Source organism: Stegostoma tigrinum, chromosome 31, assembly GCF_030684315.1.
Source record: "Stegostoma tigrinum isolate sSteTig4 chromosome 31, sSteTig4.hap1, whole genome shotgun sequence".
Lineage (NCBI taxonomy): Eukaryota > Metazoa > Chordata > Chondrichthyes > Orectolobiformes > Stegostomatidae > Stegostoma > Stegostoma tigrinum.
The window spans coordinates 9,660,398-9,713,511 of NC_081384.1; the positions used below are offsets into that span (position 1 = coordinate 9,660,398).

Sequence of the window (53,114 nt, forward strand, 5' to 3'; positions counted from 1 at the left end):
ATTTTTATGCTCCAAGTAAAATTGTTTACCACCATCTAAGATCTTTCAGTTCTGGTGTCTCTGAGCAATCAAAGTGCGGGAAACCAAAATGAATTCTCTTGAAGAAGTATCCACCTGAAATTTTAACTCTAGTTTCAGAATCACTGAATCACAGAAGTAATACAGTACAGAAGGAGGCCATTTGGCCCATCATGCCTGCACTGGCTCATTAAATGAGCTTCATTGCCTTGTGCAAACTCCTTCTTCCCCCCCATACACTTGCACATTCCTTTTATCTAAATAGTCATTCAGTACTCTCTTTAATGTCTTAATTGAACCTGCCTCCACCATATTTCTATACAATGCATTCCACACCGTAACTACTTGCTGAGTAAAAAAAAACGTTTTTCCTCACTACCTTTGCACCTTTTGTAGATAACTAAGCATATGCCCTCTTGTTCCTTTTAGGAGACAGAGCAGCATCTCCCTATGTGTTCCGCCCCCCCCCCCCCGCCGTCATGATTCTGAATACCTCTATCAAATCTTCACTTTGTTGCCTTCACTTCGAGGAAAATAATTCCAAGTTCTTCAATCGGTCCTTGTAACAAAATTTCCTCATCTCTGAAACCTCGCTAGTATGTTCGCTTCCTGTCTATAATTTTCTGTGCAATCAAAAAGTTTGAGATCAAAATACATTTTATTGAAGGGTTATCTACCTGAACCTTTTATCTCCATTTTCAGAATCACTGACACCTAGAACTGTACACGATGCTCCAGCTGAGGTCTGACAAGGTCTAAAGGTAGTTCAGCATCACAGAGATTCTAGGAACTGCCAATGCTCGAGAATCTGAGATAACAAGGTGTATTTCTGGATGAACACAGCAGGCCAAGCAGCATCAAAAGAGCAGGAAAGCTGACGTTTCGGGTCTGAAGAAGGGTCCAGACCCGAAGCGTCAGCTTTCCTGCTCCTCTGATGCTGCTTGGCCTGCTGTGTTCATCCAGTTCTACACCTTGTTATCTCAGCCCAGCATCGCCGCTTGATTTTCTACTCTTCTTTGCCACTGTTAATAAAGCCAAGAACACCGAATGCTTTCTTCATCGCCACTCCACCGCTCCTGCTACCTCCAGTGATCTCAAGGATAGTTTGCTCTCACTCCCCCTTCCAGCGTTTTTATTTGTTCTGTGTTCAGTTCAGCTGCTGTTCTTCGGAGTTGGCCGGAGTTGGAAGAAACTTTCGTGGGCGCCTGAGTTTAACGCGGTTCGCAGCTCCGCCGCTAGGGTGTGCGCCGGAGCACGCACTGACATAAGGAGGTGCCGGGGGATTCTCTTGCGCAGTTTGAGCTCTCCTTGGTACCCGGGGCTAGCGGTTGCCAGGGGTAACGGAGGACACAATGGCGGAGGGTGAGTCCGTCCTTGTCTGCCTGACAGCTTCCCCCATTCCCCACGCACCCCCCGCCGCCAAACGGGGGCAAATGAATCAAAACCACTGTTAGCTTTGAAAATAAGAAACTGTTTCGATTGCCTTCCACACCCACCGGCTCTGTCAAAATTAGATCAAGTGAAAGGGCTCTCGTGGTGCAGCGGTAATGTCCCTGCCTCTGAGCCAGGAGGCCCAGGTTCAAGCCCTACCTGCTGCAGAGGTGTGTAATAACACCACAGAACGGGTCGATTGGGAAATAAATGGGATGAAGGAGCTGTGGTGGCGCACTGGCAGTGACTCTCTCTCTCAGCCAGGAGGTTCATGTCCCACCTGCTCCAGTGGTGCGTAACAACATCTCTGAACAGTCCGATTAGAAAAGTAGGTTAAAAACACTTTGAAAAACAGCCTCTATGTTGTGCCAAGCCGAAATAGTTCAGTTGGGATTGCATCTGGGGGTCCTCTCGTGGTGCTGTGGTAATGTCCCTACCCTTAGACCAAGCCCTACTTACTCCAGAGGTGTGTAATAACATCTCGGAACAGGTTGATTAGAAAAATAGTTTAATAAAGGAAGCAAGTGGAGTTAAAGGGCACGTGTGGGACAGTGGTAATGTCCGGGCTTCTAAGCCAGGAGGCCCTGGTTCAAGTCCTACCTGTTCCAGAGGTCTGTAATAACAACTCAGAAGAGGTCAATTGAAGAATATCTTAAGTGGGATGAAGGAGCTCTTGTGGTGCACTGATAGTGACTTTATCTATTTATATAACTTAGAAAAATAAGTTAAATAAAAAAAATTAGACTGCTGTCCAGGGGCCCTCTTGTGGGACAGTGATAATGTCCCTATATAAGATAACAAAGTGTGAAGCTGGATGAACATAGCAGGCCAAGCAGCAACTTAGGAGCACAATGTCCCTATCCCTGAATTGGGAAGCCTGGGTTCAAGTCCCATCTGCTCCAGAGATGTGCAATATGATTGTGGAAAAATAGACAGCAGTTCAGCTGCATGTCGGCAGGATACTTTTGGTATGACATTAGCATGCCCTATTTAATTTGAGTAAGACAGCATCATATTGAAGACAATAAGAAATTTGATTGGGACAGGCACTGATCATGGAATAAGTAAGGCAGTGGCACTGTACTAATTTCACTGCAATGTGAGCCAGAGACCCATGTTAATGTTCTGAGAAACTAATGTTCAAATCCCACCGTGGCGCTTGTGGAATTTAATTTCAATAAAAAAATTCGGAATTAAAACCTATTGTAAAACCCATCTTGTTCTTTCATCTCTTTGAAGGATGGGAGTTTGCCATCCTCACCCACTTTGGCCTATACGTAACTCCAGACTCAGAATGACATACTTGGCTCTTAATTGCTTTCTGAAACAAACCAATGAGCAGGGCTGCTCAGGGACATTTGGGGATGTGAAACAATACTGGCCTTGCAAGTGACCTGAATGTTCTGAAGATTGTTTTTTAAAGGTAACATAGTAAAGGAAATTATGTTCAGTCAGGGAAAAGTGCAGAACACAGTAGTAAAAAAAAGGCTCTGATATCGTTGTGGTAATGTCCCTGCCTCTGAACCAGCACCTCATTTTCTGCTTGGGGCTCCTGCAGCCTTCTGGACTCGATAACAAGTTAACAACTTTAGGGCTTGAGTGCTCCCATGTCCTTATCTCAACCCCACAAATGCAGCTTTGTTATCACATAATCTGCAATTATGCAGAACTCATTGTAATCCACTAACAGCTCCCATTAACAACTATTCACCCTTTTAGCCAGATTGTTATACACTCCTTTGTCTGTCCAAATGTTCTTCTCTCTCTTTGGGCTCTATCTCTACCTGTCATTTACTCCTTACCCCACCCTTTTCTGCACATAAACTGCCATTTTCCTAGCTGCCATCAGTTCTGAGGAGGGGTCTCTGGACCCAAAACATTAACTCTGTTTTCACTCCAGAGATGCTACCAGACTGGCTGAACTTTTCCAGTAATTTCAGTTTTTGTTCTGAGCCAGAAGGCCCTGATTCAAATCCTTTCTGCTCCATAGGTGTGTAATATCAGCTCAGAATAGGTTGGTTGGAAAATAAATGGGATGAAAGACCTCTATGGTGCACTGGTAGCCACCCTATCTCTCATCCAGGAGGTTCATTTCCCACTTGTTCCAGAGGTGTGTAATAAAAGCTTAGAACAAATTTGAGGAGAAAATACCTAGAAATAAACTGTTAAATGGTTTGAAAGGGCTCTTGTGGCACACTGGTAGTATTCCCTACCTCTGAGCTTGGAGATTCAAGTCCCACCTGCTCCACAGGTCTGTATTAACATGTGAGGGAGTACTGCATTGCCAGAGGTGCCGTCTTTTGGCTGAGACATCAATCTGAATCCCTATCTGCCTGTTGTAATGAAGTCCACTATTCCAAAGGAAAAGAGCAGAGTTTTCCTAGTTGTTCTTGGCAAACATATATATTTTCCCAGATCAACATCACATGATTCTGGGAATGAGGGAAGTTCAATTTCAATTATGTAGATGGATTGGTGAAGCTGAGACTTCTCAGAGACGGAAAAGTTGAAAGGAGATTTGATTGATGTGTCCAGAATAACATGGGGTTTCGACAGACTAGACAGAGACTATCAGCTCCTGTTGGCAAAAAAACTATTGAGTAACGATGTCAAATGAAAGGTAAGGAAAGCAACAGCCAGATGAGGAAAAGCTTCATTACATAGTGAATGGCTAGAATCTGGGATGTACCTTCTGAGAGTTTTGTGGAGACAAATTACTGTTATTTTCAAAAGGGAACTGGATAAGAACCCAAAGAGAAAATGCGGGTCTACAAGGATCAGGCTAGAGATTGGGACTATCTGGGTAATCCTTACAGAGAGCTCACATGAAGACAACATGACAAATGGCTTCATTCTATACTGCAGTCATTCCACAATTCATGAGCTTAAAATTCTCCAAAATGTTCTTTTAACAATACTGCTTATCCACGCTGAATGTAGAGGTGCCAGTGTTGAATTGGGATGGACAAAGTCAGAAATCACATGACACTAGTTTATATTCATCCAGCTCCACACTTTGTTACCAGTTTATAGTCCAATGGATTTATTTCAAATCACAAGCTTTCACAGGGCTGCCCACTTCACCTGATTAAGGAACAGTGCCCTGAAACTTGTGATTTCAGATAAACCTGTTAAACTATCAACTGGTGTTGTGTGACTTCTGACTTTATGCATGCTGAATACAGTACCTAGAAGTAATGTGATGTGGTTGCTTAGTGATTTTATCTGAAAAAGTCACTTGCTGCAATATTTATTCTTTATGTTGCTATGGTTAGATTTGTGTCTGGGCAACAGTGCCAAACCTTATCAACTAAGAGTGTTTCATTATATTTACCAGCTCCATAGTTAAAGTTAACTTGTAATGGACCTTCAGGGAGATTTACCAGCTTTGACTAAGAACCTGTTTGGGCACTCATAGGCCAGACAAGCAGAAATATTGATGCCATGCGTAGGCTAGGCTGTCTGAACTAGAGATAAAGTACAAGGAAGTCGCCGAAGAGTAACTTGTGAGTAAACTCTCAGGTTAGACTGTATTTTGTCTTCAATAGTGATTTGAATGTTCTGAAGATTTTTGTTTCAAAGGTAGCATAGTAAAGGAAATTATGCTTAGTCAGGGAAAAGTGCAGAACACAGTAGTAACCAGGATGTAACAAGGTGTAGAGCTGGATGCACACAGCAGGCCAAGCAGCATCAAAGGAGCAGGAAGGCTGACGTTTCGGACCGAGACCCTTCTTCAGAAATTGTGGTGGGGAAGAGAGTTCTGAAATGAATAGAGAGAGGGGGGAGGCGGATAGAAGTTGGATAGAGGAGAAGATTGGTAGAGAGGAGACGAATAGGTCAAAGAGGCAGAGATGGAGCCAGCAAAGGTGAGTGTAGGTGGGGAGGTAGGGAAGAGATAGGTCAGTCCAGGGAGGACGGACAGGTGAAGGGGTGGGATGAGGTTAGTAGGTAGGAGAGGCTTGAAGTGGGAGGAGAGGATAGGTCAGAGGAAGGACAGGCTAGGGAGGTGGGGACAAGTTGGGCTGGTTTTGGAATGCAGTTGGGGGAGGGGAGATTTTGAAGCTTGTGAAGTCCACATTGATACTATTGGGTTCCAGGGATCCCAAGAGGAATATGAATTGCTGTTCCTGCAACCTTCGGGTAGCATCATTGTGGCACTGCAGGAAGCCCAGGATGGACATGTCGTCTGAGGAATGGGAGGGGGAGTCAAAATGGTTTGTGACTGGGAGGTGCAGTGGTCGAGAATGCCTTCGACCATGTCTCCCGCATTTCCTGCAACTTATCCCTCACACGCCTTCCATCCAAGAACAACCAAAAGAGAATCCCCCTCATCATCACGCACCACTCCACCAATCTCCGGATCCAACGCATCATCCTCCGACACTTCTGCCATCTACAATCTAACCCCACCACCAAAGACATTTTCCCATCCCCACCCTTGTCTGCCTTCCAGAAAGACCACTCTGTCCATGACTCCCTTGTCCACTCCACACTCCCCTCCAACCCCACCACACCCGGCACTTTTCCCTGCAACCGCAGCAAGTGCTACATCTGCCCCTACACCTCCCCCCTCACCCCCGTCCCAGGTCCCAAGAAGACTTTCCACATCAAGCAGATGTTCACCTGCGCATCTGCTAATGTGGTATACTGCATCCACTGTTCCCATTGTGGCCTCCTCTAGATCGGGGAAACCAAGCGGAGGCTTGGGGACTGCTTTGCAGAACACCTACGCTCGGTTCACACTAAACTGCACCTCCCAGTTGCGAACCATTTCAACTCCCCCTCCCATTCCTCAGACGACATGTCCATTCTGGGCCTCCTGCAGTGCCACAACAATGCAACCCAAAGATTGCAGGAACAGCAACTCATACTCCACTGGGGAACCCTGCAGCCCAATGGTATCAATGTGGACTTCACAAGCTTCAAAATCTCCCCTCCCGCTACTGCATCCCAAAATAAGCCCAGCTCATACCCGCCTCCCTAACCTGTCCTTCCTCCCACCTATCCCCTCCTCCCACCTCAAGCCCCACCCCCATCTCCTACCTACTAACCTCATCCCGCCCCCTTGACCTGTCCATCCTCCCTGGACTGACCTATCTCCTCCCTATCTCCCAACTATACTCACCTTTACTGGCTCCATACCCACCTCTTTGACCTGTCTGTCTCCTCTTCACCTATCTTCTCCTCTATCCATCTTCGATCCGCTTCCCCCTCTCTCCCTATTTGTTTCAGAACCCCATTCCCTGTCCCCATTTCTGGAGAAGGGCCTAGGCCCAAAACGTCAGCCTTCCTGCTCCTCTGATGCTGCTTGGCCTGCTGTGTTCATCCAGCTCCACACCTTGTTATCTCAGATTCTCCAGCATTTGCAGTTCCTACTATCTCAGTAACCAGGATATGTTCATTTTGTTTCCAGAGAGTCCACATGAATCAAAGAAGATAGTGTGCATTTCCATGTCACTGATTGCTAAGCGAAATTTGCAACTACCTGCAGAAAAACGGACACCAGAAGACATGTGAGTAGCTGCCCTCAGCAGAGAAAGTTCGTTATGTGCAACAGGGAGAGCAATTCTTGCAAATGTATTACGCAGGATAGGAGTTAGTGTTGCATTTATTCTATTCCCCATCTTAAACCGTGACAGAGTAAGAGGGGAAAGTCCCAAAGAGAAAAGTAACAGCACTAACCAGCAATAATAACTGGTTCTATTATGCTAAATCCACATGCCTTTCAATGAATGTGTAAGTTGCAACATTTCATAATGAAACATATCCACTAGAGAGCTGTTTCCAATGACCTTGTCCAGACGTTCCTTGCTCAGTTAATTGATTTTATGATTCCATGATTACTTAAAATAAGACCATAAGATATAGGAGTGGAAGTAAGGCCAATCGGCCCATCAAGTCCACTCCGCCATTTAAATCATGGCTGATGGGCATTTCGACTCCACTTCCCTGCACTCTCCCCTTGATTCCTTCTGAGATCAAGAATTTGTCGATCTCTGCCTTGAAGGCACCCAACGTCCCGGCCTCCACTGCACTCCGTGGCAATGAATTCCACAAGCCCACCACTAACATATTAAACTAAACAAACAGCGTCTAATATGGGGCTCAAGATGATGACACAGTATTAAGGGTTCCATTGGCAATCAACCAAGCTTGTGTAGTAACTGTATCCACAAAGCTAGACAACTCCACAACTCACTGCTCAGAATTTGAATTTGTGTGCCTTCCAGTCTGACTAAGAAATCTTGGCCTAAGGTAGCTTTGGTGGTTCTTTGGGATCTTTTAGGTTTTATAACAAGTTGTTACAAATTTTCTGATGCTGTTACTTCCTGCCAGCTGGGAATGTGTCAGGAGCAGCAGGTTGTGCATGTGCTAGTGGCCATTCTGGCTGGCAGCAGGAGTTATTATAAATGAGTAATACTGTATTTTTAAGACTGGGTGGCTATATGAATTGGATTAGCTTTATAGTTACATTTACTCAAATGAGTACAGTGTAAAATTTACAGTTTCTACATTACAACACCATCTTCGGTACAAAGGTACCTAAGTACAGATACTTAAGATCAAATTCTTGGGAAACAAAAATATTAGAGATGTAAAGAAATAAATATCCAGCGTTATAGGTCTTCGGAATAAATTAGAAAAATAAAGAAGTAAAAAGTTCAGAATATCAGTCTATCCAACCTAGTCCATGCCATTACCCAGACTTAAGGGAAGCCACTGCCTTGGTGCCACCAGTGTTGGACCCACCAGTATAGGAGTTGCAAGATAATAAAATGTGAGGCTGGATGAACACAGCAGGCCAAGCAGCATCTCAGGAGCACAAAAGCTGATGTTTCGGGCCTAGACCCTTCATCAGTCTAGGCCCGAAACGTCAGCTTTTGTGCTCCTGAGATGCTGCTTGGCCTGCTGTGTTCATCCAGCCTCACATTTTATTATCTTGGAATTCTCCAGCATCTGTAGTTCCCATTATCTCAGTATAGGAGTTGCCCCACTTTAGATGCCATCTATTTGTGGCTGGGTCCACATGGCTGATGCCACTGAACTCATGCTCGCCCCACAACTAAGAGTCCCTGGCTCTGCTGGCAGGCCAGACCACCACTGGCTCATGAGTCCCGCTTCAGCTGCATATGTCACCTTGCCGGTGCTGCCATCTTGAAGAGCCTGCTGCTACCAATGCCACCATCCCCGATCGCTGGGAGAACCATCTCACTGCTGCTGCCACCAGCCCTGACACCAGGAGAATGTCATCACTGCTGTTGCCACAGGCCCCGAATGGTGGCAGAACACACTCGCTGCTGCTGGCCTCCTATCACGGGGAGAATATCCTCACTGCCGCTGCCTCCGATCGCTGGGAGAAACCACATCCACCATTTTGCACGTGGCCTGTTCTCGCTGCAGTGCCATTACTGCTGACCAACTTACCACAGAAAAGAAGGGAAAAAGATTTAAAAAAAGGAAAATAAAGCAAAAGAAAAGAGCAGAAGCAAAAGTAAAACAAAGAAGGAAGAGCAGATTGGAGCTAATGAGTCCCGGGCAAGAGCCCACAGGAAGACGTGTTACTCTGCTGCCGTCTTGCACCTGATGGTAGCAGCAATGATGCAATTAGGCTTTCTCCGACCAGTTAATGTTAACAATTTTTATTGACATGGCACTGAGCTATGCGGATTAGAAGATCCACTCTTGATTCTGTGATTATCATTCCCCATTTGTCTGTTCTCCTGTCTCCATTTCTGAAGTCTGGGACATGAGTTTTCAATGGAGTGAACCACGCTTATAGATTAACTACTGGAATGGTTTGCTATTACCTGCTGTAGGATGGCTGACAAGGAGACTGTCCCACTTTCACCAGGTTTTTGTTTCAGTTATTCACTTGTGGGGTGTGGTGTTGCTGGCATTTTATTGCCTCTCCCTAGCTGTCCTTCAGAATGTAGTGGTGAGCTGCCTTTTTGAACTGCGACAGTCCATATCCTGTAGGTTGATCCACAATTCTCTTACAGAGGGAATTCCAGGATATTGATCCAATGACAATAAGGAAAGGTGATTTTTCCAAGTCAGGATGGTGAGTGGCTTGGAGGAGAACTCGCAGGTGGCGGTGTTCTTATGTATCTGCTGCCCTTGTCCTTCTAGATGTAATTGATTGTGGGCTTGGAAAGTGCTGTCCAAGAATCAAGGCAAATTGTTGCAGAATTTTTGCGGATAGTACACACTGCTGCTACTGAGCATCAGTGATGAAGTGACTAAATGTTTGTGAATGTGATGCCAATCAGGTGTGCTGCCTTGTCCTGGATGTTGTCAAACTTCTTGAGTGTTGTTGAAACTGCATTTATCCTGGCAAATGGGGTATTCCAACATAGCCCTGACTTGTGCCTAGTAGATGGTGGCCAGGCACTGGGGAGTCAGGAGATGAATTACTCACAGCAATATTCTTAGCTTTTAGGCACTGTTCTTTTAGGCATTGTATTTATATGACAAGTTCACTTCAGTTTCTGGTCAATGATAATCTCCAGGATGTTGAAAGAGGAGGATTTAGTGATAGGAACACCATTGAATGTCAAGGGGAACTGGTTAAAGTGTTTGTTATTGGAGGTGGTCATAACCTGTAAATGTGTGGTATGATTGTTACTTGCTACTTTTCAGGCCAAGCCTGGATATTGCCCACATCTTGTTGTATTTGGACATGGATTGTTTAATACTTGACAAGTCACAAATAGTACCAAACATTGAAATTTTTGAGAAGATTTGTAGCTCGGGTTGTGGATGAGGTTGTAGACTTGCTTGCTGAGCCCATGTGTTTGGTTGCAAATGTTTCATCACCCTATCAGGTACTATTGTCACAGCTGAAACGTCAATGTTCTGCCCTGCTTGTTATTTATGTACCTCGGTTTGTTGGGGTGATTGGCATTACTTCTGGTTCTGTTTTTCAGTGGTTTGCATATCAGATCCAGTTCAATGTAATTGTTGATGGAGTTCTGGATGGAATGTTGGGCCTCCAGGAATTCCCTGGCATGTCTGTGTTTGGCTTGTGCTTTTCTGGATGTGTTGTCCCTGTTGAATTTGTGTCCTGCTTTCTCCGTGTGCATTGAGACCAGTGAGAATTGGTCATGTCTCTTGGTGGCCAGTTTGTGTTTGTGTATCCTTATTGTCAGTTTTCTTCCAGTCTGGCCTAAGTAGAGTTTCTCACAGTTCTTGCATAGTATTTTGTATGTTATGTTAGTTTTGTTGGTTGTGGATATGGGATCCTTTATGTTTTGTCATTAGCTGTTGCAGAGTGGTTGTTGGTTTGTGGGCTATCCTGATACCTAGGATACTATTCAGACCACTAGGTATCAGGGTAGCCCACAAACCAACAACCACCCTGTGACAGCTACTTACGAGTGTAAAGGATTCCATACCTATAATCAATAAAACTAACATAATATACAAAGTACCATGCAATGACTGTGAGAAACATTACATAAGCCACACTGAAAGAAAACTGACAATAAAGATACACGAACACAAACTGGCCACCAAGAGACATGACCAATTCTCACTGGTCTCAAAACACACAGACAACGAAGGACACAAATTTGACTGGGATAACACATCCATATAAGCGCGAGGCAAACAGAGACATTCCAGGGAATTCCTGGAAGCCTGGCATTCTAACCGGGACTCCATCAACAAATATATTGAACTCGACCTGATATACAAACCACTGAGAAACAGAGCCAGAAGTAATGCCAATCACCGCAGCAAATGAAGGCATATAAATAACAAGCGGGACAGAACACCAACGTTTCAGCAGACACGCGCTGACAGTGTTACCTAGCAGGGTGACAAAATGTCTGCAACCAAACACACCAACTCGGTGAGCAAGTCTACAACCTCAGCCCTAGACATTGTGCCATCATCAGTGATCATCCTGATTTCTGACCTTACGATGGAGAGAAGTTCATTGATGCAACAGCTGAAATGGTTGGGCCTAGAATGTTCTGAAGAATCCCTGCAGAGATTCCCTGGAGCTGAGATGACTGATCTCCAACAACAATCACTTTTCTGTGTGCCAAGCATGACTCTAACCAGTGAAAGGATTGCAAGCAAGATACTGTGGATACTGAAAATCTGAAACAAGTACAGAGAATGCTGGGGAAAGTCAGCAAGGAGCTGCTATGTTCTGTAGACTCTAAATGTTAACCCTGTTTTTCTCCCTTCACAGATGCTGCCAGACCTGTTGTGTTTCACTGGCATTCTCTGTGTCTGTATTGGAAGGATTTACAGGCTGACAATCAACCTGTTTAGCCACTTTACAAACTTTGTTGGCCCTCAAGGAATGAGATGCAAATCTAGAACTTCTGCTGGGACTGAGTGTATGCATTTGTTGAGTAAGAAAGTCTAATTCTTTAGCTTGTACAAATCCAATTTGGCCTAATTTATTCAGTGGTTTGTAATTGACATTACCCTGAAGTCGACAGTTTAGGGTCTGCAGTTGCCAGCCTGAAGTAGGGTTTTTGTTTTCAAGGGCTCCAGTGAGACACCACCCGAGTTAAGAACCAACTGAAACTATATACTCGTAAATGAACCATAGAAAGTTTACAGTGTGGAAAGAGGCCATTCAGCTCATTGAGGCTGCACCAACAGTCTGAAAAGCAAACAGAAACCCAGGACCCCACGCCATCCCCATTACCCTACATTTGTCATGGCCAAGCTACCTAACCTGCACATCTTTGGACTGTGGAAGGAAAGCGGAGCATAGGTGAAACCACGTGAACACAGGGAGAACGTGCAAACTCCACACAGTCACCCAAGACTAGAATCGTACCCGGGTCCCTGATGCTGTGAGGCAGCAGTGTCACTGTGCCATCCCTTTTGTGTTGGCATCATATGTAAGTAACAAAAACAGAAGTTGCTGGAAAAACTCAGCATGTCTTCCAGAATCTATGGAGAGAAATCAGAATTAACGCTTCGAGTTCAGTGGCCCTTCTTCACAACTCTGTAAGTAACCAACTTAATCTGATTTAGCACTTGAGTGTGGTTTACATCAGAGTGCTGGAGTTAAGCACCTCCAAGAGTTAAGTGGAAGAAGCGGTGAGGTGTTTGGTTGTTTTTGCCTAAACAAGGCAGCTGGCTGCTGAGTAGGATTGATGGCTGTTTCTACTCTTCAAGCTAAAAGTAAGGTTTTTAATTTTTGTTTGGGTCTCTAATCTTTTGTTTCTCTTGTTCTTAAAATAATTTTGTTGGGTATCAGATTGATACTGGTGTAAAAAAAATACAATAAGGTGTAAGGAGCAGAGATACAAGAGCAATTAATTAATAAAATTCCATGTTCATGATAGTGGAATGGGCGAAGTGTTGCTGCAGCGAGAGAGCTGCTGGAGACAAGATATGCCTGCAGCGAACTAAATTTTACACATTAACATACACTCACAGAACAGATGACAGAAGTACCAAAAAGTTCCTAGGAAAGTATTCCTTTCCATCAGCATTTGTAACACAAATGGGCAATATGACAGAAAATGGAGAATGATAACAATTTAGTAAGACCATCAGATACAGGTTTTAAACAATAATTTGAATGGAAAACTGTGACTAATAGAAATTAGGGCAGAAATGCTATTGATACTTGTGAGAAGTGAATGCAATTTTAAATTTCCAATAAAAGAATGAACCCTAGAAATGTTCAGGGTGTAGTCAATCGATGATTCGGGTGTGATTCAAAGTACCACTATGCCATGAATTCTTTCAAATAGTATACTAAAAGAACATGAAACTAAACATGAGCTTTGGAGAAAGAAGATGGAGATACAGATCAAAGAAAGGGCACTGCATTAGTCACAAGTTTCAGCCTACTGATGAATGTGTTGATGGCATAGTCTTTCAATTGTGCAGTATTAGACAGTGGATATACATCTACAGTGTGTGAAATTGACTGGTTAAAACATTGCATTGACTCTTTGAGTGATGAGGATCAAGACAGTGTTAAGGAATTTGAAAGTTCCAGTTTCAGATTCGGGAAGTATAACACATTATAGTATTTGAGAAGAAATTTCATTCATTGTAAAAGAGACAGAATCAATTAGTGTATTAGCACAGATGTAATGTCCAGTGAAATACCATTATTAAGTAAGACTTCAAAGAAGAAAGCACAGATGAAACTGCATATGGGGATTTGGACTCCTTTTTCTCCCCCCCCCCCCCGGTCCAGGAACTTCCCCACCTAAGTCCAGGACACCACCCAAACCCTCCACCTGCTCCAGAACTTCCAATTCCCCGGTCCCCAACACCTCATTTTCACCATGGACGTCCAGTCCCTATACATCTGCGTTCCCCATGCAGATGGCCTCAAGACCCTCTGCTTCTTCGTGTCCTGCAGGCCCGACCAGTCTCCCTCCACTGACACCCTCATCTGCTTATTCAAACTCGTCCCCACCCTCAACAACTCCTCCTCCAAAACTTCCGATTCCCTGGCCCTCAACACCTCATCTTCACCATGGACGCCCAATCCCTGGATACATGCATTTCCCATGCAAATGGCCTAAAAGTCCTCCGCTTCTTCCTCTCCTGCAGGCCCGACTTGTTCCCCTCCACCAATACCCTTATCTGCCTAACCGAACTCGTCCTTACCCTTAATAACTTCTCCTTCAACTCCTCCCAATTCCTACAGACAAAAGGGGTGGCCATGGGTACCCGCATGGGCCCAAGCTATGCCTGCCTCTTTGTAGGATACGTGGAACAATCCCTCTTCCGCAGCTACACTGGCCCCATCCCCCACCTGTTCCTCAGTTATATCGATGACTATATTGGCATCGCCTCGTACTTCCATGAGGAGCTCAAACAGTTCATCCACTTTACTAACACCTTCCACCCCAACCTTAAGTTCACCTGGACCATATCTGATACCTCTCTCTCCTTCCTGGACCTCTCTGTCTACATCTCTGGTAACCACCTGGAAGCTGATATCTATTTCAAGCCCACCAACTCCCACAGCTACCTAGACCACACCTCCTCTCATCCACCTTCTTGCAAGGATGCAATCCATATTCCCAATTCCTCTGCTTCTGCAGCATCTGCTCCCAAGATGAGGCGTTCCGCTCCCGGACATCCTAGATGTCCTCATTTTTCAAGGACCGCAATTTCCAGCCCACAGTGGTCAAAAACACCCTCAACCGCAACTTTTGCATTTCCCACAACTCATCCCTTACACCCATCTCCGCAATAAAAACAAAGACAGAATTCCCCTTATCCTCACATATCACCCCATTAACCTCCGGATTCAAAGCATCATTCTCTGCCACTTCCGCCACCTGCAATCTGACCCCATTACAAAGGATATATTTCCCTCCCCACCAGACGGATTGCTCCCTCATCAGCTCCGCACTCCCCACTAGCCCCACCGCCCCGCACTTTCCCCTGCAACCACAAGAAATGCTACACCTGCCCCTCCACGACCCCGTCACCTCTATCCTGGGCCCCAAGAAAACCTTCCACATTAAACAGATGTTCACCTGCACATCCACTAATGTGGTCTATTGTATCCGCTGTTCCCGATGTGAACTCCTCTACATCGGGGAGACCAAGCGGAGGCTCAGTTTGCGACAAACAACAACACCTCCCCGACGCGAACCACTTCAGCTCCCCCTCCTACTCCCTGAATGACGTGTCCATCCTGGGCCTCCTCCAGTGTCAAACAATGCCAGCTGAAAACTGGAGAAACAGTATCTCATATTCCACCTTGGAAGACTACAACCCAATGGTCTCAATGTGGACTTTGCAAGCTTCAAAATCTCCCCACCCTGACTTCATCCCAAGAACAGCCTCCCCCTCCATACCCGCCTCCTTGACCTGTCTGTCTTCTCTCCCACCCATCTGCTCTTCCCACCTCACTGACCAAACCCCACCCCCACTTCCTACCTACACTCACCTCTACTAGCTTCATCCCCGCCTCCTTAACCTGTCTGTTTTCCCTCCCACCTACCCGCCCCTCCCTCCTTACTGACCAACCCCCATCCCAACTTCCTATCCACACTCACCTTTACTAGCTTCATCCCTGATTCCTTGACCTCTCTGTCTTCTCTCCACCTGTCTGCTCCACCTTCTATCACTGCCTCCCCCCTCTCTTTATTTCAGAGCCCCATTCCCCTCCCCCATGTCTGAAGAAAGGTCCAACCTGAAATGTCAGCTTTCCTGCTCCTCTGATGCTGCCTGGCCTGCTGTGTTCATCCAACTCCTCACCTTGTTTTCTAGGTAAAAAGTCAGTTGTGTTAAAAGTACATTGGCAATTTGCCCATCATCCCCTAAAATTTTAAAGATGTGAGTAAAGGAAACAGGAGTAAGGGATGGGGAGTATGATAAGCTCAAAAAAGAGAGGTAAGTGATATGGATATGAAATTTATAAGAAGTATCAATGGACTATGACATAGAGGCAATGGATTTATACATTTGGGATGAGGAAGAAATGTAACTTAGGTATTATGAAATAATATGGAACAGCATTAGAATCATAGAATCCCTACAGTGCAGAAGCAGGCCATGTGGCCTGCTAAGTCCATACCAACCCTTTGAACAGCATCCCACCCACACCCACTCTCCTATCCTATCTCTATAACCCTGCATTTCCCATGGCTAATCCACCTAGTTTGCACATCTTTGGACTGTAGGAGAAAACCAGAGCACTCAGAGGAAACCTTGCCAGATACAGGGAGAATGTGCAAACTCCACATAGACAATCACCTGGGTGTGGAATCGAACCCAGATTTCTGGCGCTGTGAGGCAGCAGTGCTAACCACTGAGCAACCGTACCACCCAATTTTAATAATTCTCATGAAGCCCAGATATGAGGGAGGTATTGTCCTGCTGTCATACCTTCACTCCCTTGGTCAGAAATATTGACATAAACAATATCTTTATGAGTTTTAATGTTTGTGTATAATTTATGATGCATCAGCTTGTTTCCTGGCTGAGGGTATAATCTTTGCAGAAGCAAGGTACCATATTTCTTTGCTTCACCTCAATTTCTCTTCCAGCTAGTCCCCTAGAATAATTTATTTCATTTTCGAAATAATGCAAACTTATAATTAGAATTGTTAAAATTAGTACAAGACTTCCACCTAGTGGTTGTATTTATTAAAAAAGATGTTCTCAAATTCTTTTTGACAAAGGCAAGAAAAATGTTCTCAGGTATGTAAAAGTTGTGAATTCTTTTGCTACGACATTTCTAGGAGCATTGTGCTATTTGTCTTTTTGAGTCTGACTCAGTGATACCTTTTTGTTGGATTGGCTTTGATTAAAAATTTAAACTCCCGATGTTAACAAACAATTCATATTCTATACAGAGCAAATGCTTTGGGGAAGTTGACAACTGTTCGATTGGACAGGGAGAATATTGGCGCCCTTGAAAATATTGAATGTTTGGAAAATGTCTGCAGTCTTTATCTTCAGCAGGTACTATTTGCAACGTCCCACAAATGGTTTCGCGAAGTGATTGAAGAGTAAACATTCAGGCTTCTTTTGATATCTCAATTGGTAAATCCCCCAACTAGTACAGTAATAAAGGTTATAAAATTCCAAGTTTACATAGAAACAAAATAACTAGGGGTAGGCTGTTCAGCCTCTTGAGCATGGTATCATTTAATATGATCATGGCTGATCTGATCTCAGCCTCAACTCCACTTTCCTCCCCGCTCTCCAAAGCCTTTCAACCCATCGCTAATTAAAAAATTGATCTATCTCCACCTAAAGTTTACACAGTGTTCTGGTATCCTCCAGATTCTGGGGTAATGAATTCTACGGCTCACGACCCCTTTGAGAGAAGTAATGGCTCCTCAACATTGCTTTAAACCTGCTACCCCTTATTCTAAAACAATGACCTCTTGTTTGAGATTTACCACATAAGGCAACATCTTCTCCACAGCTCTCATTCTTCTCAGGCTTCAGAGATCGTAGGCCCAAATTGCTCAATTTCTGAATCTCTCTTTATAGGACAAATCCCTCATCCGGTTTATAAATTGATTTCAATTCAATTAATGGTAGAAGTGCTACAATTAGCCTTAACAACTTCAAACCAGAAGAAGAAATATTCCTCCTTTCTGACCTGTTGGTGGACTATAACATTCTGTATACTAGACGATGGGGAAATCTGTCTGAACTGTCATGTCAAATACCCCGACAGCACTTGCTTTCCAGAATGAAAGCAGAGCCTTGGACCAGTACAGTTGGTCTGGCTGCATCTTGAAGAAAGAAGCAGAGTTAATGTTTTATGTCCACTTCTTACATTCCTACACGCTATCCCCACCTACTTAGCCCCAGAACCTTGCCATGTTAATTTACTGAAACGGAGGAGACCCATTCTCTCCTTTTCACTGGTTAATTTATACCTAATTTACATCTCTCTTTCATCAACTCTTTTCAAACAACTCTTTTGTTTTTGCACTGGGCCTCTGCACCCACTGTCATCTTGCTCCTATACCTCTGTCAAAAGTATCAAAGCACATTTTCCAACACATTTTTAGTTCTGAAGAAGCATATTGGACTCAAAGTATTAACTCTTTCTTTCTACAAAGATCAGCTGGGTTTCTTGGCAATTTGTTTCAGATTTCCAGCGCCTGCAGTATTTTTCTCTGATTTCCACTAGATATAGCTCTTAAGGCTAAAGGGTTCAAAGGATATGGGGAGAAAATTAGAACAGGGTATTGAGTTGAATGATCAGTTGTATTCATTTTGAATGGGTAGAGCCAACTCGAAGGGCTAAAAGGCTTACTCCTGCTCCTAGAATTCCTATAGTGTGGAAGCAGGACACTCAGCCCATCCAGTCACACCAACCCTCCAAAGAGCATCACACCCAGACCCATGCCTGTAACCCTGCATTTCTGATTGCTAATCAACCTAGGCTGTACTTCTTTGGACTGTGGGAGGAAACTGGAGCACCCAGAGGAAAGCCATGCAGACAAAGAGAGAATGTGCAAGCTCCAGTTGCCTGAGGCTGGAATCGAATCCAGGTCCCTAGCACAGTTAGACAGCAATGCTAACCACTGAGCCACCATGCTCCTAGTTTTTATGTTTTTATATATAATTCGTCTTTGGAGAATATGATTTGGAAAACAACAGTAATGGACTCTATTTCGCCTGATGCCCTCTCCACAAATGCTTTTGGAACTGCTGAGTTTCTCCAGCACCTTCTGTTTTCCTTCATAATGCTAGCATGCTCAGTATTTGCTACCCAGACATGGACTCAAGTGGGATTGATTGAGTTGCTTTAACAAAAGGCCAGCGCAGATATAGTGGGTGGAATATCCTCCTACTGTGATTAAAGACTATATTATGATTTGAAAACCAAAAGAACTGCGGATGCTGTAAATCAGGAACAAAAACAATGTTGCTGGAAAAGCTCAGCAGGTCTGGCAGCATTTGTGGAAGAGAAAACAGAGTTAACTTTTCAGGTCCAGTGATCCTTCCTCAGAACTGATGGTGGTTGGAAAATGTCACTTTATATGTTGAAAATAGGGAGGTGGGTGGGGGAGGGAGTAAACGATAGGATAGACCCAAAGAGAGAGAAAGACAGTTGGACAGACAAAGGAGTTGCTAACGCTCAGGCTGGGAGGGGGAATAGTTGTTAATGGGAACTGTTAGTGACTAACAATGGGGGCTGCACTTCCAAGAATCTATTCTATTACATTCGCTGCTCACAATGTGGTCTCCTCTACATTGGGGAAATGAAGCGTAGACTTGGTGACCGCTTCGCAGAACATTCACATTCTGCTTGCAAAGAAGACCCTGAACTACCTGTTGCCTGTCACTTCAATGCACCACCTTGCTCCCTAACAAATATCTCTGTCTCCGCCTTGCTACAGTGTTCCAGTGAAGCCCAGCGCAAGCTGGAGGAACAACACCTCATTTTTCGCTTGGGGACCCTACAGCCCTCTGGACTTAATATTGAGTTCAATAATTTTAGGACTAAACTCCCCCATGTCCCAGCCCCTCACTCCACACAGCTTGCCACTACACACACCCCGTTGTTAGTCTAATCGGATCTTATTATGAATTAAGAACAGAAGGAAGGGGGGAGTTTAAACTGTTCAAAATATTATTGATAATTCTAACCTTTATAGCAATGAGCATTCATAAGGATTATTAAGTCCAAAAATATGGAACAGTTAGACCAACATGAGTGAAACATTTAAGCACAGGGGCTAATTAAAAGCGAAACATAGTACTGATGTAATGATGAAATGCAAACTCACCATGTATTTAAAAAAAACGTCTTACAAATGTTGCTGGATTTGTTTGGCCAAAAGGCCTGTTCCTATCCTGTTAAGTTGATGCTTAGGTGACCTTAGGCAGTTTGACCAGTAGGTTACAGATCCTAACACCGATAATAATATAGGTGATCATTCCACCTTAGAATGTGAACAGTCAGTCCTTAGCTAGGAGGTTACATCACTCTCTCCTTATGTTTTCTCTTTCCAATTGCAGAATCAGATAAAGAGGATAGAAAATTTAGAATTGCTTTGCAATTTAAGGTGAGTACAATTTAACAGGACAACCAAATTTATTAACATATTTTGGTTCTATTAAAGTTAGCACAAGGCATGTTTATACTTTGCATTCATTTTCTATAACTCATCCACTGAGAGTCATTGCTTGTTCAGTGTGAGGGTCACTAGGGCTTTAGTGCAAGAACCATTATTTACTTACTGTGAGGACACTTACTTTTGTGTGCATGTCAGTACTCATTTAGTATGGGAGATAATGGGAACTGCAGATGCTGGAGAATCCGAGATAACAAAGTGTAGAGCTGAATGAACACAGCAGGCCAAGCAGCATGTTGGGAGCACAAAAGCTGACGTTTTGGGCCTAGACCCTCTGATGAAGGGCCTAGGCCTGAAACATGAGCTTTTATGCTCCTAAGATGCTGCTTCACCTGCTGTGTTCATCCAGCTCTACACTTTGTTATTTCATTTAGTGTGGTCTCTATTCGATTAATGTTAGGATCCACAGTAACTCATGTGAAGGACACTCCTCTTTCTAAACATCAATGCTGGAGTGCCTATGAGGGTCCTTATTCTGTGTCACGATTAGAACATAGAACAGTACAGCGCAGAGCAGGCCCTTCGGCCCTTGATGTTGCGCCGACCTGTGAGCTAATCTAAGCCCCTCCCCCTACACTATCCCATCATCATTCATATGCTTATCCAAGGACTGTTTAAATGCCCCTAATGTGGCTGAGTTAACTATATTGGCAGGCAGGGCGTTCCATGCCCTTACCACTCTCTGAGTAAAGAACCTGCCTCTGACATCTGTCTTAAATCTATCACCCCTCAATTTGTAGCTCTGCCCCCTCGTACAAGTCATCATCCTCGGAAAAAGACTCTCACTGTCCACCCTATCTAATCCTCTGATCATCTTGTACGTCTCTATTAAATCCCCTCTTAGCCTCCTTCTCTCTAATGAGAACAGACCCAGGTCCCTCAGCCTTTCTTGGTAGGGCCTGCGCTCCAGACCAGGCAACATCCTGGTAAATCTCCTCTGCACCTTTTCCAATGCTTCTACATCCTTCCTGTAATGGGGCGACCAGAACTGTACACAATATTCCGAATGAGGCCGCACTAGCATTTTGTACAGTTACAGCATTGACATAACGGCTGTGGAACTCAATCCCTCTATCAATAAAACCTAAAACACCGTTAGCCTTAACAGCTCTATCAACCTGGGCGGCAACTTTCAGGGATCTATGTACATGGACATCAAGATCCCTCTGCACATCTACACTACCAAGAATCTTTCCATTGACCCGGTATTCTGCCTTCCTATTATTCCTCCCAAAGTGAATCACATCACATTTATCCGTATTAAACTCCATTTGCCACCTTTCAGCCCAATTCTGCAGTTTATCCAAGTCTCCCTGGAACCTGCAACATTCTTCCACACTGTCCACCACTCCACCGACTTTAGTGTCATCTGCAAACTTACTAACCTATCCACCAATGCCTGCGTCCAAGTCATTTATATAAATGACAAACAGCATTGGCCCCAAAACAGATCCTTGAGGCACACCACTAGTAACCGGCCTCCAGGCTGAATATTTTCCATCAACCACCACTCGTTGCCTTCTTACAGAAAGCCAGTTTCTAATCCAAACTGCTAAATCTCCCTCAATCCCGTGCCTCTGTATTTTCTCCAATAGCCTACCATGTGGAACCTTATCAAAGGCTTTACTGAAGTCCAAGTACACCACGTCAACTGCCCTTCCCTCATCCACATGCTTGGTCACCTTCTCAAAAAATGATTGTAGTGACCATTGAAGAGGCATATTGATCGATAAACCTTTCATAATGCAAGAGAACCTGAAAGGATGTGGGGAATATTAAATTTCTTATATCCAATTGCAGATTTTTGACACTGGCTGGTAACAAAATCCAGAGGGTGGAAAACCTTAAACCTTTGCAGCAACTGGGATTCTTAGACCTTTCAAATAATCAGATTGAACAGCTTGACCCAGGTTGGTTTGCTTTCATCACAATTTACATTTTTAAAGTGGGCATTCTTGTTTTGCTGGAACGTACAAACATTTAGTCCTTTGTTATTTCTCTTGAAGGCATTTGAATCCCAGTCAGATCAAGGGGATGAAAGTATCCTCTCATTAATGACTGTAATGTCACTTACAAAATAAGTTGCAGAGACTCAGCTTCTTTCAAAGTGGCACAGAGTCCGGCAAATGAAGTCATCCTTAATGCAACCAAAATTATTTGCAATTTTTTAAAAATTCAATCTTTCACAGGATGCAAACATCACTGCATAGGCCAACACATGTGGCCCATGTAGAATTACCCTTGAGAGAGTGATGTTTGCAATTCACCAAGTGTGAGTACACTCATTTGCTGTTTGGGAGAGAGTTCTAAGATTTTACCCTAGTCACAGTGAAGGAATAACAACATGGTTCCAAGTCAGGATGGTGTGTGTAGCTTGGATGGAAACTTGAAAGTGATCGTGTTCCCATTGCATCTGCTGCCGTTGTCCTTCTATGTGGTAGAGTCGTGGATATGAAAAGTGTAAATGAGGAGCATTGTTGAGTTTCTGCAGATGGCAGGTTTCTGTAGATAACACACTGCTGCCATTATGCATTGGCAGCAGAGGGAGTAACTGTTGAAAGTGATGATTGGCACTTCAGTCAGGTGGGCTGCTTTATCCTAGATGGTGTAAAGCTTATTGAATATTATTGGAGTTGCATTCATCCAGCCAAATAGAGATTAACCATCATATATTTGACTTCTATCTTTTAATGGGAAACAGACACTTGGGAGTCAAGCGATGAGTTACATGCCACAGAATTCCCCATCATTAACCAGCCCTTGTAGGCTGGTTCGTAGTAACCCACCAGGATGTTGATTTTGGGGATTTCATGATGGTGATTCACCGAGCTTGAATGTTGTCTAGTTCCTTCTACCTATGAACACTCGAGAATGGTAGCAATAGAATCTCCTCGTGATGCTGTATCTGACTGTTTTTAAGGTCATGATACATTGCTGAAGCAGAATGAAGAGAATGTGATCTTGCTGTTAACTTAGAAAGTTTTGAGACTGAAAGTGTATTCTCTATCAATGATTCTTCTCAAGAAAATCAAGAAAGAACTTATGTTTTCTAATAAATTAAAATTGCACAATTTTCCCAGTTTATGTCTTTAGTGATGCAGTTTGTTTCAGTGTCAACATTATCATAAAGTTGGAAAGTACTGTGGGAGGTTAGTTAGAAGCTCAAAGTCTGGTATGTGAATTACTTGAAAGATACTAAATCATGAATGTGCTTTTCATCTATAAGTAAATATCTGTACCTACCTCAAGTGTAGATTTCTAGCTTTGATACACCACTGCTTTTCTGCATCAGACAAAATGGTTAAAAGGGGATTGAACCACAAATAATGATGTTGGGCCACACAAATATATTGACTTAACAATATTACAGTAATCTATAAAATTATTAATAGACAAGGAAATTAGTGGTCTGGGCGTATTAATTAATCTGCATTAAAACAAAATCACAATATTAAATACTGAGAGAACTTAATCTAGGCCAATCACCCTTGCAAACCTCCAGCACTTATCAGTACATCTTTTAAATTGATCTGCACTCTACATTAAGTCTTGTTTACAACCTAGGAACTTTTCTTGTGATAAACAAAGTATGTTAATTCTACCCGTTGCTCCAGACAAATTTATAATTACCTTCTTGGCATTTAACAGCAACAAACAATTCTAGTATCTGAAAGCATTTGATTCCACATCCCATCAAGGTGTTAATCCATGTGATCATGCTTTGTCTGAAAAACCTTCTTAAATCTGTTTCTAATTTACTCTGCTGCTTTGAAGTTGTGACTCCCAGTACTACTGACAAATCGTGGCTTTATTACAATTACAGGTTTACTTGACCTGTTCTGCATGATACGTCCAAGGTTTTCAGACCTTCAGTTGCTTTTACCAGAGTACATTTAGAAACCTTGTGTCTCAGCACTGTCAGAACTAATTTCTGTCAGGCAGCTGAAAATACAATGCATATTCCTACATGTAATCATCACCAGTTTTTGAACTGGCTGAAGCAGGGCTAAGAGATGAGTTCAAGCCAGCGTATGTTCCCTCTACACCCATTCACATTTTCTTTATCCAAAGTGGATTGAATAATAGGTACAGGAGGAGTCCATTCTGCCCATAATGTATATGCTGTCTCATTGAAACAGCTCTCTAATTAATCCATGAAATAAGTGTAGGTTGGATGAGAAAGGACCATTTTATCCATCATTTCCAATAAACCCAATACAGTTTATCCAAGCCCCCTTATTTTCAGGGGGAAGTAAAAACCACTGTCAACTCTAGGAAAATTTCTGGGATATTTCTCTCCAATCCCTAAAATGATTGAGCAAATTCTGGAAGACGTGCAGCTGACCATGATAATTTCCTTCCATAGCCAGAAATTGACTCAGCTCTCAGAAATCTACTCAAATCGCTTTGAAAAGATTGTGTAGTGAATCCATACCTATCATGCATCTCAGATGTTTGTTTCAGAGAATAATTACTCTGTCAAAAATAAATACTTCCTTGAGTCTCTCCTACAGATTGTGTAGATATAACCTCTAGTTATACCAACCTCAAAGATAGGATTGTTTATTTGAAATCCAAGTGTATTGAATCTGCCCTTGTTTTGAAAATTGTTCTACAGACCTGTCCAATTGCCTAAGGCTGACTGTCAAAACTGAGTAAGAAATATTGACATTGCAATTTAAAATGGAACATGTTGAAGAAATGTGTGACCAAAATTCATGACAGAGGGAAAATAAGAAATAGGAATAGACTGTACAGCTCCTTGAGCCTGCTGTAGGCAAGATCGCGTTCTACAGAACAATTTAAATTTATATAGATCACCAAGGCAGATGTCCAAGAACTTGGTGGCTGCCACTGGAGTTGCTTACCTCCTTATGCACAATTATTTCTGTCATTAAGGTGAATTTCCAGAGAGTCTCATCATTCTGAAGATGACTGATAATGACTGCACCAAACAGGAAGGATATAGGTGAGACCTGAATGCTGATTATATTGCTTTAAAGATGTTTCATTCCAGGTCTTTGATATTTCCCCAGATAACCACTCCAGCTACTTATACTACTATATGATACTGACTAAAGGTTGTTTAAGAAAGATCACTGCTATTGGTCCTCCTTTGCTTTGTCATGGGTCTATCTAGATGTACTCTTCTTGGGTAACAAAGTTGATTGCAGGACAGTAATGAATCAAGCACAATTATTAGGACCTTAGGGATCTGGGTTGGATACATTTGCTCCCTTGGAAAGCTAGAGTAGAAAGCCTTGTCTCCAAACACTCTGTGACATCAGTAAAATGGGTGGAACCAATGGAACGTGAACATTGACCCCATCTAACCCACTTTAATACACAAGACTAAGGAGAGGAAGGCAGCAGGAAGCATAAAAAAGAATATTTGATATGTATGTTTCACACTGGTGATTCGTTTCAGTTGGTTGATAGAAAGAAAACAGATGTGCAAAATATTTCTACACCGTACTTTGACTGGAATAAAGAAAAAGATTTATGAGTTAATTTTAACACAACAAATTTGTTGTGAATAGGATAGAGATCTGTTTTACTGTCCTCTAGATTTCCTCTTGCCTTAAATGAGAAACAAAGTGGGATGGTATGAAACGTGTGACCAAAGCTATCCTGACTTTTCTTGCAGATGTGTAAGGTTACTATCTATATTAATAATATTCATAATCTGACTAATCCATATTAATATGATGTTCACTTTTGCTGATAAGGGCTCAGTAATGGAGTGCTTGTTCATCTTCAGTCCATGGTTGCCTGTATTTTCCAGGGAGAGGGTGATAGAGGCTCTTCCTGGCCTCCAGCAGCTTGATGGTAACCCTATTCAAAGGAGGAAGGAACCAAATGAAACTGATGGCGAAAGTGGAGCCTGTGGACATTCTGAAAGTGAGGAGGATATGGAAGAACAATATGACACTGAAACGGAAAAGGAAGATTTATTGCCGGAGATCTCAGTTTCACAAGGAAAAGTAAAAGGTAAGATTATTTATTGTATAATTTTTGGGTTGGTATGTGAGTTAAATAAAAACTATTTGGAATCTCTAGTGTGCCGTACAAAATATATTTTAGTGTCAAGAACATTCATTCAATTCTGCATCAGCATCATAATTTCCCTATAATTTTGGATGGCAAAATCACCAACATTTTCTTTATTGTCATTGAAAGACTCAAGCTGTGATTTCCTTTGCCTTGTGCAAGAGCTATACTCTCCTGATTTCAAAAACAGTGTGACCTTTACCACCTTGAATTTACTCTCCAGCATTTGTTATTTTCTAAGAGAGAGGCTACTTCTGTTACAAGACAATAAAATGTGAGGCTGGATGAACACAGCAGGCCCAGCAGCATCTCAGGAGCACAAAAGCTGACGTTTTGGGCCTAGACCCTTCATCACCTCTCTGATGAAGGGTCTAGGCCCGAAACGTCAGCTTTTGTGCTCCTGAGATGCTGCTGGGCCTGCTGTGTTCATCCAGCCTCACATTTTATTGTCTTGGATTCTCCAGCATCTGCAGTTCCCATTATCACTGGTTACTTCTGTTAAATGGTTCCACTCATTGACCCCTGACTCCCTGAAAGTGAGCTTTTATGGATGCTTGTTGTCACCAGGATTCAAATCGATGCATTCAAATTGATTCACTGTAAGGACATGACAGAAGTTCATATGAATGAGTTTGAAGTCCGGTATCACCCATAAATTATAACCCAGTGAGAGTCAGTCTCCAGAGACAAGGAGAAGAAATATTGGAAAAAGTAGGTGGAATTTTTCAAGCCACTGAATGACATGGGCTTGGGGAGAAAGTTGGACAAGTCACTGAGATTAGCATTAAGGAGATTACCGACACTGTGAGAGCTCCATTTTCCAATTAAATATTAACAGGGCAAGGCAAGATTCTCACTAGTGAGCACAAGGGGTCTAATTAGCATATATTACCATCTTATTAGTTAATTGCATCTTATTTATATTCAGTTTCCTATTCTGCCATCTGCTGGATAGAAATTAGATGCAAACAATTCCTGGTATTAAAGTCAGAGTGATTACCTGGCAACTTCAACTTTCTGCTTGTTCCTCCAACCCTTCAAAAGTTTGGGCACAGTCCATGGACCGTAACTGTCCACATGCCCCATTCAACACTTCCCAACTTCCCGGCACCCTCATGCACATCTTTGATCCACTTACAAAACGGTTCTATACTTGTGATAATGGGAACTGCAGATGCTGGAGAATCCAAGATAACAAAATGTGAGGCTGGATGAACACAGCAGGCCAAGCAGCATCTCAGGAGCATAAAAGCTGACGTTTCGGGCCTAGACCCTTCATGAGAGTTCTATACTTGCATTTGCACATTGGAATGTACAGCACCTTTCATTGGAATACTGCTGCAGAGAGAGGCACCAAATTCATGGATTGCACCAGTCTGCATCTCAGGAGTCCTTGTTTATTGTCTTTGCACTCATTCACTTTGCTCCTACTTTGGTGCTCATAGCATGCCTTACCTTCCTTTCTTGTACCATTTACCCCTCAACCAGAGCTTAAAGGTTCACAGTGCTTTTGTATAGCCTTGCCTTTTTGCTCAGACATGAACCAGGCAACTTGTCACGTTTGTTTTCAGTCAAGGGAGTGAATATATTACTGCAATATGTGCCAGCAGTGTATGTGGCAAACACGTTGAATAACTAAAATGTCTGAAATTCTACAGGGAGCAACCCTCAGTCAAGTGAAGGGACACACCTGCCTGACAGGGGTTTTCTCAGTAATCTCTCATAGCTGTCTGTCTCAGTTGGTCAGGGGATGGGCCATAGTCTGTCCTGGGGTCTGTCCACAAAAAATAAAGGGGGTTTATCAGGGGCCACTGTTCTGGGAGGAAATCAGGAAAATTAATTTTTGTTGGGATTAGAGGCAGCGCACTGGGATGTACGCATTACCTCAATTATGAAGTGGGGCATCTCAACATTCAAGAAAGGGGAAATGTTAGAAGGAGGAGTGCAGGGATCATAAGCAACCAGTACCAACCTGGCTTCAATGGATGGAGCAGTACATTACTCTGTCTGGCATGACTTAACATGCATGGGGCTCAGGGTAATGTGTGGAGAAGAATTATTAAATAAACAGGTTGTGTGGAAACATGGTGATGTTTGAAGCTGATGGGGTCATGGAGAAGGGGAATGTTGTGTGTGTGTGTGTGTGTGTGTGTGTGTGTGTGTGTGTGTGTGTGTGTGTGTGTGGGGGAGGGATGGGGTGGGGGGAGGCGTGGTGGGTATGTGGATGATATCTGGAGTAAGAAGCTGAACCTTGGACTCACTGTGTGAAATGTCACTGCCACCTCCTGCCAAATAACGAGTGTGCAATGGAGATGAAAATGGCTGCCACCACTGGGCATGATAAGCATTTCATTCTGTGAGGGAGAAAGCTTCACTTGCGTGCAATGTGAATCCCTTCAAAGAGCAATAGCATTAAAAAGCTACAAATACAGTACAGGTGAAGACACCAGCATTCACTGCCGCATGTGTGAACCTTAAGCGTTAACCTATTGTGTGGACTCCAAATCCTGGGCCTAACCACTCCAGACCATAACATGCAGGCTCAGGAATCAAAGCTAATAATGACTATGATTCGCAAGTGACAAAGTAGCAAATATATTCCAATTCCCATAATCTGGAAATACTGTAGGAACTGCTCACTTTACATCTTGGACCATAAAGGATGACTAGCAGTAAGGATGACTAACCTTTGTAACTTTAATCTTGTAGTTGCGGCTGGACAGAAATTTGCTCATACAACTGATGATCTAATGAACCTATATTAACAAAAGTGGGAACATCTACAATGAAATTTCACTCATGACAATAATGTGCCCTCAAAATATCTATTTCTTCCTTTCCCACTGATTTTCAAGAGGCACAGCGTTGCTGATTCACTTTTAAATGGTTTCTGACTTATCAGTTAAAAGTCATGGCTTACAGCAAATGTTGACGGAAAGATTAACTGGTTCCCTCATGTTTAATATGGGTTTTGACTGGAAAGAAACAGCTAACCAAGAGAGACAGCTCCTGTGCTGATAAAGGTCAAACACTTCTCCCTATCTCGTTCCCAACCCAAGTTATTCAGTTACCTGAGAACCAATCACATGGTTGTTGGCAGGCAAATGGCTTTTACCATCAACAACTGATCACTAGTCCATAGACTAATCAACTCGTTGTTTGCTACCAAAGCTCCATCTCAATACACAACCCTATGGCTCCAGTTCATCTACAACCACTTGATTGTTCAAACAGCTGTTTATACAATGCTTGCAATGAAGATCAGTTTACTTTTTTGTGACATGATAAGCTGAAGGATCTCTTTTCTACGCAATTAATTTTCTACAGCATGAAGGTACAATGTGAGTGATATTGAACATTCTGTCTTGGCAAAATTGTTAACCTTAACCCATATCAATGTATTGTTGACCAAGGCTGTGGGGTGATCTCATGGAGGTTTTTAAAATCATGAGGGCCGTGGATAGAGTGACTAGCTAAGGTCTTTTTCGTAGGATGAGGGAGTCCAAAACTAGATGGCGTAGGTTTAAGGTGAGATGGGAAAGATTTAAAAATGTTGTAAGGGGCAACATTTTCATGTAAATGGTGGTGCATGTATGGAACAAGCTGCCGGGAAAGTGGTGGAGTTGGGCACAGTTACAACATTTATAAGGCATCTGGATGGTACATGAAAGGAAGAGTTTAGAGGATATGGGCCAAATGCTGACAAATGAGACTAGGTCAGATTGGGACGCTGGTTGATATGGATGATTTGGACTGAATGGTTTGTTTCCATGCTATCTGACTATGTAACTGTCACAGCATCTCTGTGCAGTCCTGGGCTGTGCTGCTAGGGTTATGGAGCTTGGTTGTGTTAGAGATAACAAAGTGTAGAGCTGGATGAACACAGCAGGCCAAGCAGTGTCTTAGGAGCAGAAAAGCTGATGTTTCGGGCCTTGATCCTTCATCAGGATTCTCCAGCATCTGCTATCTTTGGCGGTGTTAGAGTTCTGTTTGGGTAATCATGGGGACATTGATGGCATCAGTGATTCACGACTTCATTTAAATGCACAAGAAAATAGAAGAGTAGTTGGCAGGCTTGTCAGAGGCACTTGGAAAATTGACTCAGAGGATGTAGGAATCCTCCAACTTCATTGCACCATGCTGCCTCTTGCATGTGAGCATTTGGCCGCCTCCATAAACACCTTGTTGGCCGTCTTGGAGAATCAGGTTCAGCGCACTCATTGACAGCTGGATATATGCTTGGATCTGCATGCCATTATACGAACCGTTAGCACCAACAGCAAGGTGATGGGGAATCAATGGTCTCTTCCTAAGAGGTGGGGGAAGGAATATGTCTTGTAGGGATGACTTCCTGACATCCAACACCATGCAGAAACTGGGCAGTGCAGAGTCTATGCAGGGTTACTGATGTAAAATGATAGGTTGAGTGAGAGGAGATATTGCATACAATAGTGTGAGTAGTGGACTATGAGTCTTGATGAGTTAATTGTTCAGTAGCAGATTTGGTAAGTGTCAGGTTAGCAGATAGAACATGCAACTTACCTTTGTGGACTTGAGAAGACCACTGACCTTGTGCTAGTGTTTCTGAATGTTCCTCCAAACTCTGACCTGGGTGGCAACCTCAGATCAGGTTGGCAGGGTCTGGATCTCCTTTGCCTGTCCTGTGGGAAGAGGAAGGCCCTCATCTGTATCACCCCATCCACCAATTGCTTTTGAAATATGGCACCTGTGCCACCAAGGTCCTGGCAATAATAAGTATTTCCAGATGTGGTGAGTGGGAGAATATGATGAGTGGGATGTCATTGGGCATGGTATATAGGTAATGAGGAGAGTTTGGGAATATAGCATTAGAAATCTCACTAAGCCTCATGGGCAAAGACCCTCTATGCATGTTGCCAAAATTGACAGTTAGCCAATTTTGGATAAAATTCAAACCATCATAAAGAAACAAAAGAGATAACTAGGTGTAGAGCTGGATGAACACAGCAGCATCAGAGGAGCAGGAAAGCTGACGGGGGAAGATTCCATCAAATGTCACATTTTTAAAAGTATGAATTTCCATCTTAAAAGGCACAAATTTCACGTCTTTGGAATTTCCTTCAACTTCCCTCAACCGCATTCCAAATTATAATTTCTATAGCGTTGGTGACCACACCTTCAACTACCTAGGTGCTAAGGTCTGGAATTCTCTCCCTCATTTCCCTCCTTTAAAATTCTCCTTAAAGCCAACCTTTTTGGTCAAGCCTTGAGTTACTGAGCTAATTTCTCTTTATGTGGCTTGGTGTCCTACTCTGTTTCTAATGCTCCTATTTGGGATACTTCATTACAATTAAGGTGCTAGGTACGCATAAGTTGTTGTTGGGCTTTGTTGAAAATATCTGGGTCTACCAAATATTTCAAAATTTGTTTCTAACTTGCAGACAATTGATCAACATGCTAGCCACCGACGACTCCTTGTTATTTTTTAGAAATTCTTCTGTGCTTACACTTACTTTCCTCAATGAGTCAAAGTTCTGTGTGATCTGTGAATAATTGTCCAATATTCTGACTCATTCCATTCCTGGAAGGTTACCATGATTTTCATTTCATTGTTGACGTAGCGCTGTGCTGACGCTAATAAGTATACAAATAATAGCTCTATTGATTTTTTTGTTATTTCCAGAGCAACATAGGTAGAATGGATGATTAAAAAAGGGTGTATTTTCAGTGTCTGATGCTGCTTTGCAGGCGGCAAAGCAGCATCAGACACTGAAATGCCACCCTTTTTTAATCATCTACTAATAGCCTCTTATGTTGCTGCAAAACTTTAGCTATCGTAGAAGTACATTGATTAAAAACTCGTTAATAAAATCCTCTTATTTAAAATTGCATATCAGACTAGTCCTTTTTCTTATTTTTGGGGCTTTGGTTCAGTTTCCTGTAATTTTTGTGGAATATTTAAATATATTTTGTTTTTAATGCATTTTTGATTTTGGTAGACAAACAGGAGGCTGGAAGAACACAGCAGGCCAGGCAGCATCTGGAGGAAAGGAGCAGTCAATGTTTTGGGTATTACCCTTCTTCAGGACTAGGTGTGGAGGTAAGGGGGGTGCTGCAGATAAAGCAGGGGGGGAGGGGGTGTCATCTCCACCCCATTCCCCACCACCCTCTTTTCTGCAGCTCCACCCATGACCACATTCAGTCCTGAGGAAGGGTCACCCCCAAAATGTTGACTCCTGCTTTCCTCCAGATGCTGCCTGGCCTGCTGTGTTCTTCCAGCCTCCTGTTTGTCTACCTTGGATTACAGCATCTGCAGTTTTTTTGTCTCTAACTGTGTTTTTTGCATGTCCACCAGGCTATTACTTCCAATAAGCAACCACTAGGAGGCACCAGAAACTTTCATGTGTGACTCTTCCAATATGTGCCTTCCTTTTCATGTTGAGAAATAAGCAAAGCATAATTTAAACTTTCATTATAATCAATTCCCACAGCACTGCTCCAAGCTCGACTGTGTTAACTGTCAGTATCGCTACCTGCATTGAAGCTTTTACTTTAAAAATCCATTGCTTTGTGTCCTTAGCCAGTTTTATTTTCTTGGTCCAGCTCCCAGGGGTGGGCAGAAACTGCTTCCCCTTCTCGATGTATCTTACCTTGTACTAGGTGTTAAGAAATCAATTAACATCACCAGGAAATTATACTGTTTTTGATCATCTCTTTCCTCGGTAATGAACAATAAAACAGAGCCTTTGCTCAGTTCTTGCCCACGTCACTACATTTTAAAAATGCAGTACTGCAGAGAATGGCAGGCACATTCCCACATTGCCCTCCAGTTAGACCAGCAGGGTTAGTGTTGCAATATTGTGCAGCTTAAAAAGTTGCAGAACACATTTGTTCCATTGAAAATGTTTGGCCTTACATTTTTCATCTAAAATTCAAACAGGATGTCATTTTAAAGTATTGATTTTCATGGCAGAAAATATGTTTCTTGAGTAAATTAAAATCTCAGTATATTAGGGCAGATTTCATTAAAGCATTAAGTGGTGATTTGCAGGTGTTTAAATGATTAAGGGATAAGACAAAGTCAATGGAAACTGCCTATTTCCAGTGGCAAAGGCATCTGTGAACAGAGCACATTGATAGAAGATTTTAAAAAACAGCACGAAGCCGGAGAACAGCAGTGTACATTTCACAGAGGTTTGTGAAGCTGTAGAACGAACGTAAGTGATTGAATGAGAGGGCATATCAACAATTTGAAAATATCAATGATAGGTGTTTGAAGAAAAGTGGTGTGCAGTAAAGGAATTGTGTGTGAGTTTAACATGATTGCTGATGTGGGGGATAAACTCTAATACTGACTGCCTTGGCTGAATATTCTTCTCCATGTTGTAATTTTTGTATAATTTTGTATATTGTTGTGGGCCTGTCTTACTCATCAGAAAGTATTTTTAAATAATGCAAACAAGTGAATGTTAAACAGCTGTAATAACATTCAGCTTTGACATGACTACAAATGGAAACAGATGTGTCACCTGAGCAAGTCTAACAGACAGGCCAATCAAATCAAAGACAGAAATATGAATCAGCGAATAGGGCAAGCTTAACATTTTCTTGTGAGTACAATGCCTTTTATCAATACATTTGCTGCTGCAAAAGATTTATTCCAGCTGTGGTTTTTACATTCTACGTGGAAATACTCTGTGCTGTCACTGAGAATTTTTACAACATAGCAGATGTTATGAAGTAGTTATGAAACCTGAGCCAGCTAGTCCGAATAGCTTTTGTGTCGCATGACGTGCAGACTTGTATGTTCATTCACCCAGGCATCTTCACTTAAACTTCAGAAGGTACTGGTTGATCTTTATTGCAGGTGTCCAGAATAGATACAAAGTTTAGTAAAAGGCCCCACTGTTTCATAATCAATAAAATGAGGCTATTGCTAAACACTTCAGCAAATGTGTTCTCGTCTGGAAATTAACAGAAAAAGATAGGTTATGTTTGTAAGGCATTTATCTGGGATCTATGTGCAGATATTGGTAGGTGGGACTTCCACTAAAATGATGAACATAGAGATGTCATATGAAAGTATTATGCATTCATCTACTGATTTTGCCAACAGTGATCTTAAGGCTACCATATACAAATTTACAAATATGAACATGAGCTATGAGCAGGGAGAGGCTTACTCTGCTGGTCAGTAAGATCATGGCCATCTGATTGGGGCCTCAACTTCATGCTCCTGCCCACTACTGATTATTTTGACTCCCTTGTTAGTTCAAGGGTCAAGTTAATGTAAAATGGCACAGGTGTGGCAGGTTTGAAGAAATATTTATTTCGCTCTTCATTTGTTAAAGTTATTTTGTTTATGAAATTGCAAGGTAATCATTCCTAATCTCTCTGCTGCACAAACATATAAAAGATTATATGTTTGCCATAAATCTTGTCTGGAATGGAAATGCCCTGGATTGAGTGCACACTATGATCTGTTAAAATAATTACAGCCATTCATTACTTACTTACTGGACATGTTACTTATGGTTTTACAGAATTTTTTGTTGATATTCACAACGAAATAGTTTGCCGATCTCATTGGCGGAGGAAGGAAGCTGAAACTGATCATAAGCTGAGGATGAATGAACTGGAGGAGATTCGGAAGCAGATAACTCAAAGACAGTATGAACCAGTAAGAATGAAAAACAATTCCAGTTATTGAGAATGTGATCAGAATGTCTGTTTAAGTGAAGCGGGAACCAAGGAAATGCAGATCAAGGAGCAAGAGCTGAAACTTTTGACTGATACTCCTGGAAAAAAGATACATGGCCAATAGGCAGATTGCTTTAAAGCAACTTGACTACATTGGCTATTGGAGCACTATTCCATCCAGTTCTTCTTTAGGCTAAAAAACATGAACTCAGTTGTATTTAGAAGACCCAGTCTTGGACTAAGGAGCTGAGATGTTTCCCATTAAAGAGATAATAGATTGTGTTTGGATCAGAAGTTTTGAAACAATAGAAAAACCTTCCCTCTTTTTTATGACTGGGTTGGCAAATGTACTGACCAATGTGTAACTGAACCATGCTGACCCAGAGTTCCAAGTTCATTCTCTGATCTGTGCTGCCTTGCTGCTACTCTCTGTAATAGTTGTTGGATGTACGAGGAATTTGCAGTTTACAAAACTGGACTGTGATGCAGATTTAAGGCACACAGGCCAAGAAGGAGTCAGCTTTGTCTTCTGATCTGTACTAATTTCCAGTGCAGCCTAATTAGATGGAGTGAGTAGATTTATGATTCTCAAAAGCTGAGTGACCTTACATGTTTCAGGTGTAAGTGCAGTGTGTTAGATGATACATAGCTGTTAGGATCAAAAGAAGATATATGATCTTGTCTATACTGAGTCTATTTTCACCAAGTCTGTGTGTTATTATGGATATAACACAGTGTGGAGCTGGAGAAACACAGCAAACCAGGCATCATCAGAGGAGCAGGAAAGTCGACGTTTCAGATCGGGACCCTTCTTCAGAAACAGGGACAGGAAAGGGAGCTGGCAAATAAATAGAGAGGAAGGGTGGAACTGGGGAAAGTTTGGGGGGATGGGGATAGATGAACGCAGGTAAGGGTAGTGGTGGGGATTAGTCAGTACGAAGGGTGGGGTGGATAGTTGGGACAGAAGATGGACAGGTTGTGTCAGGTCAAAGAGGCAGCATTGAGAGGGAGGGTTGGACATAGGATGAGGCTGGAGGAGGGGAGATTTTAAAACTGGTGAATTATACGTTTAGGCCATCAGGCTGTAGACTCCCAAATATGATGTGCTGCTCCTCCAGTTTGCAGGTGGTGTCATTGTGGCACTGGAGGGGGCTCAATATGAACATGTCACCCATGGAGTGGAGGGGGAGTTAAAATGGTTGGCGACCAGGTGTTGTCATTTGTTGTGTACAGAGCTCAGATGCTCCACGAAATGGAGGAGGCCACATCGTGACCAGCTGATACAGTAGACCAAATTGGCAGATGTACAGTGAATCCCTGTCTGATATGAAAGATTTGCTTTGGGCCTTAATGGAGGTGAGGGGTGAGTTGGAGGGACCAGTGTAGCACTTCCTGCAGTTGCAGGGCAAGGTGCCAGGTGTGTTGGGGATAGTGGGGAGTGTAGAGCGGAGGGGTAAGTGGTCTGTACGAAAGGCAGATGGGGTGGGGAGGGAAATATCTCTTTGGTCGTTGGATTGGATTGTAGGTGGCAGAGCAGAAGTGGTATACACTTGATGTGGAGGTTGGTGGGGTAATATGTGAGGAAAATGGGGAATTCTGTCCTTATTTTTGCTGGGGGGAGGGTATTTGACAGCAGAATTGCGGGAAATGTAAGAGATGCAGTTGAGGGCATTTTTAATCACGGGAGGGAGGTTGCAGCACTCGAAATAGTAGGACATCTGAGATGTACAGGAGTAGAATGCTCCATCTTGGAACTAGACGTGGCAGAGACAAAGAAATTGGGAGTAGCGGATTGCATTCTTGCAGGAGGGCAGATGAGAGGAAGTGTAGTCTAGGTAGCTGTGGGAGTTTCGGAGATGGAGATGGAGAGGCCCAGGAAAGAGGGAGGTATTGGAGATGGCCCAGGTGAATTTGATGTTGGGGTGAAAGGTGTTACTAACATTGATGAACTGTTTAAGCTCCTAATGGGAGCACAAGGCAGTGCTGGTACAGTCATCAGTGTAGCAGAGGGAGAGATGAGGGATAGTGCCAGTGTAACAGTGAAAAAGGGACTGTTCCACATATTCTACAAAGAGATAGGCATAGTTCAGGCCTATGTGGGTGCCCATGGCCCTCCCCCTTAGTCTGGAGGAAGTGGGAGGAGTTAAAGAAGTTGTTGTTCAGAGTAAGGACAAGTTTTGTTAAATAGATGAGGGTGTTGGTGGAGGGGGACTGGCTGGGCCTGTGGGAGAGGAAGAAGTGGAGGGCTTGTAGGCCATCCCCTTGGAGGATACAAGTATACAGATATTGGATGTCCATAGTGGAGATGAGGTGTTGGGGGCCAGGGAATTGGAAGTCTTGGAGGAGATGGAGGGTGTGGGTGTTGTCCTGGATGTAGGTGCGGAGTTCCTCAACCGGGGGGAATAGACAGAGTCAAGGTAAGTTCAGATGAGTTCAGTGGGGCAGGAGCAGACAGAGACAATGGGTCAGCCGGGGCGGTCAGATTTGTGGATTTTGGGAAGGACTTAGAACTGGGCGGTGTGGGGTTGTGGAACAGTGCAGTTGGAGGCTGTAGGTGACAGATCTCCTGAGGTGATGAGGTTTGTTGGAGGCAGGAGAATGAGATCTGTAGACAGTAGGTTAGAATCCCTCAGCAGTGGATTCACCTTCATTCCCCTGCACCTATACATCAATGATTTGCAGTCACTTTTGGATGTTGAGCTCTTTTTCTGCCCCATCTGCCTCCGTGCCTATTTCTTTGACATGGACGATCACTTTTCCGCTGTTACGCTGGGACTATTCCCCACCTCTTCTGCTGCTACATCAATGACTGGTTCAGCGCTGCCTCATTGTCCCACAAGGAGCTTGAACAGTTCATCAACTTTATTAACACTTTTCACCCCAACCTCAAATATACCTGGACCATCTCCGACACCTCCCTCCCCTTCCTGGACCTCTTCATCTCCATCTCTGGTAACCAACTCAACACTGACATCTATTTCAAACCCATCGACTCCCACAGCTACCTGGACAACACCTCCTCTCACCCATCCTCCTGCAAGAATGCAATCCCCTACTCCCAATCCCCTACCCCCACATACCTCACCTCCATTCATGACCCAAAGCAAATCTTTCATATCAGACAGGGGTTGACCTGTACATCCGCCAACTTGGTCTCCTGCATCTGCTGCTCCCAATGTGGTCTTCTCTGCATTGGTGAGACCAAGCGCAGACTCTGAGACCGTTTCATAGAACATCTGCGCTCTGTATACAACAATTGACAACACTTTTTGGTGGTCAACATTTTAACTCCCCCTCCCACTCCCTGGGTGACATGTACATATTGGGCATCCTCCGGTGTCAGAATGATACCACATGCAAACTGGAGGAGCAAGACTTCATATTCCGCCTCAGGAGCCTACAGCCCGATGGCCAAAACATGGAATTCACCAGTTTTAAAATCTCCCCACTTCTGGCCTTATCCCATGTCTAACCCTCTCTCTGATCTCCACCTCCATGACCTGACACAATCTGACCATCTTCTCTCCCACCTATCTGCCCCATCCATTGCCACTGACCAATCCCTACCACAACTCGTACCTGCATTCACCTATCACCTTCCCACCTACGTTTCCCCACCTCCACCCCTCCTCTCCTCTGTTTATTTGCCAGCTCCCTTCCCCGTCCCCATTTCTGAAGAAGGGTCCTGACCTGAAATATCAGCGTTCCTGCTCCTCTGATGCTTCCTGGCCTGCTGTGTTCCTCCAGCCCCACACTGTGTTGTCTCTAACCTTAGCATCTGCAGTTCTTGCTATCTCTGAGTGGTATTATGGAGTACTGAGACAGGCAGTTTGGCCCAACGTGTCCCTGCTACACATGAGCCTTTCCCCATGCTTCTTCAACTCATTCCCATTTTAGTTATCTTTTAATTCCTTTTTAATTCCCCTGTTCTAGTCACTTTGACTAGTTCTTCTGATAAGTAGACAAAACCTTTTCAGGTGACTGTAATCACATGATGACTTTTTGCCCTACCATTGAATTAAGCAAATGTCTGAAATCTGTTGCCAATAGAATGGAAAGGTTGCCATGCTGAGCCCATGGTCAGAAGAGGACCACCTGATTGAAATAAGTACTCTTACTTTGTATCTTGAAAAATAATCATTTTAATAAATTTTGAAAGATGGAATGCCTGAACCTGTCACATATAAGTTCATATGAGAATGTCTGGGTCACATGGTATATTCATGAACTTGTTTAAGTTTGTATATAATAGGAAATTAATTCAAACCGTGCACCTTGCTATTCCTGACATGTTAGCCTGGACACAGAAGGACAGTGGGCTACTTAACCATAGCTGTTGTTGTACTGGCAGCTCACGTCCACCACTTTGCAATAGAGATTATTGCATAGCTTCCAGGAATATTGATTGCAGCTAGTTTTTCTATTCCCTAAGTCAGGGTATTAAGCTTATGTGTTCTGCATTGTTGTATCAGATATGATTCAGAAACTGTAGAACTGACCAAGAACTTAGAACTCTGGACTTTTTGGTCTGCTTAATGCATTACCAAACATTGGAATGGGATTTTTTTAAAAACATGAGTAATTAGAAGTAACATGTTTTATAAAACCATAACACGTAGGGGCAGAAGTAGACATTCAGCCCAGAGTCTGCTCTGCTATTCAATGAAACCATGATTGATTTGATAATCCTCAACTTCCAGATTTACCAGGATGTTGCCTGTTTTGGAGGGCAATAGCTATGAGGGCAGGTTGGAGAAACTTGGTTTGTTCTGACTGGAATGATGGAGGTTGAGGGGCAACCAGATAGAGGTCTACAAGATTATGAAGGTCATGGACAGAGTGGACAGTCAGAAGCTTTTTCCCAGGGTGGAAGAGTCGGTTATGAGGGGCCATAGTTTTAAGGTGCGAGAGCCAAGGTTTAAAGGTGATGTACGAGGCAAGTTTTCTTTTGCACAGAGGATGATAGGTGCCTGGAACTCGCTGTTGGGGGAGGTAGTGGAAGCAGATGTGATAGTGACTTTTAAAGAGCGTCTTGACAAATATATGAATAGGATGGGAATAGAGGGATACGGAAGGGTAGGGGAGCTTTCATTGAGACAGGCAGCATGTCGGTGCAGGCTTGGAGTCCCAAAGGGCCTGTTCCTGTGCTGTAATTTTCTTTGTTCTTTGTTCTTTATATTGTAAATAATCATGACCCTGATTTTAATCCTTGTGGCATTCCATTAGTTACTAGTTGCCATCCTGAAAATGCAACCCCACCAACCCCAACTCTTCATCTTCTACAAGTTAGCCAGTCCTCTATCCATGTTAACATACTATTTTCAATGCCATGGACTCTTGTCTTATTAAGTAACCTAATGTGTGATACCTTATCAAATGCCTTCTGAAAATCAAAATATACATTATCCACTACTTCTCCTTTATGTATCCATTATGGCCTCCTCGAATAATTCTGGTGAATTTGTCAGGTATGATTTCCCCTTCATGAACCATGCTGTTTCTGCTTGATCATATTATATATTTCTAAATGCTCATTACATCATCTAAAATAGACTCAACATTTTCCCAATAACAGAAACCTAGGCCCGAAATGTCAGCCTTTCTGCTCCTCTGATGTTGCTTGGCCTGTTATGTTCATCCAACTCTACACTTTGTCATCTCAGATTCTCCAGCATATGCAGTTCCTACTATCTCTGGAACAGATATTTTGCTAACTGGCCTATAGCTTTTTTTTGACAGTTTTCCCATTCTCTGGGACTTTTCCAGAATGTAAAGAAAGGTACATTCAATAACTTTGTAGCTACTTACAATATTCTGGGATTCATCCCATCAGGTCCTTCAGATTTCACAGTCTTTCTGCCTGATTAGTTCTTCTAGCACTTTTTCTCTTGACAGTTATTGCATTTATTTCCTCTCCATCTTTTGCATGAGAATCTGTCTTCCAAAATTCTTATTTACATAACGTTATAATCAGTGATAAAACATAGAACAGTACAGCACAGTACATGCCCTTCGGCCCATGATGTTGTGCTGAACTTTTACCCTAAACCTAAGGTCTATCTAACCTCCACCCCTACCTTACACTATCATCCATATGCCTATCTAATAGCCGCTTACATGCTCCTAATGAGACCGACTCCACTACCCTCACTGGCAATGCATTCCACACCACGACCACTCTCTGAGTAAAGAACCTACCTCTGACGTCTCTCCTATATCTACCTCCACTCACTTTAAACTATGCCCCCTCGTAATAGCTACCTCCACTCTAAGAAAACGTCTCTGGCTGTCCACTCTATCTATGCCTCTGATCATTTTGTACACATCTATCAAGTCACCTCTCATTCTTCGTCTTCTAAACAGAAAAGCCCTAGCTCTCTCAAACTTTCCTCATAAGACCTTCCCTCCATTCCAGGCAACATCCTGGTAAATCTCCTCTGCACCTTTTCCAACACTTCCACATCTTTCCTGTAATGAGTCAACCAGAACCGGACACAATACTCCAGATGTAGCTGAACCATTGTTTCGTACAGCTGGAGCATAACTTCACGGCTCTTGAACTCAATTCCTCTGTTGATGAAAGCTAACACACCACACGCCTTCTTAACAACTCTATCCACCTGGGTAGGCAGCTTTCAGGGAACTGTGGACATGAACTCCGTGATCCCAGTCCCTCTGCTACTCCACATTGCCAAGAATCTTGCTGTTAACTCTGTATTCTGCCTTCAAATTTGTCCTTCTAGAATGAATCACCTCACAGTTTTCAGGGTTAAACTCCATTTGCCGCTTCTCAGCCCAGCTCTGCATTCTATCAATGTCCCTTTGTAAACGAAAACAGCCCTCCGCACTATCCACAACGCGACCTCCCTACGTATCATCCGCAAATTTACTAATCTACCCTTTCACTCCTTCATCCAAATCATTTACAAAAATCACAGAAGAAGACCCAGAAACAAAATGAAAATCTGCTGCGCATACTCTATTCTGTAATATACTCCCTTCGCCAGCTGATGCAATCCTCAACTATACTGTGTCTCTTCACTCTCCATCTCTCAATGTGTCAAGTTCATACTCCTCATCCCACTGAGAAAATCCTCTGTGGCCTTGCTTCTGCCCTAGTGTGATGCTCACGTCGCTTTTCTTTTCAATTCAGCTCCTGGGAATACATAAAAAAAATTCACTGATGGATCGGAAACAAGAAGTCATCCTCTGGGGAACTAATGCCACAGGGAGGCTGTAGCAAGAGTAAATGCTTTGTGTCATTTTTCAGGTTTCATTATTGGGAATAGGAAGAAATAGAGCACATTCCAGGAACAAAGGCAGAGCATCATTAGGCTGTTTTAAGATGCCAAAAGTATTTGGTAGCAAGAATACACTGAGCTGTTTCCTCTATTGGGGTAATCCAGAACACGGGAATGGGATAGTAGATTAGAGAGAGACCATTTGAGATCAGTGTCAGAAAGCATAATTATAATAGGAAACTACAACTGTATGCCCAAAAATATTTCTTGGTCTGTTGGAGCTTTAAAGACTGAGGTGGATAGATTTTTGTTAAACAGGAGTCGAGGGGAGCATACAGAACAGCTACGATCTAACTGAATGGAAGGAACAGGCTTGATGGGCTGAACAATTGATTCATATCATGCAACAGATGAAGATAAATCCAAATTCATTCTGACAGTTTGAGAATTTTTTTAAAAGCTGGTATCAGTAGAAATGGCAACGAGGCTGTTAGATTTATAAAATCTCAACTGGCTCAACAACTTTAGGGAAGGAAATCTTTGCCATGTCTGGCTTTTGTGCATCTCCAGTCCTACATCAATCACTTTGACCCTTTTCTGCCCTCTAAAATAACCCAACACACCACTCTGTGCATTGAACTGCTACAAAGAATGTTCCTCATCTGACAGTATTGTGCATGCTTATTCACCACTTGGAGTGCAGCGGTTTAAGGTTAGGATCTGTTATCAACCCTCTGGGGAATTAGAGATGGACGATAAATGAAAACTTTGCCATCACTGTCCACATTGAAAGAATTAACTTATAAATAAATTAAAATATTTTCTTGAAATATTCACTAGTACAAAACAAATTCAGTAATTTGTGGTAAAAGTTAGTCAAGTGCAATTTTATTGATTCTGACAAATAATAGAAAGTTTTGTATAAATTATTTAACTCCTATCAGTTCAAAGCAATAGGCAATAAAAAAAGTCCCCAAATGCATACAGGATGAAAGATAAAAAAATTGCACGCTTTGTGGTGTCACGACACAAAATGAACAGTCGTATTCAGGTGCTTTGACGTCCTAATTTTCTCTTAAACTCGTTTAATTTTAACAAATATTTGAAGCAGTTTATCAGGCTAACAATGACTAAACACCATTATTAATGTGCAAATTGGCAAGATAATCGAATTAAGCAATATTAAGAATTAAGCTGTGAATTATGAATCTCCAAATTCTGTTGGTCAATCGATGCCACTCCAGTGCTTGCTTTGCACAAACATCACACCCTTGGCTTGCCCAATATTTTTAAGAACTTGCTGGTTTTGCATGTTAATTACTTATTAAACTTGGCACAGAAAGTAAAGCCTGACAAGTAGTTCCGCATTAATTGTTCATACCTGTCAGGCAGCATTAGCGGCCAAAATTGTTCAGAAAAGGAATTCATGAAACCATGGAGTCTCATTCTTTCAGGTAGAGAATTGTTAGAGATTGTAATGTCACATTTACTTTAATCTTATTTTTTCTTTCTATTTCTCATTATCTACCTGATTTGACTCCAGATACACTTCTTCCGTTTTTGTCATTTTACTGTTTCTTAACCCTTAAGTCCGACTGGCTAAAAAGATGAGCTGTTGGTCTGACTGTTGAGCTCTGAGATGCCTTTGAACAATCACATCAGGAAGGATTTTGAGAGTTGGAGTGCAGTTTCTCCCTGTGAAGCACCATTCAAACTAGATTCAGCAACACATCAAGCTATAATGTGTTTCATCTTATTGAGAAGGGTGATTATTTTTAAACAGTGCAGACCTTAAGCTAACTATAATTACCGTACATATTTACTTTTCTGCTCGATTATTACGCTCTTTTAAACAAAAAAAATTCATATTTGTAAATTATTGAAAGAAATCCATAAAACTTGAGTTCTGCAGTGTGAAAGAATAATAATAATGATAGGTAATCATTTTTAGTGGTGCTGTTTGAAGAAGTAAAGTCATAGGAATGTACAGCACAGAAACATACCCTTCAGTCCAACTCGTCCATGCTAATCTCATCCCATTGCCTGCATTTGGCCCATATTGCTCTAAACACTTCCTATTCATCTACTCATCCTACAGATGCCTTTTGTGATTGAACCAGCCTCCACCACTTCCTCTGGCAGCTCATTCCATACACGTACCACCCTCTGTGTGAAATGTTGCCCCTTAGGTCCATTTTTAATCTTTGCCCTCTCACCTTAAATCTATGCCCTCTAATTGTGGACTTCTCAGCCCAGGGAAAAGATCTTGGCTATTCACCCTATTTGTGTTCCTCATGATTTTATAAACCTCTATAATGTCACCCCTCAGCCTCACATGCTGCAGGGAAATTAGCCGCAGCTTGTTCAGCCTCACCCGATATCTCAAGCCTTCCAACCCTGGCAACGTCCTTGTAAATCTTTTTCTGAACTCTTTTTCAAATTTTCAAAACATCTTTTCTGTAACAGGGAGACCAGAGTGAACACAGTATTCCAAGAGTGGCCTAACCAATGTCCTGTACAGCCGCAACATGACCTGCCAACACCTATACTCAATATACTGATGAATAAAGGCAAGAATATCAAGCACCTTCTTTACGACCCTGTCTATATGTGTCTCCACTATCAAGGAACTATGAACCTGAATCCTCAGTTCTCTGTGTTTGGTAACGCTTCCCAGGACCTTACGTTTAGGTGCATAAGACAAGCCCTACCAAAATGTAACAACTCACATTTATCTAAATTAAACTCCATCCAACAATCCTCCGCCCATTTGTCCACTGGATCAAGGTCATGTTGTGCTCTGATGTAACATTCTTCGCTGTCCACTACATCACCAATTTTTGTATCATCTACAAATTTACTAATCATACTTCCTATATTCACATCCAAATCATTTATATAAATGACAAAAAGCAGTGGACCCAGCATTGACCCTTGCGGCTCTGTGCTGGTCTCCTTCCTTTGAGCCAATTTTATATCCAAATGGTGAGCTCTTCCTGTATTCTTCGCTAATCAGTCTACTGTGTGGAACCTTGTCGGACACCTTACTGAAGTTCGTAAGGACAACAACCAGTGACCTGCCTTCATCAATCTTCTTCATCACTTCTATTAGCTAGGACACTGCAGAGAACTACCTTGCTCTTCTCCAAATGTCCCCATGGGCTGTTTTGCATACTATGGAAGGCAAAAAGGCTTCAGTTCAGTTGGCTTATTTGAAAGATAGAACCTTCGAGTATATGAATAAACAGAAGGAAATCTTAAGTTAGATAAACCTGGTTGTGTACAATTAGGCTTCATAACACTTGGTGGTAGGCAACAGATAGAAACGATAAGAGTAAGTCAGAGTTACAATCAGAGGATATTTATTGGGATACAACAAACAGTTAGGATGGAGTTGATCAGAAGCAGCAAACAGTTGCCCAATTTCAGGGTCATGTGTGGCAGGTGAGTAAAGTCCACATGCTATTTGAAGAGTAAATGTATTGAAGGATCCACTCACCAAAATTGTTTTGTGAAGATGAAGATTGAAAAGATGTGCTAAATTTACAAGTCGAGGTAGAAAGAGGGATAGGGATGTCAGGCAGGATTTCAGGGAGCTAGGGTGGAAGCTGAGAGCTTGAACAAACAGAGTGGTTATCTCTGGTTTGTTACCCGTGCCATGTGATAGCGAGGCAAAGAACTGGGAGAGATTTTAGCTGAACACTTGGCTGCAGGGATGGTGCAGGAGGGAGGGCTTCAGGTACATGGACAATTGGGGCTCATTCTGGGGAAGGTGGGACCTCTACAAACAGGACGTTCTCTACTTGAACCAGAGGGGCACTAATATCCTGGGTGGGAAATTTGCTAGTGCTATTTGGGTGGATTTAAACTAGCTCAGAAGGGGGATGGGAAACTGAGGTGTAGTTGTAGTACACAGGAGGATGAGCGTAGGGAGGACATTTACAGGACCTCACTGTCACAGGAGTTTGCTGGCAGACAGCAAGCTGGATTGAAGTGTGTCTACTTTAACACCAGGAGTATCCGGAATAAGGTAGGTGAGCTTGCAGCATGGATAGGTACCTGGGACTTCGATGTTGTGGCCATTTCGGAGGCATGGATAGAGCAGGTTCCAGTGTTTAGATCTCATTAAGGTCAGGGAAGGTGGTAAAAGAGGGTGAAGTGTGGCTTTGTTAGTCAAGGACAGTCTAACGGTGGCTGAAAGAACTTTTGATGAGGACTCGTCTACTGAGGTGGTATGGGCTGAGGTCAGAAACAGGAGAGGAGAGGTAACACTGCTGGGGTTTTTTTTATAGGCCCCTGCAAAGTTCCAGGGATGTGGAGGAGAGGATTGGCAAAACAATTCTGGGCAGGAGTGAATGGAACAGGGTGGTCATTATGGGACACATTGACTTCCCTAACATTAACTGGAAATGCTATAAATTTAGTATGTCGGATGGATCCATTTTCGTTCAATGTGTGCAGGATGGTTTCCTGACACAGTATGTCGAAGGGCCGACAAGAGGGGAGGCCACACTGGATCTGGTACTTGGTAATGAACCAGGCCAGGTGTTTGATATAGTGGCAGGTGAGCACTTTGGAGAGAGTGACCATAATTCGGTTATGTTTACTTTAGTGATGGAAAGGGATAGGAACTTGCCACAGGGCAAGAGTTATAGATGGGGGAAGGGCAATTATAATGCAATTTGGCAAGGCTTAGGATGCATAGAATGGGGTAGCAAAATGCAAGGGATGGGGTCAATCGAAATGTGGAGCTAGTTTAAGGAACAGATATTGCGTGTCCTTGATAGGTATGTCCCTGTCAGGCAGGGAGGAAGTGATAAAGTAAGGGAACCGTGGTTTACTAAAGAAATTGTATCTCTTGTTAAGCGGAAGAGGGAGGCTTATGTGACGATGAGACGAGATGGTTCAGATGAGGCGATGGAGAGTTACAGATTAGCTAGGAAGGATTTAAAGCGAGAGTTAAGAAGAGCAAAGAGGGGACATGAGCAGACATTAGGAGGTGGAATAAAGGAGAACCCTAAAGCTTTCTATAGGTATGTGAGGAATAAGAGGATGACTAGGGTAGGAATAGGGCCAGTCAAAGACAGAAGTGGGAAATTGTGTGTGGACCCTGTGGAGATTGGAGAGGTGCTAAATGATTATTTCTCATCTGTTTTCACTGAGGAACAGGAGAACATTGTAGAGGAGATGACTGAGTTACAGGCTACCAGAATTGAAAGGATTGAGGTTAGTAAGGAGGAGGTGCTATCAATTCCAGAAGGCATGAAGGTAGATAAATCCCCTGGGCCAGATGGGATTTTTCCGAGGATTGTCTGGGAAGCTAGGGAGGAGGTGGCGGAGCCATTGGCCTTGATCTTTGAGTCCTCATTGTCTACAGGTTTAGTACCAGAGGACTGGAGGATTGCAAATGTTGTGCCCTTGTTCAAGAAGGGCAGTAGGGATGACCCAGGTAATTATAGACCTGTGAGCCTTACGTCGGTTGTAGGAAAAGTTATGGAAAGGATTGTAAGAGATACGATTTATAATCATCTAGCAAGCACAATTTGATTGGAGATAGTCAGCATGGATTCGTCAAGGGGAGGTCGTGTCTCACAAACCTCATTGAGTTTTTTGAGCAGGTGACCAAGCATGTGGATGAGGGAAGGGCAGTTGATGTGGTGTACATGGACTTCAGTAAAGCCTTTGATAAGGTTCCACATGGTAGGCTATTGGAGAAAATACAGAGGCATGGGATTGAGGGAGATTTAGCAGTATGGATTAGAAACTGGCTTTCTGTAAGAAGGCAACGAGTGGTGGTTGATGGGAAATATTCAGCCTGGAGTCAGGTCACTAGTGGTGTGCCTCAAGGATCAGTTTTGGGACCACTGCTGTTTGTCATTTTTATAAATGACTTGGACGCAGGCATAGGTGGATAGGTTAGTAAGTTTTCAGATGACACTAAAGTTGGTGGAGTGGTGGACAGCGTGGAAGAATGTTGCAGGTTGCAGGGAGACTTGGATAAAGTGCAGTATTGGGCTGAAAGGTGGTAAATGTAGTGTAGATGTGCAGAGGGATCTTGGTGTCCATGTACATAGATCCCTGAAAGTTGCCGCCCAGGTTGATAGTGCTGTTAAGAAGGCTTACGGTGTGTTAGGTTTTATTGGGAGCAGGATTGAGTTCCGGAGCCGTGATGTCATGCTGCAACTGTACAAAACACTAGTGCGGCCTCATTTGGAATATTGCTTGCAGTTCTGGTCACCCCATTACAGGAAGGATGTGGAAGCATTGGAAAAGGTGCAGAGGAGATTTACTAGATGTTGTCTGGTCTGGAGCGCAGGCCCTACCAAGAAAGGCTGAGGGACTTGGGTCTGTTCTCATTGGAGAACTAATGTAATTCCAGCTGCAGATTGTAGTTGGCAAATGGGCACATTTGCTGTCACAGAAGTCTGTCCTTCAACAGATTAGTGGGATTGCCAAGATGCCAGCTTAGTTGATGATGGCTTGGTGGTGCATAAACCTGTTGTCCTATCTCAAGTGGCAGCACGTGTGCTTCTAACTGTGACACTGGTGGATTGGTATTGCATTATTGGAAATGTTGCTGGATAAAATTATTCTAAATTATACATTTTGCTTCAGCATTTTTGCCAAGAGTTAATTGGCAAGGATTGAAAGATGGTGAATTGTGAAGCAACAGAAATGTGGGGTCCAAATGTCAGGGGAACTAGAAGTTGTCTAGACTGAAGGTGTCTCTTTCTTCCACTTTCTGGTTTTTCAATGGTTTTATATACTTGTTTTATGTACAACTATTCTGGAAGTATGAAAAGGAACAAAAGTAGCCACTTGCCTCTTGCTCCACCTTTCAATAAGATCATGGATGATCTGACTTTTAACCTCAACTCTACATTCTTGCATGTCCACAATGAGCTTTAATCCCCTATCTCTGCCTTAAAAACATTTGGAGATTTTGTATCCAGTACATTTTAAGGAAGGGAATTCCAAAGACTCTTGACCTTAAGAAGGAAAAAAATACTTTCCTCATCAGCTTCAAATGGGTAACTCCTATTTTAAATTTGACACATCCGGAAACATCCTTTCAATAGACACCTGGTAAAGTCCTCTTAGGATTTCATATGTTTCTATTAAGTCACTGCTGACTCTTGTAAACTCCAGATGATTTAGGGCTAGCCTGTCTAGCCTTTCCTCATAAGGCAATCTGCACATTCCAGTTATTAGTTAGAATGTGCTCTAAACCATAATCAATGCATTAACATCCTTCTGTAAGTAACCAATATAGCACAACACCAGGTGCAGTTTCACCAATATCCTGTTTAACTGAAGGATAACGTCCTCACTTCAAGATTCCCTTTAAAATAAGCCATTGCCCAGTAAAGAGGGGCATGAGGTATTCGCTCCACCCCAGAGTTCAGTGTCTTTGGACCTGTTTCTGAAAGTACAGTTCAAGCAGAAAGTTAATATTTTTAAGGCAGAGGTAAATAGATTTTTGGTACGCAAAGAGATTAAAGGCTTTGGTGTTCAGTGGGCAAGTGGAATTGCAGTTACAATTAATTGGATGTTATGTTATTAAATGGGAGTAAATTCGAGTAGTGAGGGGCCTCCCCCTACGCCTAACTGGTATAAACACACAGCCCATTTAAGAATTTCAGTATCTGCAATATATTGCTTGTGTATCATTATCCATACCTAAACAATACTCACAAAACTCATGTCACAATAATAGGCACATCCTGACCAAAAGACAGTAAGAGAATGGCAGTAGCCAGCTTGGCACCAGTATCTGTTTACAACTGTATGATCTTGTTCAATGCACAACCAGTGATGTCTCACTACTAAGCAAGCAATTATTGCTTGTAGACTCTGCTGAACCTCATTGTTAAAATTTTATTAGTATTTCTTCTAGTAAATGACAATTCAGCACTGAGCAGTTAAAGCTAAAGGTAATAATGAAAAAAACCTAACCTTACAGTACTCCCTCACTTTCTGAATGGAAGGTTGTTATTAATCATTTTTTCAGTGTAACGTATCTCAATGTTTATAATACACCTTTCTACACATTTGATTTACATAGGGTCTTATCCCCAACACTTTGAAATGTTATTGAATTCCCTTTTGCTGATGTTCATACAACTAACTTAAAAGTCGGATGCTTATCCTGATTTGGAATTTGTTACTTAAGTGTCAGTGTTTACTGCTAACCTAATTTATTGAAACAATATTGTTTTCACAATGGACCACACATTACAAGCTTGATTTAAGACTTCTCATTCTCTCACATAATTGTTCTCCACTTTCTGCATATATCAAATGCTCTGAAGTAGTCATACCGAACCCAAAACATTAACTTGATTTCTCTCCACAGTTGCTCCCAAAATTGCTAAATTCTTCTAGCATTTCTACGTTTATTTCACAAATCAGTGTTCTCTACATCGTCCAATTTAAGATTGAGAGTTTTGGTCATTCATGAAAGTGAATCGACATTTTTGTTTTTTTTTTAAACAGATCAATGTAAACATGAGTAGGATGATGTGGAGGCCTTTTGGAATGTGAGGGTTCTAGCTTACTCCTGCACAATCTGTTATGTCTTGTAATTCTCATCATGCACACAAGCAGTGAATATGAGTGGGTTGGAAAGGCAAAGGACAGGCGAGGTGGTCAAAAGTAATCTTGGAGGCACAAACTTTTTAAAAAATTAAATAAATGAAAAGCCCTTTCTCATCTACAATGCTTAATTCTTTTAATTCTCAGTTCTGAGTTAGATGATCCAAGTCTCATTGACCTTTATTCTCACTTAAATCCAGAAACCCATTGAAGAGCAGGATCTGGATGTATACTGTTACAGCGGACTGTGCAAACTGTTGGATGGCATCTTGGGACTCCATTTCCAAAGTGTTATCAATTGAGCTAAACCAAGTTGAGGAGGTGGTGGAGCAAATGGCGGACAGTAGATCAAAGCCAGACTTTAGAGCATTGATGGGGTAAGATGATGGACTGTCTTGTACGAGTGTGGACAAGAAATCCATTCATTCTTTCCCATGTTCACCTCCATCAGATATGTATTTAATCAAGCTGTTTGGACATGTTATGAAACACTTCCATTGTAGGCAGGGGAGGTGATAATCTAGTGGTAACATCACTAGACAATCCAGACACCTAAGAAATGTTTGGGGACTGCCATGGCAGGTGGTGGAATTTGAATTCAAATTAACAAAACTGGAAGAGACAGTCAATTGTTAATTAATATCCTTTAGAGAAGGGAAGTGCCATCCTTACCTGGGTTGGTCTGGATGTGACTCCAGACTCTCAGAAATATAGTTGACTCCTAGTTATCTTCTGGTAATCACAGATGAGTAATAAATACTGGCCTTGCCAGTGATGCCTGCACCCTATGCAAGTATTTTTTTTAAAGTGAGACTTTGAATCTAGACCTTCTCTCCCAGAAGCAGAGAACCATATAACGCACAAGAGTTTTAGCTGTTACGTGCATGGGTGATACTTTTTACCAAATTAACATTATTTTGAAGGAATTTTGTTGGATTCAAAACATAATACTGTTTGTCTTCATGGATGCTCCAGATCTGCTGAGTTTCTCCAATTTTCTATTTTTATTGCAGATCTCCAGCATCCCCAGCACATTGCTATCATTATAATATTGCGAAGGTATAAATTGCCTGAGGTGTATTTGAAACAGAAATACTTTTATTGAAAGACGTTTCACATAGGTATAAATCTCTATGTACCTGTCTATATTTGGAATGAAGCCGTCTGAAATCATAGTGCCTTTGCACAATTGAACTGAAATAGTGGACTAATTTTCTTTAATAATATTCATCCTTAATAATAATCATTTTTTTGGTACTTTGCAATAAAACATACTTTGAATCTCATTAAAAGGATGATCATAATTCAAAGATCTACCGTTCAACAAACCATAATTTTAAAAAAATTGTTCATTTTAAATACAGGACACACGCTCTTACCCACCAAGGCATTAGTATTTTATAATAAAGAGAAGCTCATCCCCCAACAGACTGTCAACTCTGAAGCTTATTACATGTTAATACATAAATCGCTGAAGTTGGTGAGACAGGGGCTGAGCAGTTATTAATGAATGGTCGAAGTTCACATTCATTACCCCAGTTCTGCTACAATTACATGATTTTACAAATGGCTACACCAAACTAGTGGACCTCAACTCCCTTTGTCATATTTCTTCTATCTCTGCAAAACATTCCAGAATATTGACTGTAGTTTCAGTTACTAACCAAATGATCATTTGTCACAGTACTTGTAACAAGTGCCATGCTCAAAGCTTCCAGATTTCTGTACCACAAATATGTTTTGAAGGAGCTTGAAACATGCAATGTTAGAACCATTCACAGTGTCATAGGCATGTTCCCAATAGAAGAACGACTAAACCAAACCCAGCGATAAAAATCCAAGTATGGTTCATGCTCTCTGAAGAAGGTATTTGAGACAGGGTTATAGAATGGACTTTCAAACACCTCACACAACTGCAAGACATCTGAAGCATTTTATTGCCAATTATTAAAATAAGTCACTGTTACCGCGCAGAAAATTTGGGGCATGCCTTCTATCTACACTCAGCACTCGTGCCCTTTCCAGTCACTGGATACTAATTAGGACTGGTACCTTTACTCTTTTCCTTAAAATGGTATTTTTCATCAGTGCATCATTTATTCGAAAAACCTTTACCATCTAAAGCATTGGCAATGAAGTTTGAACTTCTGGTGACCCACGGTAGATATCCAGTGTCAGTGACATTCTCAATTTGAACACATTCCCTCAGTAATTGTTTTGCCCACCAACCTCCCCACTTACATAAAATACACCAGAAATCAACCATTCAGCCCATCAAGTCTGCTCTGCCAATCAGAGATTATGGCTGATCTGGTAATTCTTAAGTCCACTTTCCTGTTTTTCCACATAACCCTTGATTCTCTGACTGATTAAACATCTCAGTCTTGAATATACCTGAATCCCACAAACTCACTGTCCTCGTAGAAGGAATTCCTCAACCGTCTTAAATGGGCGACTCCTTACTTTCAGTCTACTGGGCCCTGACTTGCCCATGCAGAAAATAACCTTTGCAAATATGCTGTCAAGCCCATTA

General features: G+C 42.5%; 1 protein-coding gene across 1 annotated transcript; it reads left to right on the plus strand.

Annotated features, from left to right (window-relative positions):
• The first annotated feature begins 1,336 nt into the window (after positions 1 to 1,336).
• Positions 1,337 to 50,969, plus strand: LOC125466357 (leucine-rich repeat-containing protein 46-like). The gene is made up of 9 exons (XM_048560757.1): positions 1,337 to 1,380; positions 6,863 to 6,962; positions 16,764 to 16,872; positions 19,900 to 19,946; positions 21,816 to 21,925; positions 24,915 to 24,984; positions 25,801 to 26,006; positions 34,589 to 34,725; positions 50,782 to 50,969. The coding sequence occupies exons 1-9, from the start codon at positions 1,371 to 1,373 to the stop codon at positions 50,881 to 50,883; spliced, it is 891 nt and encodes a 296-aa protein (XP_048416714.1). The 5' UTR covers positions 1,337 to 1,370; the 3' UTR covers positions 50,884 to 50,969.
• The last annotated feature ends 2,145 nt before the right edge of the window (positions 50,970 to 53,114 follow it).

Coding starts and splice junctions, on each gene's coding strand:
- LOC125466357 (XM_048560757.1), top strand. Junction 6,963..16,763: donor AAACGGACACCAGAAGACAT/GTGAGTAGCTGC, acceptor TATTCTATACAG/AGCAAATGCTTTGGGGAAGT. Junction 24,985..25,800: donor ACCAAACAGGAAGGATATAG/GTGAGACCTGAA, acceptor TGTATTTTCCAG/GGAGAGGGTGATAGAGGCTC.